The sequence below is a fragment of the Furipterus horrens genome, unplaced genomic scaffold (assembly GCF_987537825.1).
Source record: "Furipterus horrens unplaced genomic scaffold, mFurHor1.1.pri manual_scaffold_3, whole genome shotgun sequence".
NCBI classification, from domain to species: Eukaryota; Metazoa; Chordata; class Mammalia; order Chiroptera; family Furipteridae; genus Furipterus; species Furipterus horrens.
The window spans coordinates 204966709-205036832 of NW_028327173.1; the positions used below are offsets into that span (position 1 = coordinate 204966709).

Consider the following 70124-nt stretch of genomic DNA (forward strand, 5'->3'; position numbering starts at 1 on the left):
AGTTGACTCCCATGGACTGTACTGCCAGGCTTCCTGCCCACTGACTTTTTGGGTTTGGTAATGGGTGGGAGTACCGGGCCGGAGGGGAGAGAGGTTGGGGTACTTGTTCCCATCCTTCCCTGCTCCGACTCCACATCTGGAGAAGCTGCGTCCTCTGCTGCCTCAGGTCCTTCCAGGGAGCCCATCCTTCCACAGCTCCTGCTCTTACTATTTCTCCTCCCTTTGCTCGTTCCACTCTGGGCAGGTGAGAGCTGCCAGGTTTTACTGATCTCTGGGTATCTCACCAGACACCCTCCTGTGTTTTTCTCTAACCCTTCCCACAACTTCCTATATAGTTTCTTCATAAAAGCACCATCCTTTGAATAATTGAGGAGGCTCAGAGTAATAGTCCATGTAATCCTCCCAACCAGCCTCTGCAGAAATTGGAGTCCCAGGGAGCTAAAGCAGCTTACCCAAGGTCAGAGGCTAGCCAGTGACTGAGCCAGGGTTCAAACCTAGATCTCCTTGCCTCCAATAGTAGATTTTATTCTTCACGGGCTCCGTATTTCAGAACAAGGTGACTCTCTACAAGATGACCCATCTGCGTGCGAGCCCTGCATGTCCTGTGGTGCTGCTATGCTTCTGCTCCTTACTGATCACTCCCTACCCTGCCCCGTCCCTCCACTGCCAGTCCACAGCCAACAGAGAGATCTACCTCCTCAGATACTCACTGGGAGCACGGGGACTGGACATAAGGCCAGGGGAAGGGGATTTTTACTTAAAGACCAGGTACTAGGACTCTAATGCATCCCCAGCACCCTCAAGACTGGCCCATGTGGACAGCTGTCCTGGGCTGAAGGTAGAGAGGGTAGCCAACATCAATAGTTGATTCTGGTGGTCAGAGATGCAGAAACACATGGGAAGGGCAGGTTGTACCCTCCTCAGGCAAACGTTCCAGCCCTCAACCCACTGCACCTACATCTCTTGGGTACCTGGTGTGCAGTGCTTACTGGTGCACGGGAAACTGGAGCAGCAGGAGCTGCTGAACTGACTTGGCCATGGAGAGTGGCCCCACTACACCTTCAGAAAGGCCGAGGAGGAAGGACAGATGCTACATTCTGTGGGGAATGTGTTTTTCCTTCCATCCATCCATCCATCCATCCGTCTGTCCGTCCATCTGTCCGTGCATCCATCCTCCCATCCATCCACCTTTGAAGCACTTGCTGTGTACTTAGCCTTGAGTATGCACTGGGAGGCAGTTTAGAGTAGTCATACGGCTGCCATCAAGAGGCGTGCCTCACCTGGGGCTGTGAGTGCCTGTTGTTTTCATACTCAAACACCTCCGGGACGGGTAGTGGGGCGTATGAAACTCTGGACTGGGGAAACCCGAATTGCCGGAAAGAACCTCGAGTTGACAAAGGTTATGTTGAGCAAACCGAGATCAAGTAGAATTAAGTAAGGTTAAGCTTCCTCTATCAGATAGAGTAGAGGCTTGATACTCAGTGGAAGCTCCGGTAAGTACGTGAACTTGAAGTGAGTCCTGAAGGATGGGCAGAATTTGGACAGCCACAGAGAGGGAAGAGGACATGCAGGCTAAGCGACCGCTGAGCGGTGCCCCGGAGTCCATTGTGTGCGCACACGCTCCGCCGGTTTGTTCATTTAGCTTTGCTTCCTTCTGCACTTCTCCAAGGTACGGGCAGTTCACTTCTCTATGCAGAAGCCCGAGGGCTGGCAGGTCAACATAGAAGTAGTATTAATAATGACAACAAAACGTGCAAGAATAGCACCAGTTTTATTTGCTGACTGTCTTCTAGGTGGTAGAATGTGTACTGTGAGCTAAAATGACCCCACGAGGAGACGCTGGTCCTATTTTGCAGATGAGCCTGGAAAAGATTAACTTGTTCAAAAGCAAACAGCTTGGAGAGAGAGAGTGAGGCAGACTTGGCGTGAAAAGCTGTGACAGCCATAGGTACATTCTACTGTAACAGGTGACCTCTATGGAATCGGCACACCCAGAGGTTGCTGCAGAGGTGCAAGGAGAGGTGGAAGGGTGTTGTGAAGGTTTAGTCTTGAGTATTACGAAGAAAACTGCTCACATGGCACTGGTTTGCAGCTGCTATCTGTAAACACACACACATACACACGGAATTAGTTTTTCCTTGGTTCAATCATTTGCTTTAGAGTTTCTCTGGACATGCTTTCTTGGGATGAAATGACCAATGGCCATTTAATTTGACACATCAATTTTAAGTGCACTATTTCTCGCAGCTTTTTCGCTATATCGCGGGATTTTGCGGTACTGTATATGCATGTTGTTAAAGTTACGTAGGTTTCCGAGTGTAAAATACATGGAAGGTTCCTACTTCGTGGCAGGGTCTGGAACGTAACACCCGCAGTAAGTGAGGGAACACTGTAATCGGGAGGGGTTGCCTGGAAGGCTGAGTCGAGAAGGTGTTTGCGACCCCCATCTTTCGGTGTGTGAGTGCCTTAATTCGTTAACTGTGACCGTCTTAGGCTGGGCAGAGGAGGCCAGGTTACTTAAAATAATGGAATTACCAAAATCCAGGCCCCCAGTGAGGGTGTTGGACATCTGAAAGAAGTTGTGGAGCAGTAGAGCATCTCCAGGCACTGTAATGTCCGCGACAATCAGCACATGAAGGTTTTGAAAGGTGAAAAATGAAGTGCCATCTGGCCAAGGAAGGAATCAGGCCTGGAAGGCATTTTAGAGGTCAGCTAAGACAGAAGCGCAGGTGGTTCCCATCCAAGCTGCTACCTTGCATCTATTGCAGTGGTTCATGGAGTATCGTCTTTTGAGGAGGATTCTGAGGCTGCGTCTAAACAAAGGTGAACATAGGTTAGTGGTGTCTGTTCGTGGATGTGAGAGCAGGAGTTACACATGGCCACATATCTGCTGCTTTTTTGTTTTTTTTTTTCTAGGCCAACACTCTCATTTTATAGATGAGAAAGCAGAGGTTCAAAGAGGTAACAGGGACTTCCGTAGCAAGGGTTGCTCAGCCAGAGGCAAAGTGAGAATCAGAATCTCTTCTTTTGCCTCATGAGCAAGTATTCTTTCTATTCCACTGTACATTTTCTCAGGATTGACAAGAAATCATAGTCAAGTCTCAAAGTGTCTCATGGGGATAAACACCTGCTATCAGCAGAGTATTGATTCTGACATTCACATCCTGTCCACCTGGACCTACAGCTGTTTGTTTATTGAACAAACAAGCCTTTGAGCCTGTTTATAAGTCCTCATGAGGCTTATCTCAATCCTGTCTCTGGATTTTCCTCTCATTTCTTGAGCACCTACTAGGTGCTCAGAGCCTTGCTTGTAATGCCTTATTTAACCCTCCCAACAACCTGTGGCTTTGTGAGTGAGAAAGCTGAGTTTAAGTGGCTCACCCAAGATGACACAGCTCGTGACTGGTTAGTACCAGGATTAGAACACAGAACACAGACTCCAACCGCTCTTCCCCACGCCTGTTTTCTCGTGCATTTTTTTTTTTAATGGTTCGGATTTTATTTTATTTTATTCTATTTTTTTATTTTTATTTTTTTGGTTTTCCAATTAGTTGTCCCATTTTCCCCCCATTTCTCTCCCCCACCCACCCCACCCCCTCTCCCACAATCGTATCCCTCGTGTCCATGTCCATGAGTCATTTATACAGGTTCTTTGACTAAACCCTTCCCTTACTTATCCCCCTTCTCTCCCTCCCCACTCCCCCCTATTGACTGCTATTCTGCTCTTTGTCCTATTTAGTTCGTTTGTTCTCGTGGGTTTTTAAACAACCTTTTCTCATGTCTTCACTTGTGGGATAACATTGGGTGTCAGCAGTCAACAGTGGCAAAGCTCTTGCCTATATCCTCATTGTTGGACATCAGCTGGTCTGTGTCCCAGTGGGCAATGACTTCCTCTCACTTCTTCCTACGGCAAACATTAGCCCGTGGGCAGTCCCCAGCTCCCCAAACCCTGCGGTGGGAAGTCTCTCTACTGAAACACTAAAACACTGCCAAAACCTCTCCTTGCACTTGTACCCACCCTGGGAGTTCAAGGAGGTGACCGGGCCACTGCCAGCCAGCGTGCCTCCCACTGTGCAGCCTCGGACGAGGCATCTGTAGTCATGTGCTGGGGCTGCCATGACGAAGTACCACAGACTGAGCGCCTCAAACACCGGAAATCTACTTTCCCGTGGTTCTGGGCTGATCGGGCTCTTGGCAAGGTTGGGTCCTTCTCAGAGCTGTGAAAGGAGGCCCGTCCCCTGCCTCATCTTCATGCTCACAGTGAGTTCTCCCCACGCCTTCCTGTCATCTTCCCTTTATGCTCATGTCTCTGTGCCGAGATTTCCCCTTCTTCTAAGGACATCCGTCATATTGGACTAAGGCCCATCCCAAAGACTTCACGTTGAGTTGATTACCTCTATAAAGACCCTGTCTCCAAATGAGGTCGTGTTCTGAGGTGCTGAGGGCTAGAACTTTAACATATAAATTTGGTGGAGGGGAACACAGTTCAACCCAGGCTGGCATTTCTCTGGTCCGTGTAGAACTGGATGAGGAATGGCGTTCCCCATCATTTTACTGTGACAGCTTTAAAACAGAGCAAAGTAGATTTTTACATTGAACACCTTAAACCTACCATGTGAGTTCTGCCACTAACATTGTACTATGTTCTGTCACATACCCTCTGGAGTAAGAGCATCTTTGTGCAAATTAAAAAGAACATCTCTTTTACTAGACGGATGCTGGCATGCGCCAGGGTGCTCCACGGGGCAAGTGTGGCATGGGCTGGATTTCAGACCCCATATCCTCTGCGAGGCATCCATATGCAGGTATGACCAGTACCGCTGTCCTCATTGACCCAAAAGACAAGCCTCAGAAGAAGAAGCAGGAAAACAGAGTTCCCACAAAGCCCTTACTTCTTTTTACAAAGATGCTTATAATTCAGACTTGTTCACCGAACCTATATGAAACACACAATGTGTAGCCCCGGACTGGATGTGGTTGGCACTTAGTACAAGATGATTGATTGAAAGAATGAATCTCTCAGGATAAGATGATTGAATGAAAAAATGGTCGGTTGACTGACTCTAGCTCTTCATAAGCTTAGTTTATGTAAACAATGACTAGGAATCAAAAAAAAGTCCTGACCGCAAATCCAGGGGACGCTCACCAGGAACAAATATATCCTTCCTAGAAGCGGCTCTGATGGCACAATTATTGAAATGGCTCAAGATGACAATTCTCTTGAAATCCTCAGGTTGACCATTCATATTGCTTCTGGGGTTCTTCTCAGTCATTGCTCCCCAGTTTTGGCCCTGTCGCCTGGGAGAAGTGTTCCCGCACACATGCCCCTAGGGAGTTAGAGCTGTGTATTTATGAGGGGCTAGGCAAGATCACAGCTGAGGGCCAGGTGAGAGTCATGAGACATCCAGTATGGGCAAAATAGCACTTATCAGGGGCGTGACTAGGGAGATCGCTCATGCTCCGGGGGCTGGAGATAGAGTTAATATTAACAGACCCAAGGTGAAGGGGCTTGCGTAATCACCAGCCTGGCCACCTCCTCCCCAGCCGGCCATCCTGTTTGTCCACTCTGCCTCTTGCCCCTCAGCTGCCTTCCGGTTAATGTCCAGGGAGGAGGCTGGTGGGCTGGGGCTGTGGGCAGCAGCAGGTGGTGCTGTCACTCTGCTGCATCAGCAGGCCTTCAGCAGATGTCACTGAGTTGCAGAGTGCGGGACATCTGGTGTCTGGGTCACTGTCACCGAGCACCAGGGCAGATGTGTGTGACTGGAGAGTTGTCTCGCCTTGCCCGCTGCCCCAGTGAGCTAACTGTGCCCTCCCCACGACCCCACGTAAGAGCTTCTTCACCCACAGTAGCATTTTGCAAAGTGTTTCATGGAATCCTACAGAGGATTCATTAAAAAAAAAAAAAAAAAGGCTCCATGGTCAAATAAATTTGGGAAACACTGTATCGTCTCTCTCCCACTTGGATGATAATATTTGCAAGGAGCTGAGAAGCCCTGCAGGAAAGGTTTGTCCAGAGCTTTCCAAACCCATCTCTCTAAGGAGACTTTCCCGCATGACACACCCTGGGAAACGCCTGCCTTCAGGACAGGCCCCTGCTTCTCTGACTAGGATAGAACGTCGCCCTGCTCGTCCTCTGGCCACCTGCCTCTCTTCCGTCCCTAGCATCCCCTCCCATTTTATCCTTCGATTGATATTTATTACTTTTTAAATATAGAAAACTCGAAAGCAGAAAACAAAATGGTCTAAGAGCCTACCACCCATATCTTTATGTGGTTCTGTCAACATGTAAATCACTTCATGCCTCTGCCGGATACCCTCTTTGGGTGCCAGGTCACTCAGAACAAAAGGCATTCCTTATTGGGGTACAAGCCAGCAGCCCTTCTCCCCAAACCAGGCACTGTGGTCACTTCTCTGGCCTCCTCTACTGCTTCTCTTTCTTTCATACTCTCCACTGTCCCAGGCACACAGGCCCCCTCGCTTCCCTGGAACGTGTCAGACATGTTCCTGCCCCCAGGCCTTTGCACTGCCTGTTCCCTCTGCCTGGGTGCTCTTCTCCCCAATCCCCACGCAGCTCACCTCTCACTGTCCCAGGTTTCAGATGCCACCTTCTCAGTGAGGCCTTCCCTGACCATTCTGAGGGTGTCTCATAGCCCAGCACTCCGCATCCCCCATTCTTCTGCTGTTTTTTTTTGTTTTTGTTTTTGTCCCTGCAATAGGACTCATCACCTTCTCCTATTCTATGCATGGCATTGACTTACCTGGTCTATTGCCTGCATCCCCCATTGACCGCCAGTGGGCAGGGATTGTGTCTGTTTTGTTCAGTTGCACAACCAGTGCCTGGCACTTAGTAGGTGCTCAGTAAGTAGTTGTTAGATAAACAACTGTTTGTGTGCACAAAAGAAATCACTGTATACACGCTCTTTGTATTTTGTTTTTTACTATATATTTTTTTGCTTTTAGAGACTTTTCCCTATAAGCCTATACAGAGCTAGTTAGCTAGCCTTATGCTTTTCAAAGGCTGTATGACTTTCCATTATAGGGATGTTCCTACATTTATACAATCGATTTCCTATCAATGGATGGTTAGGATTTTTTGCTCTTCAAACAATGCTGCAATTAAACAGAAAACTTTTTATAATATTTTTTTTGTTGGTTTGTAAATATTTCCAGAAAGTCATGCACTTCCTGCATCAAAATAGGTTTTTTTCTTTTGATTTTAATAGTCACCAAATTATTGTAGTGAGAAGTTGCACAGATTTCCACTTGCTAACTATTGTACAAAAATGTGTGCTTACTCACATGCTCATTGGCAATGAGTATTGATCGTTAACCTTGTATGTTTATGCCAGTCTAATAAGTGGAAATGGCATTCTGTTATTTTGATTTGCATTTAAAAAAAATTATGAATAGACCTGGCTGGTGTGGCTCAGTGGATTGAGCGTCGGCCTGCGAGCCAAGTGTCGCCGGTTCGATTCCCAGTCAGGGCACATGACTAGGTTGCATGTCAGGTCCCCAGTTGGGGGCGTGAGTGAGAGGCAACCACACAGTGATGTTTCTTTCCCTCTCTTTCTCCTTTCCCCTCTCTCTAAAAATAAACAAACAAACAAATTTTTTTTAAAAAGAGTAATATAGAGATCTTTAAAAAAAATTATGACTAGGATTTAGAATTCTTGCATATTTCCATTGGCCATTTGTATTATTGTTATTATTATTTTGGTGGTGTGTTTAAGTTCTTTGCCCATTTTTCTTCTGGGAACTTTCCTTCTATATCCATTTTATTGAGTTTTAATCATAAATGGATGTTGTATCTTGTCAAATACTTTTTCTGTATCTACTGGGGTAATTGTATGACTTTTATCCTTCATTTTGTCAGTGTGGTGTACTGCCTTGTGGATATTGAACCATCCTTGCACCCCTGGAATAGATCCCACTTGACTGTGGCATGTACCACAGTCTACATCCTTTTAATGTTCTGTTGAATTCAGTTTACTATTATTTTGTTGAGAATCCTTGCGTCTATGTTTGTTAGAGATATTAGCCTGTGATTTTCTTTTTTGTGATGTCCTTGCCTAGTTTTAGTATCAGCGTAATGTTGGCATCATAAAATAAGGTAGTAAACAATCCATCCTCTTCAATTTCTTGGGAGAGTTGGAGAAGAATAGGTGTTTATTTTCTTTACATGTGTACTAGAAGTCACTAGTCAAGTCATCTAGTCCTGGACATTTTAGTTTTTAATAAGTTGGAGGTTTTTGATTACTATTTTAATTTTCTTACTAGTAATTGGTCTCTCGAGTTTTCTAATTCTTCATGATTCAGTCTAAGAAGGTAGTATGCTTCTAAGAATTTGTCCATTTGTTCTAGGTTTCTGCAGTAATTTGATGGTGCATTTGTAGAATTCTGTCATTGTCATTTGTGTTTCTGTAGCCATTGTAACTTCTCTTCTCGAATTTCTGATTTTATTTGAGTCTCCTTTCTTTTTTCCTTAGTGACTTGAGCTAAAGGTTTGTCAATTTTGTTTATCTTTTCAAAGAACCAGCTCTTTGTTTTATTAGTTTTTATTGTTGTCCTTTCATTCTCTATTTTATTTATTTCTACTCTGATTTTTATTCTTTCCTTCTGTTGACTTTGGGGTTTCTTCTTCTTCTTTTTTTTTAATTTTAGATGTTTTATTTCTTTTTAGAGAGAGAGGAAAACAGGGAGAAAGAGAGGGAGAGAAACACCAATGTGCAAGAGAAAGATCAATTGGCTGCCTCTTGCACGCCCCCAACTGGGGACCTGACCTGCAACCCAGGCCTGTGCCCTGACTGGGAATCAAACCAGCGACGCTTGGTTCATAGGCCAGCACTCAATCCATGGAGCCACACCAGCCAGGGTTCTTCTTTTCTAGTTCCTTAAGGTGTAACGTTAGATTGTTGTTGAGATTTTTTGTTTCTTGAGGTAGACCTGTATTGCTATAAACTTCTTAGTACTGCTTTTGCTGTATCCCAAATGTATTTTCATTTTCATTTGTCTCTATATGTCTTTGGATGTCTTCTTTTATTTCTTCATTGACCCAATAGTAGTTCAGTAACATGCTGTTTAATTTTTGCATGTTTATGATTTTTTCCACCTTTCTTTTTATGGTTGATTTCTAGTTTCATACTGTTGTGGTCAGAAAAGATGCTTGATATGATTTCAGTCTACTTAAAGTCATTGAGACTGATGTGTCCCAAAATATGGTCTCTCTTGAAGATATTCCATGTGTGTGCATTTGAGAAGAATGTGTATTCTGTTGCTTTGGGATGGGAAGGTCTATAAATATCTATTAAGCCGTTTTGATCTAATGCGTCATTTAAGGCTGATGTTCTCTTTTTGATTTTCTTTTCTTTTTAAAATTAAATGTATTGGGATGACATTGCGTAATAGGATCATATAGGTTTCAAGTGTACACTTCTATGATACGTGGTCTGTATATTGCATGTGTTCTCACTACTCAAAGTCAAATCATTTTTTGTCACCATATATTAGGCCCCCTGTACCCCTTACTAACCCCTCCCCACTTCCCTCTGGCAACCACCATACTGTTGTCTGTGTTTATGAGTTTCAGTTTTATATCCCATGTATGAGTGAGATCTTATGGTTCCTAGTGTTTCCATGTTAATTTTCTGTCTAGACGATCTCTCCATTAGTGAAAGTGGGGTGTTAAAGTCTCCTGCTGTTGTGTTTCTGCTGTCTGTTTCTTCCTTAGGGTCTGTTAATCATTGCTTTATGTATTTTGGTGCTCCTTAGTTGGGTGCATGTATATTAATAAATGTTATGTCTTCTTGATGGATTGCCCCATTATCATTAGAAAATGTCCATCTTTGTTTCTTATTACCTTTTCTGTCTTGAAATCTATTTTATCTGATATAAGTATGGCTACACCTGCTTTTCTCTGGTTACAGTTTTCTTGGAATATCATCTTCTAGCCTCTTACTTCGTGCCTATGTCTGTCTTTGGAGCTGAGGTGAGTTTCCTGAAGACAACATATAGACGGGTCTTGTTTTTGATTCCATTCAGCTACCTGGTACCTTTTGATTGGTGAGTTCAATTTATTTACATTTAGGGTGATTATTGATATATGAGAACTTACTAAAGCCATTTAATTTTTTTTTTGCTGATTGTTTTGTATCTCCCTTCTTTCTTTTCCCTTGTGTTTCTGTCTGCTATTTTAATTTGATGGTTTTCTATGATGTTTTTCTGCATTTATTTTTAAAAAATATTTCATAGGTCAATTTTTGTTTTGTGGTTACCGTGAAGTTTATACAAAATATCTCATAGATAAAAAGTTCTTTTTCTTCTGGTAGCATCTTATCTTTACTTGCCTATATGAGTTCTGTCCTTTTTCTCCTCTCTTTTTTATATATTTGTTGTCACAAATTATCTCTTTTTATGTTGTGAGTTTGTCATCAGTTTGCAGAAACTCTAGTTTTTTAATGCTTTTTCCTATTTATAACCTTTATGTTGTAATTAAGTGTTCAACAGCCTATTCTGAAGTTGAGTTGCAATTTTCTGCTTCTGTCTGTCACCTTACTCAGAGTTTTATACACTTCTGTCTTTTTGTTTCAGTTAGAAAACCTCCATTCAATATTTTGTGTAATGCAGGTCTTGTGGTGATAAATTCCCTCAGTTTTTGTTTGTCTGGGAAAGCCTTTATTTCCCCTTCTTATCCAGAGGATACGTTTGCTGGCTGTAGTATTCTTGGCTAGTAGTTTCTATCATCCAATATTTTGAAGATATCATTCCATGTTCTCCTGGCCTGTATGGTTTCTGCTGAGAAATCTGATGATAATTTGATGGGGTTCCCTTTGTAGGTCATTGTCTTTTTTCCCCTAGATGCCTTGAGAATTCTTTCTTTATCATTAACTTTTGACAGTTTTAATATAATGTGCCTTGAGGAAGGTGATAGATGTTCTGTTAGCTTCTTGTACTTGAATGTCCAGTTCCTTGCCTAGGTTTGTAAATCCTCATCAGTTATTCCTTTGAATAGGTTCTGTGTGTCCTTCTCCCTCTCCTCTCCTTCTGTGACTCCTGTTATCCTCGTGTTGCCCTTTCTAAGGAGTCAGAACGTTCTCGTAGAGTTCTTTCATTTTAAAAGCTTAGTTCTCTCTCTCATTTTGCCTGAATTATTTCTAGATTTCTATCTTCAAGCTCCCTAATTCTCTCTTTCATATGATCTGCTCTATTTCCAGTGCTTTCTAATGTATCTTTTATCTCATTTATTGAGTTCTTCAGCTCCAGAATTTCTGTTTGGTTCTTTTTTATAGTTTTAATCTCTTTAGCAAAGTACCCCTTTTGCTTGTTAATTTTATTCCCGAGCTCAGTGGACTGCCTTTCTGAGTTTTTTTTGTATCTTGTTGAGCTTTTTCATGACCGCTATTTTGAATTCTCACCATTTACATCATGGTCTTCCATGACTTTGAGTTTGGCTTCTGGGGAATTGTCACTTTCTTTCTGTGTTACCTCAGATGTTCATGGTGCTTGATGGGTTTTTCCTCTGCTGGTACATTTGAACATTTTTGCTATTTAGGTACCGTTTTGATTTTAGCAATTCAACAGGTTGATAATTAAAGGCCTTTATTTTGTTTCCCAGTAGATGGTGCCATAGCCCAAGTTTTTGTTTTCTCTCACCTGCATTCCCTGAACCTCCAGAGCTGGGTGGGGTAGGGTGGGGGGCGGCATTGCTGTGGTTGTGGGAGTCACCGCCTGGGTGACCAAGATGACGGAAGTCTGCACTGTGTTCAGATTGCCTGGTTGGTGGTTGGGAGAGGGGCCGTGTTGGGTTGGAACAAGCTGCGTCTGTGAGCCCGCTGCACTGCCAACGGGTTCCCTGTGGCCGCTGGGCTCCACTGACGCTGGCGGAGGGAGCCAGGCTCTTGTGCATGGACCTGGCTTCTGTCCTCCCAGCGCTCTGCTTAGTGTGGGGCTGCTCACCGAGTCCTCCATTGCTCCTGTGTTAGCTGGCTCTCTGGGCTGAGCCATGGCGAGCAGGGAGACATATCAGTGGGTGCTGTCCCGCCTCTCTCATGTGCTCCAGTGTGCACACATTGAGATACACCAGTGTGCGGGTATCTCAGGCATGCTAGTGTGTTGGGCGCAGAAACCTTTGTTTGGTTATAAATGGATGACTAATTATTGATTGGAGAGGAGCTAAAATGGGGCCTTCTCATTCTGCCACAATGCTGACATCACTCCCATCTTAACCATTTTTAAGTGTCCAGTTTAGTAATGGTCAGCACATTGGCACTGTTGTGCAACCAATCTCCAGAACGGTTTTCATCTTGAAAAACAGACACTCTATAAATAGCATCTCTCATTTCTCCCCCTAGCCCTTGGTACTCACCAATCTGCTTTCTTTCCCTCTCTCTGATTTTCAATACTCTAGGTATCTCATATTAGGGGAATCATACAACGTTTTTCCTCTTGTGACTGGCTTATTTCATTTCGCATCACATCCTCAAAATTCATTCTTGCATAGCACGTCTCAGAATTTCTTTCCTTTTTAAGGCTGGATAATATTTCATTGGGTGCATATCCCAAATTTTGTTTATTCATTCACCTGTAGATGGACATTTGGATTGCTTTCATCTTTTGTTTATTTTGAATAAGGCTGCTATGAACATGGATTTACAAAAGCCCTTCAAGACCTTGATTTCAGTTCTCCGAATGCATATCCAGAGGTGAAATTGCTGGATCATATGGTGTTTTAAATTTTAGTTTTTGAGGAACTACCATGCTATTTCCATCATTTTACATTCTTACCACCGGTGTACACAGATTCCAATTTCTCCTTGCTAACATCATTATTTTCTTTTTTAAAAAAAAATAGGTGTGAATTGATATCTCATTGTGGTTTTGATTTGTACTTCCCTACTGATTAGTGATATTGAGCATCTTTTCATGCACTTGTTGGCCATATATACATATATTTTGCAAAAATGTTAATTCAAGTCCTTGGCCCATTTTTTAATTGGATTGTTTATTTTTTAATTGGATTGTTGGTGAGTTGGAGGACTATTTCACATATTCTGGATGCTAATTCCTTATTAGATATATAATTTGCACATCTTTTCTCCCATTCCACAGGTTGCCTTTTCACTTTGTTGCTTGTGTTCCTTCATGCATAAATGTCTTAAATGTTGATATAGTCCACATATTTTAACTTTGTTGAGTGAGATTTTGGTGTCATATACAAGAAATTATTGCTGAATCTGTGTTAAGAAACTTTCCCTATGCTTCTAAGAGTCTTATAGTTTTAGCATTTACATTTATGTTTTTTATTGATTTTGAGCTATTTTTGTATATGATGTAAGGATTCAATTTTATTTTCTTACCTGTGGATAGACAATTTTCTCAGCACCCACTTGTTGGGGAGATGTTTCTATCTCTATTAGTCTTAGCACCTTTGTCTAAAATCACTTGTCTGTATATGTGAAGGTTTATTTCTTCCCTCTCTATTTTATTCCAGTGGTCTGTATATTTGTTTTTAAGCCAGTACCACACTGTTTTGATCACTCTTGCTTTGAAATCAGGAAACATAGACCTCTCACTTTGTTCCTTTTTAAAGATTTTTTTGGCTATTTCTATAAAAGATGCTTATGGGATTTTGATAGAGATTGCACTAAATCTGTAGATTGACATCTTAACAATATTGTTTTCCAATCTCTAAATGTGGAATGTCTTTCCATTTATTTATATATCCTTTAGTTTCTTTAACAATGTTTTATAGTTTTCAGTGTACAAGTTTTTCTCCTCCTTGGTGAAAGCTTATTCCCACATACTTCATTCTTTTTGATGCCATTGTAAATATAATTTGTTTTTAAATTTACTTTATGGATTGTTCATTGTTAGTGTATGAAATACAACTGATATTGCCTACTGAGTTCGTATCCTGCAACTTTGGTGACTATGTTTATTAGTTCTAATAGTGTGTGTGTGTGTGTGTGTGTGTGTGTGTGTGTGTGTGTGTATAATCTTTAGTTTTCTATGTATAAATCATGTTGTCTGTGATCAAAGATAATTTTACTTCCTTTTTTCTAATTTGGGTGCTTTTTATTATTTTTCTTTCCTAATTGCACTGGCTAAAAGTTCCATTACTATACTAAATAGAAGGGGCCAAAGCAGGCATTCTTGTCTTGTTCCTATTAGAAGAAAACCTTTGTTTTTCATCATTGAGTATGGTGTTAGTTGTGGGTTTTTATTTGTGGTCTTTATTATGTTGAGGTAGTTACCTTCTTTTCCTAGTTTTTTGAGTGTTTTTTTAAATCATGAAAAGATGTTGAATTTTGTCAAATATTTTTCTTCATCAAATGAGATAATCATGTATTTTCCCCTTCATGTCGTTAATATGATATATTGTAATGATTGAGTTTCATATGTTAAACCATCCTTGCATTCCAGGAATAACTCTCACTTGGTAGTGGTCTATAATCCTTGTAATGTGGTGTTGAATTCTATTTGGTAGAATGTTGACTAGGATTTTTGCATCCATGTTCATCAGAGATCTTGATTTTAGTTTTCTTGTCTTAGTGTCTTTGTCCGGCTTTGGTATGAGAGTAATGCTGGCATCATAAAATGAGTTAGAAAGGGTTACTTCCTCCTCATTTCTTGGAAAAATATGAAGGAAATGTGTGTAAATTATTTTTTAAATGCTTGGTAAATTCAGCAGTGAGGCCATGAGGTCCTGGGATTCTCTTTGTTGGGAGGTTTTTGATTATTGATTATAATTTACATCTATTCATGATTTTGATTTTATCATGATCAATTCTCAGTGGATTATGTGTTTCTAAAATTTAATCTCTTTTATCTCATTATCCAATTTGTTTCCATACGACTTTTTCATAGAGTCCTCTTATACTCCTTTTCATTTGTGCAAAGTCACCTGCAATGTCTTCTTCATTTCTTTTTTTTTTTTTTTTTTTTTTGGGTACAGTGAACTTTATTGATGGTGCATGACAAGGTAGGGCTCCTTAAGCCCCTCCCCTCTTTAGGGGGTCTAGGATGGCAACTAGAGGTCAGAAGATTCTCAGTATGTTGGGGGATCAGTTTGGGGCAAGGATTCCCCAGCAGCTGAGGGCCTCTCTTCCTGTCGCTGGGGCTGGTGGTCCTGGGGGCTCTTACTCCTTGGTGGCCATGTGGACCATAAGGTCCACCACCCTGTTGCTGTAGCCAAATTCATTGTCATACCAGGAAATGAGCTTGACAAAGTGGTCATTGAGGGCAATGCCAGCCCCAGCATCAAAGGTGGAGGAGTGGGTGTCACTGTTAAAGTCGCAGGAGACAACCTGGTCCTCAGTATAGCCCAGGATACCCTTGAGGGGGCCCTCTGATGCCTGCTTCACTACCTTCTTGATGTCATCGTATTTGGCAGCTTTCTCCAGGTGACAGGTCAGATCCACAACTGACACATTAGGGGTGGGGACACGGAAAGCCATACCAGTGAGCTTCCCATTCAGCTCAGGGATGACCTTGCCCACAGCCTTGGCAGCGCCAGTAGAAGCAGGGATGATGTTCTGGGCAGCCCCTCGGCCATCACGCCACAGCTTCCCAGAGGGGCCATCCACGGTCTTCTGGGTGGCAGTGATGGCATGGACTGTGGTCATGAGCCCCTCCACGATACCAAAGTTGTCATGGATGACCTTGGCCAGGGGGGCCAAGCAGTTGGTGGTGCAGGAGGCATTGCTGACAATCTTCATGGAGTTGTCATACTTGTCTTGGTTCACATCCATCACAAACATGGGGGCATCAGCAGAAGGGGCAGAGATGATGACCCTCTTGGCTCCACCCTTCAAGTGAGCCCCAGCCTTCTCCATGGCAGTGAAGACCCCAGTGGACTCCACAACATATTCAGCACCAGCATCACCCCATTTGATGTTGGTGGGATCTCGCTCCTGGAAGATGGTGATGGACTTTCCATTGACAACAAGCTTCCCATTCTCAGCCTTGACTGTGCCTTTGAACTTGCCATGAGTAGAATCATACTGGAACATGTAGACCATGTAGTTGAGGTCAATGAAGGGGTCATTGATGGCGACAATATCCACTTTGCCAGAGTAAAAAGCAGCCCTGGTGACCAGGCGCCCAATACGGCCAAATCTGTTCACTCCGACCTTCACCATCGTGTCTCAGGGTTCAGGCTGGCACTGCACAGGAAAACGCAGCAGTCCGTTGAACTGGAGGAGCAGAGAACCCCTCTTCTTCATTTCTGATTTCAACTATTTGTGTCTTCTCTATTTTTTTCTTAGTCTCTATAAAGGTTCGCCAATTTTGTTGATCTTTTCAAAGAATCAACTCTTGGTTCTGTTGATTTTTCCCATTTTAAATATTTTATTTTTTTGTTGATCTTTGGTCTAATCTTTACTATATTCTTTTCTAACTTTGATTTCAGCCCCCCCCCCTTAGTTCTTTATGGTGTAAGGCTAGGTTGTTGATTTGATATATTTCTTTTTTAATACAAATGCTTATAGCTATAATTTTCTTCTTAGTACTACTTCTACTGCATCCCATTGTTTTGATAAGTTGGGTTTTTATTTTCACTTGTCTCAAGATATTATTATTCCTGAATGGCTTCTCTTTTAAAGTATATTTTAATGATTACACTATTACAGTTGTCCCTATTTTCCTCCTTTCCCCCCTCTACCTGACACCCTGCTTCCCTCCAGCAATTCCCCCACCCCTAGTTCATGTCCACGGGTTGTGCATATAAGTTCTTTGGCTTCTCCATTTTCTATATTATTCTTAACATCCCCCTGTATATTTTGTTCCTGCCAAATATGCTTCTTAATCCCTGCACCTTTTCCCCATTCTTTCCCTCACCCCTCCCAGCTGGTAACCCTTTAGATGCTCTCCATATCTGTTATTCTGTTCCTGTTCTGATTGTTTGCTTAGTTAGTTTTTTTTTTAATTCAGTTGTTGATAGTCATGAATTTGTTGCCTTTTTAATGCTCATGGTTTTGATCTTCTTTTTCTTAAATAAGTCCCTTTAATGTTCCTATAACAATGGTTTGGTGGGGATGAACTCCTTTAGATTTACCTTGTCTGGGAAGCACTTTGAATACTTCTTGCCAGCCCCTTCTTGCCTGCAAAGGTTCTTTTGAGAAATCTGCTGATAGTCTTATGGGAACTCCTTTGTAGGTAACTCTCTGCTTTTCTCTTGCTGCTTTTAAGATTCTCTCTTTATCTTTTACATTTAGCATTTCAATTATGATGTGTCTCGGTGTGGTCTTCTTTGTGTCCAATTTGTTTGGGACTCTCTGTGCTTCCTGGACTTGTATGTCTATTTCCTTCACCAAATTAGGGAAGTTTTTTTTCATTATTTTTTCAAGTAAGTTTTCAATTTCTTGCTCTTCCTCTTCTCCTTCTGGCATCCCTATGATTCAGATGGTGGCCATTCAGAGATGTCCTAGAGGTTCCTAAGCCTCTCCTCATTTTTTTTGCATTCTTGTTTCTTCTTTCTGATCTGGTTGAAAGTTTATTTCTTCCTTATGTTCCAAATCGTTGATTTGGATCCTGGCTTCCTTCCCTTCACTATTGGTTCCCTGTGAGTTTTTCTTTATTTTACTTAGTGTAACTTTCATTTCTTCCTTTATTTTTTTGCCATACTCAAGGAGTTCTCTGAGTACCCTTAAACCAGTGTTTTGAACTCTGAATCAGATAGGTGTGTTACCTCCATTTTGTTTAGTTCTTTTTCTGAGGTTTTGTTCTATTCTTTTATTTGGGCCATATTTCTTTGCCTCCTCAATTTGGCAGCCTCCCTGTGTTTGTTTCTGTGTATTAGGCAGAGCTCTTTTACTCCCTATCTTAGTAGTGTGGCCTGTGTAGAAAAAGCACCTGTAAATTGTGTGGGGTAGATCCTTAGGTAATTGCCAGGGCAGGGTCACCCATTTCACCACTTTGTGACAGTGTGGCGAGGACTCAGAGAGGGTGCAGTGCCACCACCTGGTTTCTGGCTGTTCATCCTGTGCTCTCCCCATTTCTAGTCATTTCACCCCCTTCCCGTGTGTGACTGGTGCCCTTCCAGCTGCTGCCCCAATGGTGAATCCTGGAGTGGGTGGGCTTGCATGTGTTCTGTGACTGTGCTGGTCCTTCAAGTGGCAAAAATCTGGCAGTTTCTTCTGCTGTCCCAACCCCCACTGGTTTTTATAGCCAGAGGTAACGGGGGTCTATCTTTCTGGTGCTGGACCCCTAGGCTGTACGGTCTGGCCTGGGGCTGGGATCGCTCGCTCCTAAGGTGTCCCTCCTGCCTCTTCTGCTGCTACTACTGCTGTCTTTCTGCCACCCCGCCTCTCCGCCCATCTCCAGGACTCCACCCCTGCTGCCCATCTGGATGAATGTATCATCTTTAAATCCTTGGTTTTCAGACCTCCATACAGCTCAATTTTCAGATGGTTCTGGGTGTTATTAGTTTTGAGATCTGGTTGTAATTCTTTCTATGGTTGAGCGAGGAGGCGAAGCGTGTCTCCGCATGCCTTCATCATTTTTTTTTTACGTTTTTTTATATTTTCATCTGGCACTTTAGTAACCTGAGAGCTGTGGAAACCAACCTCTTTTTTTTTTTTTTCAGTTTTAAAGCAGTTACTGTTTATTAACTGATCAGATTACAAAAGTAACCATGGTAGACACCTTAGTTCATTCTTCTAATAAGCTGTTGATCTGGTCTTCCCTGTTACCAGCATCTCCACCTTCTACAAAATGGGTGGTCTTTTTCTTCATTCCACCTCGTGGAGAAGATAATTTGAAGGGCCACAGGAAGTTGTTTGCTTCTTTGAAACGTTTTCCAACAGTATAGATCTCATGAATCAGATCCTCCATGCAGAGAATCCCATATTTACCAAGAGATCGAGCAATCAATGCGTTATCTGTCAGAGCAGTTCGTTTTTTGTTGATTTTGCCATAATCACGTTTGTAGATCAATTCATTTACTGACTTCAGGTTTGAGTACCCCCGTGCAATGTATGGTTCCACAATCCTCAACATGTTAATCAAAGCCTTGTTGAGCTTAACAAAGGTGCCATTGAAGATCTGGCGAAGGCGAAGAAACTGCAGCACCTTTCGAACCTTTGGGCTCACACCATTGATACCTCTGATTCTGATGACAAATGCCAGTTTGGGTTCCGCAGGTACACAGAATTTTCTGTGTGAACTTGAGAAAAATGTGTATTCTGCCCTTGTGTGTGCAGTGTTCTGAAATGTCTATTAGTCCAATTGCTCTATAGTGGTGTTCAAGTCTTCTGTTTCCTTATTGATCTCCTGTCTGGTTTTCATATTGATTATTGAATGTGGGGTATTGCTTTCCCTACTATATTGTGTTCCTGTCTATTTATTCCATTACTTCTGTCAATGTTTGCTCTGATGTTTGGTGTATATATATTTATATTTGTTGTATCTTCTTGGTGGATCAAGTGGCATTTTTTTTTTTTTTTTGGCTATAGAGTTTGTATTTTATAAACTCAAATATGATAATCCTTACTTTTATGGATTTGTGTTTACTATTTTGTTTAGAAAGATCTTATGCACTTCAATGTTAAGAATAAATCAATCAGTGCTTTCTTCTAGAACATTTTTTTATGTTTTAGTATTTGATCTAACCAGAGGTCCCCACACCATTATTTAATGTGGATGTGAGCCTTTGATATTCTGAATTGATTGGGTCCTCTGAGTAAGTACAGATCTGTAAGCTCTCCCCCTGAGTGTGGGCTGCCTGGCTTAGCCTGGCCTCACTGTTGCCCTCTTTTCCTACCACTCTTCTATCAAAACCAAAATAATTAATTAGGTGCCACCCATCTGCAGTAAGTCCGTCTCCTGTCTTGCTGATTCTCGCTCTGTACTATGTTAAGTAAATGATGGGTTTCAGCCAAAATTTCATGCTTGCTGGGCACAATGCCTGGACGGTGAAAACACTTAATAAATATTAAGTGGATAGAAAGATTGTTTTAGCCAGGACTCCACACATATCCCAGGGATGTGAAATGAGACTCAGAGACTCAGGGATTTTCATGTCGCTCTCAAGGTTGGGCCAGTTTATCCATTCTTTAATGCCATCGAGGGAAGGGGTTTGGCTGGGGAAGTGAAGGACTGAACCCAGAGAGGCAGTTATTTTTGCATGGGATTCACCATCTTTCCCACGAAGAGGGGAATGTTGGTCCTTTCATCCATGATGATGATTAAGAAGGGCCTGTTGAACTTGACAGTCAGATGCCTAAACCAGGCAGTCTCTTCTGAAAGGGTGGCACCGGAATGCTCTGTCCCATCCTCATCAACGGTCAGTGCAGCCTTATGCAGCGCCTGGAGGGAAGGAGCAGAGGCAGCTTGCACCAGCCTGGGAGCAAGCCGGGCATGGAGGGAGCTGTCGTGGGGGCTCAAAGAAGGGGTCTGTCCAGAGGCCCAGTGGGGACCTGGGTCTTTATAGCATTTTCTTGATTTAAAAAAACAAAACAATGACAAACAAGCAGAATTGCCAGCTGGGTGTCTACCATTTGAACATACTTATTAAAGAATTACTAGATGTACAACTTGAATCCTCATGGTGTAGTGGAAAGAACATGACTATCTACCACAGGATCTGGTTCACATCCCACTTTTCCCACTAGCTAACTAATTGTGTCACCCCAAGGACGTGAATATTCTTCTTAAATCCTCACTTTCCCAAGCGGGAAAATCAGAGTGACATGATATGATCACCAAGGGTCACGAAGTGCTTTATGAGAGAAACCTTAGTCAGAGTAGGTGCTCGATAAATATGTGTGTGTATCTGTGTGCATGGGGTAGACATGTGCATGTATGTGTATGTTCATGAGTACAACAAAATTGAAGATCTTATCTGGTAACCGTGGGGCACCATCAACTGGTTACACCTATTTACTCACGTTCATCCCAGACTCCTCTTCTTCACCCTCCCTTCCCCAAGGGCTGGTGCCTTCCTCGCCCCTCAAAACCAGGCTTGGTCCTCTCTTATCACCTAGCATGTCCTTCCCACCGAGGTCCCCCGCCCTGCAGGGGACACACAGGCCTGGCTCACCTTGCCAGGGCCTTCACCTGACTCCACCTGCGTGCCCTCACTTCTTCCTGACTCCCATCCCCAGCCTCCCTGCAACCTGCCCGCCACCTCGGGAGGCAGCGTTACTGGAACTTCCTGTCCTCCTTGCCATGCCTCTTGTTTCTAGTGTCCGATTGTAAGCCCCTTGGGGACCAGGACTTTCATGGGGACCTTTATGGCATCTAGTCCACAACCCGGCACTCAGTTTGTAGCCAGTATTGCAATGCAGCTGTTTCTTTGGTCCCCTTCACTCCCCCTGAAAAAATGGCGTCTTTAGCCAGAATCACTCATTAACTCAGACTTGCTGATGCATCACCAGCTCCCAATGTCACAAGATGTGGAGGCAAAAGTCTTTGACGCCCCTGACCCTAAGTTTGTCTTTGTAAATATGGGCCCACCGAGGCTCAAAGAAGAGAAGGCCCTGACCAAAGGTGACACAGAGGGTCAGTGATGCAACCTCAGAGGTCGTCCCGAAAATGCCAGAACACAAGGGGCCACCTCCTTCTCTCAACCGCCTGACCACGTCCCAGACTGGGTGAGTCCAGTGGTGTTCCTCAGAGACCTGGGTCTGGAGGTGTGTCTCTCCCTTTGTCCCCTCGCCCTGGGCTGCAGCCCGTCCATACATGTTCTGACCCACGGAAATCACGGAGAAGCTCACCTGGGACAGCTTCAGGGGTGCTCCCTCACTGATGCCCGAGAGGTCAGCCCCGTTACTGAAGACCCTGGTCACGCCCAGTTCGCCCAGGGTGGTTTTCAGATCGTAGGTCCCAGAAATGGACAGTCTGGGCAGGTGTACACTGGCAGAGCTGTCAGGACGGTTAGAAAACAAAGGGATTTCACGTTGGAAGTGTTTCTTTGGCCGTTTCTCCGCTTCGCACCCTGTCTCCGCCCACGGGAGGACGGAAGTCGGTGTAGATTTATTGTGTGTGGGTCCTCTGCCCCGTGTCAGAGAGCGTTAGAAAGCTGTGGGGCCTCCTGTCCTGCAAAGCCTCTCAGTGCCTCCTCCCGTGAGGAGCCCTGCAGGCAGATAGATCCAGGGTGTCCTCCGGAAGCGCTTTGCACACTGCCCTGCGGGCTGTGGTCACCCCCAGACGGGGAACTCCGGGCTGGAATTCCAGGGGAACATGGGGCGTGGTGTGAGGTGCTGAGTCACATCTGCTCAGTGAGTGACGCGTGACACCTGGGGCTGGCTGCTCAGCTCTTGTGCTGCGCGGGGACAAGGAGGGCTGAGAGGGGTCTGACATGATTATGGCCACGGACTTCCTGTCTTTTCCCTCCACCTTCAGCCTTTGCCTGGAGGCCCACTGCCTCCTTCTTGGTTCCCTCCTGGTGCGTGCTGGTGCTGCTCTCCCTGACCCGGGCGCTCACATGGGGAAGGGGCTGTGTCCATGCTGCAAGTCCCCAAGGACAGGACTTTGGCCCCCTCAGCTGTGGGCACTGTCCCTCTCATGGAGCCTGGCTGGTGCTACCTAAACTGATGCTGGCGTCTGTCTGAAAGCACAAGGCCATGCACAATTTGTGGGTCCCCCCTCCCTTTGCCCTCAGGCCAGGCCTGGTGTGGCAGCTCCCGATCAGCCCTGGGCTGGGAATCACCGTTTGTCCATGGCTCGGAGGACCTTGGAGACGTACTCCTCGGACAGGCTGTCCTCCAGCTGCTTCGTCTTCCCCGGGCTGGGCAGGAGCAGGAGGCTGAGGACTCTGTCCCTGTAGTGCTGCTGCAGCACCCAGCATGAGAGCGCCTGGTCCTGGTGCAGATTTAAAAAGCCCACGCGGTTGAGCATAGGCACCTTTATGGTGGTCTTCTTGTCCATGTGGAAGTCTCCTTCTACGAAGCGCTCAGCCTCGAATTTATCCTTCCATTTGCCTGGAGAGAGGCGAGGGTGCCTATCAGCCGGGGCAGGAAGGGGTATGCACCTGGGATAGACTGACGGAGCCCCGAGCCTCCCCGTGAGCTGGCGCTCTCTGAGCCTCAACGTCCCCGTCTGTACAGTGGAGCTGATGTGACAGCCGTCCACCGCTAGCACTTTCGTGAGGACGGTGCCGGACTCAGGGAGGGCCCCGGTTTTCCGTGTTGCAGAGGCTGAGGGATGCCGGTCAGGCGGGCCGAGTAAGCAGTTTGACTTGTACTTCATGCTTATCTAACTGAGGGCTGCTTGGACGATTCTAAATGACAGTTATTGGCCCCAGTCATACCCGGCACGTCCCTGAGTGTCCCCTCCCTTTGTTAATCAGTGGTTCTTACCATTCAGGGGAATCACTCCTGTTCTTACTCTAATGGCCTTTTCCTGGGCCGACATGTGACATGCGGAGGCCTGGGCATCTCCCCTCTGCTATACCATCCTGGCAAGTCAGAGTAGACAGCAGCCTCCGGGACCCCTGAGCCCAAGTTTTTCTTTTGGATGGGAGATGAAGGCTGAGGCTGGACAGGGGACAGGACACACCTGAAGTCCCACAGTGGAGCTGGGACCCAAATGTGCTGACTCTGGCCTCAGTGCTCTCCATTGCACTGTGTGACTCAGACCATGAGCCATCAGTGTGAAGGAAGCAGCCTCTGACCTTGACTCTCACCTCCCCTACCCCAGGCCATTTCCGTGGACTGTTAAACAGCCTCAGAACGCCCTCTGGGACCCACAGCTTTCTGACTTCTTCATCTCTCAGGGAGGAAGGCGGACTGAGAGCCAAGTTTAGTTGAGCACCTACTTTGTGAGCATACAGTCCCATGTTCTTTGTGACAAGTTTACTCCTTACAGAAACCTGACAGCAACGGTATTCTTATGTCCATGTTCCAGATAGGAAACTAGAACCTGAAAGGGGCAAAATGACTTGCTGATAGTCAAACAGCTAAAAAGTGGTAGAGGCAGGATTTGAACCCTAGTTTTGGACTGTAAAGCTGTCACTCCTGTCATTACACTAGAGTTGTTCAACGTATAATTCAAGAAATCCCATTCCCTTTATACACTTTGCTAAAGGTTGTTTTTCTGGCTGTCGCCCTGGGAAACATTACATAGTTAGCCTCCCTCCCTGGTGGGGGTTTGCGATGCCCACGAGAACACACACAGAAGGATCTGACAGGTCCTGCAGGGAAGATGTCACTTTGACTGTCTGACCCCCCACTCCCTGACCTTATTCGGTCACGGGAAGGGTCTCAGGGGCTGTGTGAGGAGAGCTGAGTAACCCGTGCGGAGATGCAGTCAGCTCGCCCCCTGCGCTGCCAAGGAGAGTTTAAGAACTGAGCATGTGAGAACAGTTTTGGACGTTTCTATGGGAACAAGCCCAGGTTTGTTGTGCAACCTTACCTTTAAAGAAGATGTAATTCACCAGAGCTAAAACGGTGTCACTGCTAAGGTCTTGGACCAGATCCACAACTTTTCCTTGGGTTCCCTTCTCTATATAATCGTTGATCTGTTTTTTCGACTCGGCATCTCTGAAGTTGATGGAGAAGGCTTCTAAGCTGTACCACCTCCTGACATTCTCCAAGAACTCATCCACTAGCTTCAGGTTCTTATCAATAAATAGCATATTGACCAGCTGGTACTCGTTGTTTGGCTGGTTGAGGGAGTTGAGGAGATGCTGTAAGCCTGTGTGGATATCAGCCTCAGGTACCTTCCTCAAGTTGAAGTTTATGCCCTCCAGGATCTGGGTGTGGGTCTCCCCCTTGGCCCCCAGCGAGAGCATTGCAAAGGCCGTAGCGATGCTCACTGGGGAGAAGAAGATGTTGGTGCCATTGGACCGTTGGGCCACTTGGCGGTAGAAGCGGAAAGCAAAGTCAGCCAGGCTCGGGGCGATCTTGTGGCCGGCTGGCTCATGACCTTGCTGGGATGCATGTGTCTCCTGGACAGTGTCTCCCTGGAGACCCTCAGCCAGGGAGGCAGGGGCCAGACAGCACAGGCCTGCCAGCAGGAGGAGGCTCCACATGCTGGAGGATGGCATTGTCCTGTGAGAGAGAAGGGATGTCACACGCAAGTCAGGCAACACAGTGAGTCCCCTGGCCACTGAGGAACACCATGTAAAGCCACCAGAGTTTATTAGACAACTACTTTGTGCAGTGCTATGCCAAGCACTTTCCTACTTCACCGTCACTGAGAGGCTCTAACCAATAGCTAAGACTTTGATAGTGCTTCCCGTATGCCAGGCTCTGCTCTGAGCACTTTGCTATCTTATCTCATGGCCTTCTTACGACAGTTTTATAATCTAAGTCATATGACAATTCTCAGTCTACAGAGGAGGAGACCAAAGCTCCAAGGGGTTAAGTCCCTTGTGCAAGGTCACAGAGCAAGTGAAGTGTCAGGACCAGAATCACACACAGGTAGTGTGAGTCCAGAGTCCATGCCTCACGGCCTCACTAACATCTACAGTGACCCTGAGGTGCAAGAGCCACAGCCCTGTTTTACCAAAGAGGAAACTGAGGCACGGGATCTATATATACATCAGGTTCACGCACACAGTAACTCAGGAAGCAGTCAGATCAGGCTCAGGCAGGACTGGATTTGGAGCAGCCCTGGGCGGCTGCCATTGAACTTTGTTATTTACTGGGCAGAGAGGCTGCTGCCCAGAGCGGGAAGGATCTCGCCGAAGGACACACAGCCAGAGCCGTGAGGACGCCCATCCTGCCCGATCCCAGCCCAGCCTTGCCGTCTCACCACACCCCTCGTCCATCTGCCTTCTCTCGCAGCTGCTGCAGCTCTCACGCAGAGGCCGCTTGAGCCCAGAGTGGGTTACCACCGACCCCGCACTGTTCCTGGCCTGGGGAGCACTGTTGTGGAAAAGCACCCAAGGGCGCTTGCCCCGGAGACCCTCTCAGATGACAACTGACCTTTGTCTCATGGAGCGTCTTGCTGTCCTCATGCTACAGGACGTCAGAAGTGAGGTTTGAGGGGGTTAGGAACTTAGATACAGCCATACACCCGAGCAGCCACTCGAAGGTGGCCCCATGGTGAATCTCAGGTCCCACCCCCCAAATTGTCTATAGTCCCGGCAGTCCGCTCAACTGCCCACATGGGCATACCCTGCCTCCCCGCCCTGGGCTCAGAAGACAGGGTCCTCAGAGGTGCTGCTTTCCCCAGTGACACAGGGTGGATATTGGGGGTGGGGTGGGGCAGGAGGTGGTGGAAGAGCATTTCTTTTAGCTTTCGATAGGCCTTGGTTCCGATCCGCCTCTGTCATTTCCCAGCTGCGGACCCACGACCTTTAATCTCTCCAAGTCTCCTCTTTAAAATGAGATTGTTGGGAGAAGTGAGTAAAATCAGTCTAGTCATCAAAATTTACAGCCAGGAGACCTGGAGATTGGCCTTAGGGGGACGGTCATGGGTTTTGCAAACTGTAACTCGTAGGGTCAGAGAGGGCCAACTGGAATCAAGATGGGCCATGAACCCAGATAAGAAGGGGAAGAGGTGACAGAGAAGAGAGCAGGGTTATCTGAAGAGTTAATGAATACACCTCAGGCTCTCAGAGGCCAAGGCCAGGGTCTGCGGGGCAGGAGGTCAGGCCAGGGGGCAGAGGGGGAGACCATCGGCCATCCTCTGGAAGCGGGAAGCTCAGTGGGCACCTGCTCTCTCCAATAAGGTAGACAGGGCACGGGATCAAAGGTAAGGGCGAGGGCCCGTCTTGGCTCCGACAGGTGAGGAGGAAGGGCCCTGAGGCAGAGAAGGGGGACGGGGGAGCTGCCAAGGGGCCTCGTCCCAGCCTCTGCAGGTCTGAGAGCCGCAGGTGAATCCCACCAAGGCTGCGGGGAGGGACTGAAGAGAAAAGTAACAGGGAGCAGCCGGGCCCAGTGGCACGTGTTGTCACAGAGGGCCTGCTGTGTGCTGGGGGATCTGAGGGGAGCGATCCCATCGCCTGCTGGCTGTGCCGAGCAGGACGGTGAAGGCTCGCTGACCGGCTTCCAAGCCTGGCCCTGGGCCTCCGGTTTCCCCTCTGGCAGGTGGCGACAGTCACCCTGGCCCGGCGGCCCAGTCTCACCCCCCAGCGCCAGCGCAGGAGGAGGCTGGGGCAGAATTACTCACTGAGCAGGCAGAGCTCACTTCTTCTGCAGAGAGAGGCTCCCGGGGCTGGATGCATGCCACAGGCTGTCTGGCTTCCCTGGCTTATAGGGCAGTCCGTGGGCCAGTAACCCCCCACGCCCGTCATGAAGGAAGTGAGCCCGGGGAGCCCCCAGGCTCAGCCACAGAGTGAGGGCCTCGCTGTCCCTCCCTGAGGCGGCCCAGTCCAGCGGAACCAGCAGGGGCGAGGCCGCCTGAAGGGTGGGGGGTGGGAGCCCTTGGCTACCCATGACCGAAGGGGGTGTCTTGCTCTGATACCCACAGCGCAGGTCTGTGGAGAGGAGCAAAGGGTTAAAACACACCCAGAGCCTGGCAGTGCGCCCAAGACACCATTGACCTTCAGTAAATGTCAACGGTCTGAGGTCACAGGCCTGTTCCTGCCAAGGTGCCAGCCCTAGGAACACTCCTGTTGGGGGGCTGGAGCCGAACCCCGAAGACCATTTGTCTCGGTGTAGAAGGGACGTAAATAGGCATCCGCCATGTGCCAAGGCTCAGAGCCACCACGTGAAAGAATAACATCAGGCCACCCTTGTGTAGTTAGCGTCCTGCAGAATATCCAGGCCTCAGGGACCCTGATGTTCCTACGTTGCTAGTGAGAAAACTGAGGCTCACAGAGAGGGGACTCCCCAGCTCCCGGCGCCTGTGAGTGGTAGAGCCGGGGACAGACACCATGCTGTGCGGCTCCCAGGTTAGGGTCCGTGGTGACATGTGGTGCACATACCTGTAGTCACTCGTCTGCTGCTTTTCTGCCAGTGAATCAAGAGGGAAGGAAGTGGGAAGCTGGCCCCAAACTGTTGCTTTTGGAATCTACAATGTTGGTTAAGTTTAATATTCAGTGAGAACCAGCCCTAAAAAGCACTTTGCAGAACAATCCATGGAAGTAACTTTTAATGAGTTAGGTCTCATTATCCCCATTTTGCGGTGATGGAAACAGGCACGCAGAGCCCACGTGGCCTGTTCATGGTTCTGTACTGATTGGAGGCCAATGTGAGAGTCCTGAATTTTTCTTTGTGATACTGCCTGTAACATTTTTATCCTAACATTTTAATGCTGAAAATCACCTCAGAATGAAAGGAACTTGTATAGTGATTACACCCAAAACGTATTTTGAGGCTATTGATAGCTGTGGACTAAAGAAAAATGCCTTTTTAAAATTAATACAGTCTGTTCTTTGTACGCATGAGTCTGTTTTAAATTTCTTTGTTAGCTTATTTTGTTCATTAGATTCCACACATCGGTGAGATCACGTGGTGTTTGGCTTCCTCTGACTGGCTTATTTCACTCAGCATAATGCTCTCCTGGTCCCTCCTTGCTGTCGCAAAGGTAAGAGGCCCTCTTTCTTCCTGCCGCGTAGTAGTGCATCATGTACGTGTGCTGCAGCGCTGCCACCCGCTCTTCTATTGGTGGGCACGTGGGCTGCTTCCAGACCTTGGCTACTGGGGAAAAGGGTAACGGGATTGAGCAAAGAAAATAAAGAACAGACACGGGAAACACTATGGTGATTACCAGGGAGAAGAGGGGTGGGGGTGGAAGAGGAAAAAGGGGGGACAAATGGTGGCAGAAAGAGACTTGGCTTGGGGCGGTGAGCGCCGTGCGGTGTGCAGACGATGCGTTACAGTCGTACACTTGAAACTGGTTTAACTTGCCCTGTTCACTGTGCTCTCTGAGAAACTCCCACCATAAACATTAAAAAAAAAAAAAAAATCTAACAGCTCTGATCTTCCACTGCGTGGTGTTCACTTTGTTCCCAGATCATCAAAGTGTTTTATAAAAAGTAGTACAAAGTGAGCACCTAGTCATGGGAAGCAGCTTTGACTTCAGGGAGCAAATGTCCCTGGTAATTATCTGACCGCTGTCCCTGGGGCCAGACCTTCCCTGTGAGACTGTCCCACTCCCCTTGTGACTTCACATGCTCATCACAGCACCTGGACGACTCCCCCCTGGCATGAGCTTATCACCCCCTTATCACACTTTCAAGTGTGGCTCCCCCCCACGACTTCTTGGAGGGCGTTTTCTCAGGTTCTCGGTCAGTCAGGAGAAACTGACTTTTGCTGTGGGAACAAAGGCTCCGAATCTCAGGGGCTAGCACCCTGCCTGCTGCCTGTGTCCTCGCTGGGGAGGCAGCTGCCTGGTGAGGGTGCTCCATGCAGGAGCCCTGATTTCTCCACGCAGGAGCCCTGATTCCATGACTCCGCCAAGACTTGGCTTGGTTTCATTCTGAAGCTGCTCCACAGGGCCGGCCGTGAGCATGGCTGTGTGCTTTGCTGGCAGGACCAGTTGTGAACACCCAACAAGGACAAAACGGAAAGGCCCCAGCCTCTGAAGGTTGTGTGTGCGTGTTTGTGGATCGGTGCCGATGGCTCTGGAAGGACTCCAAAGGCACACGTCCACCATGCTGCGGGGCCTCATTTGTTACCTTCATAGGCTGCTGTTCTTCGAGTGTGGGACCTGTGTGAGCTGAAGGTGCTGGGGGCGTCTGGGAAGCAGCCTTTGGTCGGCGCTTGCAGCCCTTCTCTCTGTCCCCAGATTTTGCAGGCACCCAGCAAATGTTTGCATTTTCTTGAGCAAATGCCCACCCCATGGGCTTGTGGGGCGGATCGAGGGAGCCCCTGGGATGGAAATCAGTACACAGTCCGTATTTCCCATTTCTGAATGAGTGCACATATGTGAGGACACAGAAGCCCCCTTGACCTTGGTCTTCGTTTTACTGAGTGAGGCTCAGATGGCCCCACCAGTCAGGGCAGAGCTTGCACTTAAACGCAAAAGCTTGTTATTTATGTTTAAAATCGACCTGCTGTGTCTTTCCCTGCAAACTGGGAGAGAAGTTGGGGTGTCCCTGCCATGTTGTCCCCGCCTCAGCTGGAGGCAGCTTGTGTATTTCTCTCTCATCTGTCTCAGAGAAGAATGGATCCCTGCTGGAGGCGGAAGCTGACCTGCACCAGCCCAGCACCCCCAGCAGCTTGTCTTCAGTGGGGGTGAGGCCAGAGAGGCGGACCCCATGTGGACTGGGAGGCTGGAATTATTCATAAGGTCTGAGACAGTCTTGAGCAGCGGTCCCCACCCTTTTTGGCACCAGGGACCGGTTTCGTGGAAGACAGTTTGTCCACAGACCTGGAGTGGGGGTGATGCGGAGACAGGGGGCGTAGCTCAGATGGTGACAGGGAGCAGCGCTTTGCTCCCTAGCCGACTGCTCCCCTCCTGCTGTACGGCCCGGTTGCTAAGAGGCCACGGACCAGTACTGGTCTGTGGCTCCAGGGCTGGGGACTCCTGGTCTGGAGAATATGTTGTCGAGGCAGCTGAGGCCGATGTGAGGGACCTGCCTTCTAGGCCTGGGTCTTCCAATCTGTTGGAACTCCATTTCGCCATCTGTAAATGGGGGGTAACGATTCCTAGCCTGTGCCCTTTAAGGACCAATTTTGAGGGTCAGTGGATACATTTTAGACACCCTAAAGAGGAGGCAAAGCTGAGGCTGGTGGCTGTCCTCCCTGATTTGTGGCACACTCTTGTCCTCCTTACAACAAGGCTGCCCTGATGCTTTGCCCACCCCATGAATGAACCCCGTTGGTTCCCATCCGAGCCAATGAATTCTTCCTCTGGGGGCTGGAAGACAATCTGAGCTGGCTTTCTGCCTACCAGAGTGCAGACACTGGCATGAGAGGCCATCCTTCAGGGTGAAATGCTGTTATCTTAGGGAGTGCCCCAAGCTCATGCAGCCTTCTTGGCCTTTCTCTGGACGCTCAGGAGTCCCAGCTGGCTGTTGCGTCTGCCCCTTTGCTCCCACGGAATGCCCATGCTGGGGACCGTGAAGGACGCGCGTTGCTTCCTGAGGGCTGTGCGCTCAGGAACCTTGGGTGGGAGGAGCTGCAACAGCTCAGCTGCTTCCCTGCTGGGCAGAGGGTGTTTTCCTTGCCTAGGTGTGCGCTGGGGTCTCCAGCCTCCCTCATGCTTCAAGGAGGAATTCGGCTCTGCGTAGGCCCAGGGGAGCCGTCTGGTAGGGAACGTGGGTGATGTGGTGAGGTGGGGAGGGGAAGCTAAGCCCCCAAAGCCACTTTTATCCCTGACTACCTCCGTGGCCCTGAGCAAGACAACGAGCCTACCCGGACCTCAGTGTCCTCCCCTGCAGAACGGACATAATAAGAGCAAAGCAGCATCGCAGTGCCGCTCTGAGGGTTCGGGGAGGGAATGTGTGAATAGCCTCCCCTGGGGAGCCTGGCTTATAGAAGGAGCCTGTAAGGCCACAGATAGAGTCCCCAGCACTGGCACCCTGCTCTGCTGTCCTTTCAAAGCTGTTTTAACCATCTGAACCTCACAGCATCTGAAGGTAGGTTTTATATCACATGGGGATATACGGAGGCTTGGAGAAGTTTGACAATTTCTCAGAAGTCATCCAGCTGGGAAGTGACAGAATCTGAACTTGATCCTCAGGTCTGGCATCACTGGAGTTGTTTGGCAATGCTCATATCGTTATTGGAGTTAGTGGAAGTTGGAAGTCTCTAGGCAGGGAAAACTCAAAAGGATATGAGGCTTATTTGGGAAATAGTTGAATCATCACCCGTTATATTAAATAATGTGAAACTGCACATTTGTGGCCATTTGACTTAAGTGTACATTTCTATGATCCAACCTTGTTCGTAAGGGGTACATTCATGCCTGGTGAGTGGCTTAGACTGTGATGATTCGATTTGTGTGGGATGGGGCAGTTTTTCCCCAGGACAAGCTCATCCCTCAGGCTGGGGGTCCAGCCAGGTACCTTGACTGTTGTAGCCCTTCAGCAGGGCCTTTGAGGATGGGAAGGAGCCATGTGGCCCTTAGTGGAAAGGGCTGCTCCTGGGGCAGCCTCCAGTTATGGTCCCAGAGCCATGCTTTTCCTCCGAAGACCATGGGGAGGGCCATGGGGCAGGAACAAGGCAAGTTGAGTGTGTCCCCCTTCAGAGCTCAGCCAGGGGAGGGCAGGCAGGACCACTGGGGCCGATGGTCTGCTCTACTTCCTCTCCCATGAGCCATCCCAGACATCTTGGCCACATAATGAGGGAGGATAAGAAGACATAGGATAAAGTGTCTTGGGGTGGGGGAGAGGTGAGTGACTGTCCTGGTGAGTTTGAGCAGGTGATACAGACCAAGGCCAGAGACCCTTGTCTTCATCTGGAGAGAAGAGACCTGCTTCTAGGAGAACATATTTGAGGGTCCTGGGGTAGAGATGGAATGACAGGGCAGAATGTGTGTCCCAGTCCAGCCCCATTGGAAAGGGCTCCTGGAAAGATCAGTGAGAGCTGTGTGTGTAGTCGGGGCCCCACCTGACTCAGGCGACAGTGAGGGATGAGAAGGGCACTTGGTCTCCCTCTGCTGCCCAAGGTATGGCCCATCCATGCCCTGTGTGAGCTGGAGGTGCTGGGAGCACCTGAGAGGCAGCCTTGCGGTCGGCGCTAGCAGCCCTGCCAGGGGAGGGCTCCCACGGGGCACGGGTGGGGGCTTAGCACCCGGTGCACGCTGGGTGGAGCGGCAGCCGCGGGCTGGAATCTGAGCTGTGTGATTCCCCATTAGCAGTTCCAGAAAGGACGTCCCGGAAATCCGGAGCTTTTGATAGCGACTGGGGATGAGGCAGTAAGTTATGGCTTTTAGCCAGCACTCCTTCCTGGTGGTGCACAGTGCTGGGCAGCGTGTCTGACCATGTCAGTACAGTGGGTACCTGATCCCCCATCTCCTGGGGAAGAAAGGGGAGACTCAAATATGAGAGGATGAGGGATTTGCACGGCACTCTCAAGCTTGGGCCAGGTCAGTCATTCTTTATTGTCACCTAGGGAGGGGACCTGCCCTGGGAGGGAAGGGCTGAACCAGAGAGGCAGTTATTTTTGGGTGGGATTCACCACCTTTCCGACAAAGAGGGGACTCTTAGTGTTTCTATCACATACGACAAAGAGGAAGGGCCTGTTAAACTTGACAGTTGGGGGCAGCGACATCGGAATCATTTCCATAAATGTGGCCCCAGCAGCTTCCGTCCCTGTTTCGTCGATGGTCAGCACAGCCTTATGCAGGGCCTGGACGGGAGAGAGCACAGGACCTTGTTCTCAGTGGGCACAGGCTGCCTGTCACTGCGAGGCCTGGGAGCATGGCCTGGAGCCAGGAGTGGAATCCAGGGCGGTGCTTCCTGGGGCCTGCCACCCCCACCAGCAGGGGACACACAGGCCTGGCTCACCTTGCCAGGGTCTTCGCCTGACTCTACCTGCACCCCCATCCCCAGCCTCCCTGCAACCTGCCCGCCACCTCGGGAGGCAGCGTTACTGGAACTTCCTGTCCTCCTTGCCATGCCTCTTGTTTCTAGTGTCTGGTTGTAAGCCCCTTGGGGATCAGGACTTTGATGAGGACCTTTATGGCGTCTAGTCCACAACCCGGCACTCAGTTTGTAGCCAGTATTGCAATGTAGCTGTTTCTTTGGTCCCCTTCACTCCCCCTGAAAAAATGGCGTCTTTAGCCAGAATCACTCATTAACTCAGACTTGCTGATGCATCACCAGCTCCCAATGTCAGGATGTGGAGGCAAAAGTCTTTTGATGCCCCTGACCCTAAGTTTGTCTTTGTAAATATGGGCCCATCGAGGCTCAAAGAAGGGAAGGCCCTGACCAAAGGTGACACAGAGGGTCAGTGACAAAACCTCAGAGGTCGTCCCGAAAATGCCAGAACACAAGGGGCCACCTCCTTCTCTTAGCCGCCTGGCCATGTCCCAGTCTGGGTGAGCCCAATGGCGTTCCTCAGAGACCTGGGTCTGGAGGTGTGCCTGTCCCTTTGTCCCCTCGCCCTGGGCTGCAGCCCGTCCATACATGTTCTGACCCACGGAAATCACGGAGAAGCTCACCTGGGACAGCTTCAGGGGTGCTCCCTCACTGATGCCCGAGAGGTCAGCCCCATTACTGAAGACCCTGGTCACACCCAGTTCGCCCAGGGTGGTTTTCAGATCGTAGGTCCCAGAAATGGACAGTCTGGGCAGGTGTACACTGGCAGAGCTGTCAGGACGGTTAGAAAACAAAGGGATTTCACGTTGGAAGTGTTTCTTTGGCCGTTTCTCCGCTTCGCACCCTGTCTCCGCCCACGGGAGGACGGAAGTCGGTGTAGATTTATTGTGTGTGTGGGTCCTCTGCCCCGTGTCAAAGAGCGTTAGAAAGCTGTGGGGCCTCCTGTCCTGCAAAGCCTCTCAGTGCCTCCTCCCGTGAAGAGCCCTGCAGGCAGATAGATCCAGGGTGTCCTCCGGAAGCGCTTTGCACACTGCCCTGCGGGCTGTGGTCACCCCCAGACGGGGAACTCCAGGCTGGAATTCCAGGGGAACATGGGGCGTGTTGTGAGGTGCTGAGTCACATCTGCTCAGTGAGTGACGCGTGACACCCGGGGCTGGCTGCTCAGCTCTTGTGCTGTGCGGGGACAAGGGGGGCTGAGAGGGGTCTGACATGAAGGAGCTGACTCTCACTCTGACCCTCCTTGACCAGCCCTGGATCCAGCTCCTGCCTGTTCTTTTTCCTCCCCGTCTGGTGCAAGGAGCACAGGACTGGGGCTGGACAGGTAGAGCTATTAATACTCCTCTTTTAAGTTTAACCTCATAGTGTTCTGTATTTGTATTCATTTATATGTATGTACCTGGTAAGATATTTGTGAATGCAGTGATGTGTACTAATTTGGGGTACGTGCTAGAGTATCCCTTCACTCTGGGTGACCGAATGAAACCACACTGACCTAGTGACAGAGAACAGGGACTGTCCTCACCCTGGGCCTTTGCTTTTCTGGCCTCTCCAAGCAACTTCTCCCCTTGCCCAGCCGTGGACTTTCTATCTTTTCACTCTGCACGCACCTGCTACCTCTGCCTGAGAGCCCCCTACCTCCTTCTGGGTTCTCCCGTGGCACGTGTTGGTGCTGCTACCCCTGCACCAGGTGTGGGCCCTGGGAAGGGGCAGTGTCCGTACTGGGCAGGAGGTCCCCAAGGGCAGGACTTTTGCTTCCTGAGCTGTGGGCACTGTGCCTCTCTCGGGGGTGCTATCTGAACTGATGCTCAGCCTCTGTTGGGAAGCACAGGGTCACGCACAGCTGCATGGCCCACGGGGCGGGGGGTCCATGCTCACCCCCCCTGTGGCCAGGCTTGACGGGGGACCTCACCTTGGGTGTCTCCTTTCCAGGAACTTGGTGAAGTCGTCCTTAGTGAGCGCAGCCTCCATGTGCTGCATCTTTCCCTCGTCCGGCAGGATGAAGAAGGCGGTGGCATTGCCCTTGTAGTGCATGAGCAGGACCCAGCTGGAGAGCTTGTCACAGTAGTACACGTCAAACATGCCCAGGCGGCTCATCATGGGCACCTTGACGGTGGTGGCTTCATCCACATGGAAGTCCTCATCGGTGGTCTGGTTCGCATCGAAGGGCTTTTCCCATTTGCCTGGAGAGAGGCGAGGGTGCCTATCAGCCGGGGTGGGAAGGGGTATGCACCTGGGATAGACTGAGGAGCCCCGAGCCTCCCCATGAGCTGGCGCTCTCTGAGCCTCAGCGTCCCCGCCTGTACAGTGGAGCTGATGTGACAGCCGTCCACCGCTAGCACTTTCGTGAGGACGGTGCCAGACTCAGGGAGGGCCCCGGTCTTCCGTGTTGCAGAGGCTGAGGGATGCCGGTCAGGCGGGCAGAGTAAGCAGTTTGACTTGAACTTCATGCTTATCTGAGGGCTGCTTGGATGATTCTAAATGACAATTATTGGCCCCAGTCATACCCGGCACGTCCCTGAGTGTCCCCTCCCTTTGTTAATCAGTGGTTCTTACCATTCAGGGGAATCACTCCTGTTCTTACTCTAATGGCCTTTTCGTGGACCGACATGTGACATGTGGAGGCCTGGGCATCTCCCCTCTGCTATACCATCCTGGCAAGTCAGAGTAGACAGCAGTCTCGGGGACCCCTGAGCCCAAGTTTCTCTTTGGACGGGAGATGAAGGCTGAGGCTGGACAGGGGACAGGACACACCTGAAGTCCCACAGTGGAGCTGGGACCTGAATGTGCTGACTCCGGCCTCAGTGCTCTCCATTGCACTGTGTGACTCAGACCATGAGCCATCAGTGTGAAGGAAGCAGCCTCTGACCTTGACTCTCACCTCCCCTACCCCAGGCCATTTCCGTGGACTGTTAAACAGCCTCAGAACGCCCTCTGGGACCCACAGCTTTCTGACTTCTTCATCTCTCAGGGAGGAAGGCGGACTGAGAGCCAAGTTTAGTTGAGCACCTACTTTGTGAGCATACAGTCCCATGTTCTTTGTGACAAATTTACTCCTTACAGAAACCTGACAGCAATGGTATTCTTATGTTCATGTTCCAAATAGGAAACTAGAACCTGAAAGGGGCAAAATGACTTGCTGATAGTCAAACAACTAATAAGTGGTAGAGGCGGGATTTGAACCCTAGTTTTGGACTCTAAAGCTGTCACTCCTTTCAGAACACTGGAGTTGTTCAAAGTATAATTCAAGAAATCCCATTCCCTTTATACACTTTGCTAAAGGTTGTTTTTCTGGCTGTCGCCCGGGGAAACATTACATAGTTAGCCTCCCTCCCTGGTGGGGGTTTGCGATGCCCACGAGAACACGCACAGAAGGATCTGACAGGTCCTGCAGGGAAGATGTCACTTTGACTGTCTGACCCACCACTCCCTGACCTTATTCGGTCACGGGAAGGGTCTCAGGGGCTGTGTGAGGAGAGCTGAGTAACCCGTGCGGAGGTGCAGTCAGCTCACCCCCTGCGCTGCCAAGGAGAGTTTAAGAACTGAGCGTGTGAGAACAGTTTTGGACGTTTCCATGGGAACAAGCTCAGGCTTGTTGTGCAGCCTTACCTTTAAAGAAGATGTAATTCACCAGAGCTAAAACGGTGTCACTGCTAAGGTCTTGGACCAGATCCACAATTTTTCCTTGGGTTCCCTTCTCTACGTAATCGTTGATCTGTTTCTTGGCTTCTGCAGAGTTCTGAAAGTTGACAGAGTAGGCTTCTGAGTGGTACAGCTTCTTGACATCTTCCAAAAACTTATCCACTAGCTTCACACTCTTACTGATGAACAAGCCGTTGCCGGTAGTCAGCTGCAGCTGGTTGTCTGGCTGGTTGAAGGTCTGGAGGAGATTCTGAAAGCCTCTGTGGATATCAGCCTCTGCTCTCTCAGTGAGGTTGAACTCTAGACCCTCGAGGATCTGGGTGTGGGTCTCCCCCTTGGCCCCCAGAGAGAGCATTGCAAAGGCCGTAGCGATGCTCACTGGGGAGAAGAAGATGTTGGTGCCATTGGACTTCTGGGCCACTTGGCGGTAGAAGCGGAAAGCAAAGTCATCCAGGCTCGAGGAGATCTTGTGGCCGGCTGGCTCATGATCTGTGTCCTGGACAGCATCTCCCTGGAGACCCTCAGCCAGGGAGGCAAGGGCCAGGCAGAACAGGCCTGCCAGCAGGAGGAGGCTCCACGTGCTGGAGGATGGCATTGTCCTGTGTGAGAGAAGGGGCATCACACCCAAGTCAGGTGACGCAGTGAGTCCCCTGGCCACTGAGGAACACCATGTAAAGCCACCAGAGTTTATTAGACACCTACTTTGTGCAGCGCTATGCCAAGCACTTTCCTACTTCACCGTCACTGAGAGACTCAACAGAATCACAGGCCTGCATAGTTTGGGTCTGGAGTCCATGTTCTCGATGGCTCCACTAGTAATGACCCTGGAGTGCCAGTTCCACTATAGGGGAGACTGAGGCATGGGACGCATAATGTACATGCTGACAATTACTCAGGAAGCAGGCCAGATCAGGCCCAGGGATGACTGGATGTGGACCAGCCCTGTGAAGGCTGCCATCGAAGCCTGGCATTTAATGGGCAGAGACGGGGAAGGGTCTTGTGCAAGGGGACAGAGCCAGATACAGTGGAGCTTTGCGGACCTGCTGCTGCGCGGCTGGGCCCCAGCCACTCACAGTGAGCCTCACTGAGCAGGAAGGCTGCCCTCACGCTGAGCTGGTCTGTGGTCTCAGCTGCAGGAATGGGCTGTGGCCCCTGCAGTCTGCTGCTGCTGCTGGTCGCCGTCTGTGGCCCAGCTCTGGGCTCAGCAATGCTGGGGTGTTAGGGAAGCTGTCTTTGTACTATAGTTGGGGGTTGTGGGGAGGGGAATTGAAAAAGCATCTCTTCTCTCCAGCAGACCTGGGTTCTGGGTCCGAGTCATTTAGTTCTCTGGCCCTCGTTCTGCCCCATCTGGAATGTGAGGTTGTTGGGAGAACTTAGGGATAAAGGTCCAGACACCAGTCTTACACGGAGGGCCTCTGAGACGGCAGCTCTGTCGGGGAGAGGCTAGCGGGGGCCTTCCGAGGATGGAGGAGGGGCGTGGGCTCCGTGGCAGGGGGGCAGGGGTGGTGAGGCCCCAGTGATGGGCAAAGTCACTGCCGCCCACAGCGACACGGAGCCCGCCCTGCCACACAGAGCTCCCTGTCCCCCAGAGGGGCCCAGTCTCGGGCCACCAGCCTGCAGACCCCGAGTACAACCTGCTCTCCTCACAGCTGGGGAAACTGGGGTCAGAGCCGAGGCGGATGTGCCTGGGGCCCCCGCAGCTGGCTACGACTCACACACCTGAACTCATCCTTGTTGTAAGTACAAAGACAAAGGAGTCCTTGAACCTAGAATATGAAAGCCTGAGGGGGGGAAGTGGGAAATAAATGCTGGGTTTCCCCTTCCCCCTCAGACTTTTGGAAGTTTCTCCCCAATAAAACGACAAAGTGAAGCCCAGCACTGGCCTCTCTGCGCCACTTTTTTGGCCTTTATATTTGTAAATAACCCAAAAAGTAGACCACATGTTACACAATCCGTGTTTATATTTTTCCTGAGCGGGCCTGTGGTTTTAGAGCTGAAGACAGTGCTGAATGCTCTTCTCCCTCCCGTTTCTCTCTGCTTCCCCACTGGGCTGCGGTGCGGTCCTTCCAGGCTGATAGAAATTTTCTGTCTCTGCAGACTCACAGATCAGGAGGAATTTGGGCCTCACAGGGTGAGGACACTATGCCAAGTGGCCTCAGGGCCAGAGGTAGTGACCTCTAGCCCTGACAGGACCACTACCCTCCAACTGGCCTTGGGCAAGCGTCTTCTCATATAGAGGTCTTGCTCTTTCCACCCGATCAATAGAGGCGGGGGCGGCCTAAGGGAGGTTCCTGTGCACTAGCACTGGGTTCTTAATTAAAGGGGTATCTGGGTTTGGGGGAGCAAAATGTGATCCCCATGGGGGGGGTGCGTGGGGTGACATGCCCTGCCCCTTGGAAGGCTGCTGGCCTCTAAGAAGGCGGCAAGGCTGGCATGGGGCTGTGGTGGGGAGGGGCTAGAGCTGGGGTGAGCACTTGTCACCCCCAGCCCATTTTCTTGGGGGGGGTCACACCACCTTATCTAGCTTCCTTCTTTTATAGTAAGGGATGTGAGACCCAGAGAGGGTCAGAGCCTTGCCAAGGCCACACAGCAAGCCAGTGACAAAGCCGGAGCAAGCCTTGGTTTTCCCTCCACGTGAACACCAGACTGAGACAGCCATGCCCTCCGGTCTTAGACTCTGTGAGTGTCAGAATCAGCCCCGAGGGGCGCTGACATTGGCCTTTAGCCTCCTGTTGGCTTCATTGTGCCTTTCAGTCTGTTCCTTACAACTCCAGGGGTCTAAGACTTCTGCTGTCTCCTTGCCCTTCTATCAAAGGCCACAGACCCCAAAGCCTAGTACTGGGGAAGCCACCCAGAGATGAGAAAGTAGATGCTGAAGGACCCAGAGGCGTATGGATTCATCTTTAAAGCAGAAAGAATGAAAATGGCATAGTGACGTTAACAGAGTCCAGGGCAGGTGGGAGCAGCCTTTGCCAGGAAAGGGGAGAGAAGGGAGCTATACCTTTTGCCCAATCTCAGGAGCATAAAGTGAATGACTGAGAGTGACCCAGAGGGATCCAGGAAGCGACGGCACCCTAAGGCCACAACCAGGTGCTAAATAAGCCCAGTTGTGACCCAACCCTGCTTCCTATGGGCATGTGGCCTTGGGCAAGTGAGGTCACTTCTTTGAGCCTCAGCTTCCTGTCTATAAAGGTGAGAACAGAATCTCTTGCAAGGCAGAGGTGAGAAATAAACAAAGTGATGGGTGGGCAGGCACCAGCAGGTGGGGACACCCCCACACACCTGCACACGGACAGGGGACATACTTGACTCCTTCTGACAAGTTGCCACATTGCCCAAGACCAGAGAAGAGGCCCCTGCTCAATAATGAACGACCTCTGAACTTGGACAATTTTAAATCCAATTCTCCAAGTATTAATTTATTGCCTATTAGCTGCCAAACCCTGTGCCCAGCAAACATCAGCATCCTTGTCATTATCATCACACAGTAAACAATGGGTGTTTTGTATGCTCTGTCTCATTTAACCTCACAAAGCTTACCCTTGGAGGAGAGAATTATTCCTGGCTCATTTTATGGATGGAGAACTTGAGGCCTACAGAGATGAAGTAACCTACTGAACACCCCAGAGCTAGTTGCTTACGGGGCTGGGATTGAACTGTAGGCATTTGGATTCCAGGACTTGGCATTTAGCTTTTCTCTGTGTAAAAAGCTGAAGCCAGAGGTCTTGAAGCTGAAAACAGCACAGGCGGCCTGGCCAGGTGACGAGGGCAGTGTCACTTTGCGGTTGAGGTCAGAATAGCCGAGTTCCATTCACTATCAGCTCCGTGACCTTGGACAAGTTACTTAACCTCCCTGAACCTTAATTTTCTGGAACTGACAAGGGTTCGCTTCCTCATAGCGCTATTGAGCAATTAACTACCTGCGACGTGCCAGGATGTGCCTGGCGCATAGTCAGCTTTCCGGAAGGGCCAGTTGCCATTGATGTTGTGGTCCTTTCAGAGCACTGTGTGGGAGTCTGGTGGCCTTGGCCTTGGCCACCTTTGTAGCTCCACCTCCAAAATTCAAAGATGGAAAGATCATGTCCTTCTAACACCCCAGAGATTAAGGCCACTGGGGATGGGGTGAGAAGAAAGAGGACAAAGGTTATCTACACTTTGCTCTAGAGGACACAGAGGTTAAGTAACTGTCCAGGGTCGCCCAGTGTCAGTGAGGCCAGGAGGCCAGCCCGGGCTTCCCATTCCCCATCTGGAACCTGAGACCCAGGAGAATTAATGTTGACAGGAAGAATGGGATCAGGAGCGTGGGTTCTAGATGAGGTCGGTGGGGCTTGTGTAATTTGGGGCAGGTCATGAATGTCTCTGTCCTCAATTTCCTCCTCTGTAAAACGGGACTAACCACCTCAGGAGGCGGCCATGAGGTTTAAGTGCGGGACTACGTGTAAGGAGCTTCGAAGCCGCCTGGCCAGCCTGTGATGGTGTCCCTCCCAGGGTGTCCCATCTCACACGTGCGCGAGGATACCCAAAGGCCCACTGTGCACTGGGAGGCCTATTCTGATCCCTCTAGGGTGAGGCCTGACGCAGTTCTCTACTGAGCGCTTCTGCAGAGGATGGAAGCCCAGTGGGCAGCTGGAAATCTGGGCTCCTAGTCTGGCCTGGCTTCCGCACTGGGACGCTACATTAGCCTGGGCTCCTCACTATCCCTCTCCAGGCCCCAACTTTCTCATCTGTAGAAGGGGGGAAAGATGCACACCCCAGGAGTAGGGGAGGCGAGGCCTACAGGAATCAGTCGACGGGAAGGCCACAGGAGCTGAGCCAACGGACACACTCTCCTTCCTCCGTCCAAGGAGGGGAGAGCCAGACACCCACTTCCACTTCTGTTTACAGAGGGCCAGGTGATTCAGTAGTAAGAAGTACTCCGGAGGCCCTGGGCAAGCTGAGGGAGCAGGAAAGAACCTCCAGGGATGCTGTTACTATGACAACAGGAGGCCCACCCCCACCCTGCTCTATCTTCCCTGCACCCCTCAGCCCCGGGGCTGCCTGAGCAGGGCAGGGACCCGGAGGCCCTTCTGGAGGCTCTCCCCGTGGAAGGCATACTTACGATTTACTGTCCCAGGGCTGGCTGGTGACCACAGCTGAGGAGACAGAGCCCTGTCCTCTACCGTATTTAAGCAGTAGGCTCGGAGGGGCGATGGGACTTCTGCTGGTGAACATTAACCAAGGTCAGCTCAGTTATCAGAAGAGCAAACAGGGACTAAGTCCATCTGCTGGGCACCGCTCCCCAGGGAGGCAGAGTCCTCCGCTCCACAGACCAAAGGGAGTCACTGTCCCTGCTCATAAACCGCAGTGTCCTGCATTCAGGGTGGGTTGGCATGACTCAGGCTTTGGGAAAACACCCTCCCGGTGCTACACTCCTGCTGGGGAGTGCTCATTGGCTGCTTTATTGGTAGCAAGAGCTGCCATTTCCTGACCTGCCTCAAAAGACCTCCTGCTGAAGATGCACTGCTGCCCTGGGGCTGGGGTGGGGGGGGTGCAGTGGGTTATGCGCCCATTTGGCAGACAGGGAAACTGAGGCCCAGAGCAGAGAGGCTGCTCATTCAAAACCACTAAGCCAACGTCGGATGCAAAAACTCTCTCAATCTCCTGTGGAGAAAGTGGGGCGTCACCGATGGGGAACCAGCCACCGTAGGCTGACATGGGTGGCCATGGGCGCAGGTCAGGGGTCAGAAGGTCCATCTACACAGAAGAGCTGGGCTGCTTTAGGCACACTGCCTCACCCCTCTGAACCAGGAGGTGTCTTCACTGCGCTGTCACCGTTTGGAAGACCCACTGCCTAGCGTGGTCATCGGGACATACGAAATGACGTAGGGAAAGAGCCTGGCCACAGCGGGCTCTCTGCGTGGGCCTGCACAGCCGTCTGTTCAGCCCTGCCCTCCAGGCTCCGAGGAGGCCGGGCCCCGGGCTACCTCAGGCCTGCTGCTGTGCCTACTGGGGTGCAGTGCGACCCGCCGACTGCTGGGACTGTTCTTGGGGACGACGTGGCCTGTCCTGGGGCTGTAGCAGGGCCTTAGGGGCACAGGTGGGGCTGGGGGCGCTGGTGCAGGGTTGAGGCCCGTAGGCCCCGCTTGACTGGGGTCCCTTAAAGAACCCGAGGCAGACCGCATCACACTCTGCAGCCCCCGTGCCTGTTAGACACACGCATGCCTCTTAGATACCTGTTGGGTGAGTGGAGGAGGGCGTTTCTGTCCCTTCTGCCATCCCCCAGCCACAGCTGTGGGACCCGGCCAGGCGAGTGACCTGCGGGTTCCTCCGGCGCGCGGGTTTAGAGCGGGGACCCCAGCCGCCCCTTCCCTGGCTGTGAATCGCAGGCAAGCCTCAGCCTCCCCGTGGCTGTCCCCGTTTGTAAAGCGGGGAAGCGCCGGGACCTGCCTCCTGGGACTGCTGCGTGGACTCAGTGCAGCGGCTCGCGGTGAGCTCAGAGGCAGCGCACTGCGAGCCCCTGTGACTTCCCCGCCACCACTCCCCTCCCCTGCCCCTTGGTCCCCTGGCATCACTCTAGGTGGGCGAGGAGGCATTCCAGAAGCTTCCCACCAGGCTCTGCCATGCGATGCTCTCTGTAACCCTGTGAGGGGAGCATGCACACACCCCCACCATGCAGGAGTGCACCTGAGTTCAGAGAGGGTGGACTCCCCTTCCCTGTTCCCTCCGGACTCCCCTCTTCTACAGTCTGACTTCATGGCCCCACTCTCCCCGTGAGCTGGCTGAAAGCGCAGCTGCCCCCGGGCTCTAGGTCCCTGGCGGCTCGAGAGCTAGGCCCTGGCTGAGGTAAGCCCGCCCTCCGTACCTCCTGGGCATTTCTTCCCCTGCCGTGCCTCAGTGTCCCCATCTGTACAATGGCGCTCTGACGCCAGCTGCCCCTCCCAACCCTCGCACTGGACGAACAATGGCAAACACCCCACCTCCAGGCAATGGCCTCCTCAGTCCCTTCAGCCCAGTAGTCTGGGGGTTGGTGGGAGGGTGCCACCCCCTTTACCTCCAATTCCTGCGCTGTGTTGGCAGTCGCACCTCCTGCGGTGGCCCGATCTGCCCCCTCCTCCTCTGGGGCTCTGGGGCGCTGAGCTCGGTCTCTGCCTGCCTGCGATGGAAGGAAGCTGTGGGTGGCTGGTGGCGGCAGTGGGTGCAGGAGGGGCAGGGAACCGGGGCAGGAAGTTGCCTTGCACAAAGATGCCGCTAGCCAGGAGGACATTAGGTGACTCTTCCCAGCCTAGGCAGTCCTGCACGACACCTGCTGTTCTTGCTGTGCCCGGCCTGTGTGACCCAGGACAAGTCACCCAGTTCTGAGCCTCTCTTAAAAGGGATAGTGGCATCTGGATCAGAGGATTAATGGAGGTGACAGATGTCACCCTCCAGCCTCTTGGCAGGTTTCCAGGGCCAGCTGTAGAGGGAAGAGGATGGAACCAGCCGTGACATGCCCAGCAGGGATATTTCATGGAGGCCGTGGAGGGCCTGTGGGTGTCCCGGATGCTGTGGGTGTAGCAGGGATGCACAGCTGTGCAGGGAGCCGGGTGCTGCAGGAGGAGGAAGCTCAGACAGGACGCAGTGGGGAAGTGAGGGCTCAGGGTTGTGGCCCTGTCCCTCAGAGTCAAGGGCTCCGTGCTCAGTCCTCCTTGTCCCCATCCTCACACTCATCTATGACTTCATGCTGCTGAGAGGTCCCCTGGATACACATCCTGGGAAGAAGAGGGTGATGGTCTGGGAAGACAAGCAAGGACAGAAGCCCAGTGAACATCCTTAAAGGCGCTGGGTCCCATGAAGCCCAGACCATGGTAGGGAAAGTCTTGTTCCCTTGGTTACTTCTGGAATTGTCGATTGCAGTGTCTGGGCTGAGCCCCTGGGAGCGCGTGCATCATAGTGAGGTCTTGTGGGCTGGTTGTAAATAAGGGGCATCTGGGGAGACACTACCGCTCCACAGGCCCTGCCTAGAGAGGGGAGTGGGATGGGGAGGCATGGGCTCTGCAGCAGGACAGGAGGGAGAGGGGAGGCAGATCAAGGACCGAAGGCCCAGACTGATCAGAGGAGCAGCGGCGGACTTCAGGGGAGTGGGAGAGCCAGCCTGCGCTGACTGCCCCATGCACACACACATCGACACCCCACTCCCCACCCCCACCCCCGCTCTGGGATGCCCCTCCCATCCTCACTGTGGGATCCCCTGTCCTGTCCTGTCCAGGCACCGGCTTCCTTCGGGGGGCTGTATGGGACAGTCATGGGCTTGGGAGCTAAGTATCTGAGTTCAACCCTGAACTCCACCACTGTCTTTTTGTGATGTCTTAGCCACTTTCTGTCTCTGTGCCTTGGTTTCCTCATCTGTGAGATGGAGGCTAAGAATGGCCACTTTTTTTTTTTAAGATTTTATTTATTCATTCTTAGAGGAGAAGGGAGGGAGAAAGAGGGAGAGAAACATCCCTGTGTGGTTGCCTCTTGCGTGCCCCTAGCTGGGGATCTGGCCCGTAACCCAGGCACGTGTCCTGACTGGAAATTGAACTGGCAACCTTTATGTTCGCAGACCGGTGCTCAATCCACAGACCCACACCAGCCAGGGTGAGAATGGGCCCTTCTGCCAGGACCGTGAGATGATGACATGCACGTTTAGGGGCCATCCCGGGCACAGGTTGGCCTAAGTTGATGCCTACCACTGTATGACCTTTGGACATGTTCCTGGGCCTGGAAAACCTTAAGATGGGCCTTAAGGGGCTGAGCAGGAGGAAAATTTGGGGAGCAGCCCTCTCCGTCCAGGGACACAGCTCATTTTGCCTCTTGGAGGTACAAGGCCAGGTACAACTGGCATCGTCCAGAGCACCTGTGAGCCGCGGAGGGCTGAGCGGGGTGCGGGGTGGCTGGATCCAGCGGAGCACTTCCTATCACCTCTCTGAGCCTCGGTTTCCTCCTCTGTAACGTGGGGATAATTTGAGTCTTCCCGACAGAGTGGCGTGAGGTGTAAATGAGGAGATCCTGGGGAAGTGTTTGGCCGTGGCCTGCTCCGTTCATACCGCCAGCACTGGCTGCTCGTGGCCCGTTTAAGTCGGCGGTTTAGTCAGATGTCCTAGGTTTTCTCTCCCAGGCACGGAGCTGAGTTCACACTGTTAGTTCAGCTCGTCTTGGCATCTTGTGAATCGGCCAACTTGCGACACCCTAGCGGACCCTCTTTCCTTCCTCTCTGCTCCGGGGCCGCTTCCTGTGTGTGGTTCGACTCTGGCTCCTTCTGGCACTAGTGGCTGATTCACAGCTTCTTGTTTTTATTCCCTACCTTACTCAGAACAAAGAAGGCACATCTGTGCATCCTAAGTGACAACATACTTCACAGAAGGAATGAAGCACGCATCTCTTCACGTCGTCTCCCTACTTATTAAAATTTTTTAAAAAACTAATGCTTTTATTAAAAAGACTAACCTTTTCTACATTTTAACTTCACCCTTTTGAACTTCTGGGCTGTCACAGCCGGTACGGACTTTGGGCGTTCAGGAGACTCAGCTCGCCCTGTTGACCTATTTTGCTATTTCCTTTTGGGTGGTCAGGCCGTCACATTTTGGCCAATGGGCTCCTTTAAGTTTCTGTTTCGCGCCTCCTTGCCGGCATCCCACAGAGCCTGCCTTCCTTTCTCTTGCCCCAAGACACGGTGTCAGAGACCCTCTGCGGGGTGGGGTGGGGTGGGGGGCGTGGGAGATCCCCAAGGACCTGGGGACTTGTTTTTCAGAAATGCCTTTACCAGCCCTGCGTGGGTGGCTCACATAACCGAGCCGCGGGGCTCCGCGGTCTTGCCCAACTCGGACCTCGGTTCACCTTGTTGTCTCTTTCCTGTTGACTTGAAACATTTCTGTTTGCTTGGCTTTAACGAGCCTCCCGCTGCTTCCGTTTTGTAATTCGAACCCCCAGACTGAGTGCACAGCCTTCCCAAGCGCATACCCCTTGCCGGGTCCTGCCTGGATGCCGCGTGGCGGGTGCCGTTGATACCCCCTCAGTCCAGGTGAGGACACGGAGGCACAGAGGGGTGCTGTGGCGCCTGTTTTGGGACCGCCGGCATGCCAAGAATGGTGTCTACGTTTGTAAGTGGTTAAGGAAAAGCTAAAGAGGAGCCTGGCATTTTGTGACACAAGGAATTACGTGCAGTTCCGTGCGCAGGGTCCACACGCAGGATTCAGCAGGGGCACTGCCACGCCCGTTCCTTTGTTGTCCCTGGTCCTTTCCTGCTACGGTGGCTGAGGGTGGTACTTGCGACAGAAACGCTATGGCCTGCGACACTGGAAAGGTTTGCTCTCTGGCCTTTCCAGAGCGAAGTTGCTGATTCCTGCCTGAGAGGACGGTCCCATTCATACCTCTGTTTTCTGTCACACCTCGGCCTTCTAGGCTGCCAGCTTCTGGGCAGGCTCCTCTTTGTCCCCAGATGGAAACCCCTTTCCCTTCCTCTTCATGTGTCTGACTCAGGGACCCCCCGCATCCCGGTCTAGGACAGATTCACCCATAAGCCTTCCTGACCCATCCGCTTGCCCCCGCGTTCCCACCGCCTGGCTCCGCTCGCTCAGGTCTCTCTGCTGCTGCTTCCGCAGCACGTGGTCCCCACGCCTTCAGCGCACGTCACAACAGCGACAATTGTGGGGCACACAGCACGTGCCAGACGCCACTCTAAGCATTTTAGAGACATTACCTCTTCTCATCCTCACAATACGCCTATCAGGGGGATTCTTTTATTATCCCTCCTTTACAGATGAGGAAACTGAGGCTCATAGAAGTCAAAAGACTAGCCCCAGGTCACAGAGCTGGTGAGTGGTGCAAGGGAGATTTGAACCAGGCTGTGCGGCTGCAGGGCAAGGGGCAGAGCCCCAGAGCTCAGCTCTGACCCCAGACTGCGGCTGCCTGACGGCGGGGCTGGCTTTTTCCCAGTGCTCTGTGCTGAGCACGGAACAGGTGCGCAAAGGGCGCTTCATGAGCTGTCTTAAAATGAACGAAATAGAGTAGAAGTGGAGCGTTTCTTTAATCAGATGGTGAAGATGTTTGCCGGGGTGAAGGTCTGAAAGCTTCAGGATGCTGAAACTTTGCGTGGGGCACGTAACTTCTTAGCTTAACGAACCAACAGTCACGTGGTCTGTAGAGCTGGGAGGGTCCTGTGAGGTTGTCCCTCACAGCCAGGACCTCCCACGCAGCTGGGCTCCCACCAGCATCCAGAGCTGCTCCTGCCACCTCCCTCGTCGGTCTGCCCGCGAGAAAAGGGGAACAGTTCTTGGGAGAACAGAGTGAGGGCTGAGATGGAATGCTGAAATGCCACTGAGGGAGAGGACTGTATCACACCCGCTGTCCCTTCCTTCCCTTTTCCCTGTGGTTTGAAGTGGTGAGTACAGGGGCCTCTCTCCTTGGTGGCACTGCCTGGGAGCTGACCCTGACTTCTCCCCTCCCCCCTCCCCCACAGCATCATCCCAGCAAAGGCAACCCATTCTCCACTTGGCGATTGGGCGCTGGGCCCTGTGGGCACAAACTCTCCTCTTCCCAACACCTCTGCAGAGAAGGTCCTATCGTACCCACCGCAGATGAGGCTCAGAGGGGACACACGGGACAGCCCTGTCATATGAAACCTGCCTGCACCCTCCTGCCTCTCCGCCTCTCCACTGCTGCCACCTTGATGCATGTCATCGCTGCCTGGCCTTTACTTCCTAGGGATTTACTTCTACTGAGGTGTTAGTTTCACGCAGCAAAGCTATAAATCCTCAATGCACAGCTCAGTTCATTTTCACATTTGGGTACGTCCATGTTACGATCACTCTGATCGAGATAGAGAGAGCCAGTCTCCCGACCTCCCCGGAAGGCGGACTTCTGTCTCCGTAGATTAGTTCTGCTCCTTCTGGAAGGACATGTCAATGAGCGAATACACTGTGTATTTCTGTGTGTGTCTGGCTGTTTTGGGTCCACATCATTTTTGAAACTCATTGCGGCTGTTGCCTGTGTTAGCACTTCGCTCGTGCCTCTTGCTGACGACAGTTCCAGGGCATGGGTGCACCGCAGTTGGCTTATCTGCTGAGAGCTGAATGGTTGTCTCCAGTTTGGTCATCATGAATAAAGCTTCTGTGAACATTCACATACAAGTTTTTGGGTGAACATGCTCCCCGTTTCCCCGGGGCGGCTAGTTCTAGGGCAGCGTGGGCCAACTGTATAAGCTGCGTCTCTCTCCTCTCCATCTGCCCAATGGAGTGGAGAAGCTGTTCAAGCCCCCGATCTGCCTGTAAGTGCTGATGAAGCTGGCGCCGGGCTTTGTCCGCTGTGTGGATGGGGATGGTGATCCTGACACCGAGGGCTCTAGGGAGGACTAGGGGACAAGTGGTTCCGGAAGTCTGGCTCAGTAAATATCATCCCCCTCCCCTTTCTGCCTCAGGCTGTGTGACTGTTGTTTTATTGGCAGGCAAGTGGAAATTAAGTAATTCACTGAAATGGCTGGGAACAAAAAACAAAATCCCTCCAGGAATTTAGTGGGAAATCAGTGATTTCCATTCTACTCAAACAGGTTGTGGGGGCGGGCGGGGGTGAGGGGCTGGTGTTTGAGTTTCCGCCTTGTGCCCACAGCCTTGGGCAAACAAGGCAAACAGAGCTGGGTCAACACTGCCTTCTGGGAAGAAGGTCCTGCTGAGCAAGCAAAGGGAGGGTGTTTTCAGGGCCTCCCTCTGCCCTCTTCCCCTGCACTCTGGCCTCCGCAGGGCTTCAAGGGAAGCGGGTTAGACAGGCTAGGTGAGGCAGCTTGCTCAGGCCCCTGCGGTTGTGGGACAGGGCTAAAGGGCAAGTGCCCTCCTCCCTCCTGGAGGCTGGAGGCATTCGGGGGCTGGAAGGCGAAGGTTTTACACACACACACACACACACACACACACACACACACACTTGCAGACACTCCAAGAGAGACCGCTACCACCTCCACATGCGACTTCCCCTTCTTATATGAAGTGCTCTGGAGAAATGATGGTCCCGACGCCCCCCAGACAGTGTGGACTTTGGCAAGAACATGGGCCTTGGGGCCAGTCAGAGCAGCTGCAGCTCACTGTGGATGAGGTACTTAACCCCTCATGGCTTATCTGTAAAGGGCCAGAGGCGTAGTGGTCACTCGTACATGTTGATTCCTGTCTTTCCCTCGTCTCTCTTGGCCTTTTGATTTAGCCTAAACACAAAGAAGTGGAAGAACAAACCAGTTCATAAGACACTATCTAGGGCAAGAGCTTATATAGCTAGAAACCAAAGCAAATGCATGGAAGTTTCTGGAAGGAAATAAACCAGGAATTTTCCTGCCATGCACACTTACCAGCTGGAGTGACTTCTACTTTCTTCTCTATGGTCTGTGTGTTTATGTGTTCACAAGAAAGGTTGCCTCTATGAAAAAACACGTCTTTGATTCCCTTTAACTTTATAACCGAACAGAAGGATGCTGTATTTACATATGTGACACTTTCTTGCAGGCTCCTTCACAAAGGCGGCTTCTCTGGGTTTTCTCTTTTGTGCCATTGGCCTTCCTGCAAGCACCTAACTCACCCTTGGGTGTCAGCCTGATGGGGTAGGGGTGGGGGAGGCTTTCTTGGTGAAGTCAGCCAGCACCTAGTCCTCGAGTCACTAGCTGTGGGGCCTCAGGAACATCATTCAGTCTCCCTGAGCCCAGCAATCAATGAGAGGTTGCCAAGCACCTAGAAACTGCAGAACGCAGGGAAGGGCAGCTTTTCTCCCCGGCCGTGTGTTAGAGCACGGTCTCCGTGGACATGGCTGCCGGAAGCCCCATTCCGACCCTGTGCGACAGTCACTGCCTATTATTATCTCGCTCTGCAGGTGACCAACCAGAGCTCAGGGAATTTAGGTGATGTGTCCAGTTTCCGCCCTGGAAAAGCAGCAGTGTTCCTGGTTCTCTGTCTGTACTTGATAATCTGAACGTCATGTGCACGGGGATCGTGCGATGTTTGGCTGTTTGGCTGTGACCCTGGTGCCCAGAGAGGTCGAAGGTCTGTGCTGGTCATTTACTTGTCCCTAGCAGTTTCCAGCATCGGGTATGGACCCTCTAATGGGAGCTGGAGGGCTCCCTCAGGATGGGAAGCCCTGTGGCTGGATTTCAGGATTATCCTATTTGCCTCATTAACAAGGGAAACCCAAAGACTTATTAAAAGACTTAGGGAAACCCAATAGTTTTGCATCTAAAGAACACCTTCTGGATGCAAAATCAGCAACCACCAAGGTGCCTGATCAGGTCCTTTGCCTTAATGGTTGGTTACTTGTGTTGGTCACCTGGCCGACGGGAGCCGGTTAGAGCTGTTCTCCTGAACCAAGGGCAGCTGTGACTTGCACTATGTGTGTGACAAAGGCTTCAGGCAGCAGAATGGGCTGAGGCATCTGTATTAGTAAAATAAAAACACTACCTCCAATACATGTTTCTTTATTTGTTTATATGGGCAACCTCCCCTGGCACATCATTGGCTTTACTAAAACAAATAAAAGCAGACATTTGAAAAAGGAGATAAAAATACTCACAGAGTTTTGCGATGCTCTTTCCTGTGCTGCAGTGGACCCACCGCCGCGCTGGGGCTGCGCTGGGGCCATGCTGGGTTAGGCAGGGAAGACCGTGCGGAGAGGCAGCCGTCTGGGGTCCGGCGGCAGAGAGTCGGTGACCGTCGCTGGAAATGCAGATGGGTATCAACGCGAGCAGTGCAAAATGCGGGCGCACACGCCCACGCACAGGAGCTGAGCACCTGGCTTTCTAAGTGACTTTCTCCTCAGCCTCCGTGAGCAGGGAACACGAGCTTTCAGCAGCTTTGCCCGGGAACCAGCTCCAGCGTCGGAGGCGACAGCAGCCGGGGAAGGCCAGATATTGAAGCTGCTCGCAGCCTTCCAGCTATGTCTTCTCTGTGCCAACGCGTGGCCCTCCTCCCCTCACCCCACAGATGGGACAGAGAGCTCCTTTGTCTCATGAGCATAAATTCCATTATTGGGACATGGGGGGGAAAGGGTGACTTCTGGGACCTGCTGGTTCATCGTTGTGCATCCTGGGCTCCTGCACAGTGCTCCTTCGCGGAGGATAATGGTCAAGGAGAGAGAAAGCCATCGGCGGTGCAGGATCAGGAGGCGAGAGGTCCCAGCGTTGTCCCTGAGTTGGTAAGGAGGAGGACCTGGGACGCAAGCTCAGGTGTCGGCGTGGGCTGGGGACACGGGCGCGTCACCCCCAGTGCAGAGGAGGAGGCCGAGAACATGGGCGTGTTTGCGGGAAAGTAAAGGAATGCTGAGCTGGGATCTGGTACACGTTCTCTTTGGATTATTTCCCTTCTCTCAGTGCAGCACAGTATCCAGTGGCCAGCTGAGGATCAGAATGGAGGGGAGGTTTGGGAGTGCTGGGAGAGCGGGAGGTCTGGCCTAGGCAGAGGGAAACGGGAAAGAGTGGATTAGGGAAACGGAGTGTGACCTCTAGGAGTGTTACGGGTAGCTGTGATGATGGTGATTATAAAGTTAAAGTACAGCCGGTCACTGTGGCCAAGGGCTGTTGTCCCACGTTGTTCAGTGGCCGGCTGCACATGGGTGTGGGTGCAGGGAAGGACCTAACTGGGGTTCGGTTCGGCCAGTATGACCGAGAGAGACAGAGCATATTCGTTGAGTGATTATAATCATGATCACATAGTCAGTGGTAATTACAAGATCAAGGTGTCACCATGGGAATGAGTGTCTTAGGGGAACAGGAAGTAAATTTTCGAGGGACCTGGCTGGGCAGAGACCAAGGAAACAAAAACAGTGGCTGGAAGATGGCCTGCCTCCACCACTGCTCACCCTTTTCTGAATTCTGTCCTTTGCCAGGAGGGTCCCCTTTTCCAGCTCCACCCCTTTCCCCCAAGCCCCCTGCAGACCTCCAGGGTTCCCTGCCTTCCCATAACATGGGCCTGTGAGAATATCAGACCCTTGGACTCATAGTGGCACAGGCGGCTGAGATTGAACCCCCTCGTTCCCAGTCTCACTGCTCTGGGGATAGAATGTCACGCATCCGTGACAAGCCAGGGGAAGGCTTGGAGCAGCAGGTTTCTTCCCATGTCTGAATTCCCACTGAAAAACGGTTGCCTGGCTCTGCTGCATTCAGGTGTGTCTGGGGAGGTGGTCTGGGAGCCCTAAGAAAATCTAATGGACAGTGTTGGTCCTCTGTCCTGACAGACACCTGGGAGCCTGGGACAGTGGTCACGACGAAGGGACACAGCTGTTACAATGAAGGCGCTCACTTTGGGACATGAGCACATACCCTCAGTGTAAAAGCAGCAGCGACACTTGCTTATTCCTCTGGGTTTCTGGTTTCTTAGTCTTTGGTCCCATCATTGATTGTCCTTTATCATCTCTTTGACACTTTCAAATTTAAATTCAAATTTTCTAGTTGTTATTAGCAGCGCATTGATTCAAATAAACAAGCTGGCTATTATCTAGAAGCAGGTATTTATTTTATTAGTTGCCTTTGCATCAGCGAATGCCTGTGTTTTCACTTAGTTATCAGCTATGAGAAAGCAGAAACCTTGTTCTTTCTTGTCTTTCTCAGTCCCATCAAAGCACCAATAAAAGGGTCTTATGCTAAAATTCTCTCTCATGGCTCTGAAGCAAAACCTGGCCCTTAAGTGTGTGTGCATTGCTCCCTGTACTTTTTAAAATTAACTTTTAATTTTTCAATAAATTTAGACTTACAGAAAAGTTATTGAGATTGAGTTCCCACATACCCAGCGTCCCCTGTGGTTATATTACTATCAACTAAACGCCAGGCTTGATTCTAATTTCTATACATTTAAGAACATCAGTTGCCATGATTTAAAAATCAAGAGCTTTTTCATTTTTGATTAGAAAATTAGGAGCTCTGGCTACACTGGTGTATTCCCACCTGGCAACAACCAGCTGAGGGCAAATAATAGCAACAGTAGCATAATAAACAGGGTTAGCATTTGCTGAGCACTGATTACGGGCCATGCACTGTTCGGAGTTATTTACATGTATCAGTGCCTTCCTTCCTCATTGCAAGTCTTGCTCACCCCTGCTTCAGAGGAGGAAACTGAGGCCCTGTGAGCAGCAGTCTGTGCTCCCAACCACCACGGACACTGCCTTCTTGACCATTTTAGGCCCTCGTCCTCCATGGGACCCTCTTACTCACTGACATTTCTTTCCAGGTCCCTGCAGACATTGGATTCCAAAAGGCATGCTTTTTGTCAGTTTTCCCAGGCAGCCCTTCCCAGTTCATAAAGCACACTTGCCTCAGTGACATCGTCTGATCCCCAGCAGGGAGGCTAACTGTCCCTGAGGGGTCTCCCTCATGGCCAAGGTGAGAATGGGTAGAGATACTAGAATGATCACCATTCTAGTTTGTGGCTTCCCCAGACCTCCCACCCTCCCCACCTACTTGGGGCTGCTGATCATTCCCTTGCTGAAGATTGGCAAGCCTCTGAGCTGGGAGAGTAGAAACACCCCAGCCTCTTCTGAGAGAGTCTTGAGCCACAGGTAGTTGTCACTCCTACAAGGACAGGGTCAGGTCTGCATATAGGCTCAGGAAGCACACCATCATCCCCAATGGCCACCATTCTACACAGATGGACCCATCCTATGGCATGATCTCCGCCCACTGGACAGAGCTGGGTCTGACCCTATTGCTTCTTGTTGGAGCCACGCAAGTCACCTGGGCAGTGTGACGCCGGCTCAAGGAGAGTCACACCAGCTGAGTCCCCTGGCTGAGCTTCCCCCAATTTCTGCATGCTGGATGCGATTTCATACCTTAGCGGCTCAGGACTGGACCAGGAAAAGAGGGTGTCCAGATGGATCTATCTGAATTCTTTTTCATCTAACCTCACACAGAGTACAGTGCAGAGGCAAGTAAGTATCAGAGAGCAAAGCAGACACATTGGGCTGAATTTAAATTGCATCTTGTGCTATCTATAAATTCCAATTGCTCCCTTCTTGCTGTGTTTCTTTGTAACAAGGAGCACTGGGAGCTGGCCACTTCTGGCGTCATCGATTCATGGCTTGCTGGGGTCAACAATGCTGCTTAGCCTTTGATCAGCCTCTCCTAAATCAGAGGTTTCTTTCAGATCCACAAACATCTCCTTGTTAATGGTGGCCTCAGTTTACCTTTCTGCATTTTCATCCTTCTCTGAAACTTGACTCAATAAAGCTCACTAGTTTGTTAGCTTTTTGCATGCCTCAAGGGAGATTTTTGAAAAATGTCTAATTCAGATATTTTCATTGTCTTTAGTGGAATGGTTGGTTCATATTACGTTTTCTGTCATTCTTAGAAATAGAAGGTTTGTTTGATTTTTTTTACCTGTTTATTTGTTTTTAACCAAATTGTTGACACTGGTTGTTCCTGGAAGGTGGGATTATAGGGGAATTTTGTTTCTTACATTATATAGCATTTGTATATAATTAAAAATTATAATTCAAAAAATAAAGAGAACATTTGGCCAAGATGGAGGCATAGACAGACATGCTGCATCTCCCTCCACACCTAAGAAGGAATACAACTACCTCAAAACTAGAAACAACCAGAAGTTCCAGAAAATCAAACTGCATGGAAGTCCAGCAAACAACGATATAAAGAAGAAATACTCATCCAGACAGGTAGGAAGGATGGAGAGGAAGCGGTGTGGCAGCAGTGGCAGGCCGGCAGAAAGTGCAGTCACACATTTTAAAAAGTCAGGAGGGACATCTGGGGAGCATTCCCAGCTCCTCACCAGACCTTGCAGTTCAGTCCCAGCACCTGGGAAAATCAAGCCTCATTGCTTCTGACTGTGCAAACCAGTCAGGGTTGGGGTGGAGGCAGAAACTGCCGGTTCCAGCAGAGTCTTCTTGTTTAAAGGGCCCCCATGGTCCTAAAACATCTACAGACTCACCTTCTCTGGGAACGATGGCCAGGGCAGCAGCTAGAGGGGCGCCAGTCCAGTGTGGAAGTGGAAAAGGTGCTTGGAAAAGGGGTGAGTGCTGGACAGTTGGCATTGTCCCCTTTCAGACCCCTCCCCCACATACAGCGCCACAATGTGGTGAAACGGGTGGCCCTGTACTGATGAATCCCTAAGGCTCCACCCCTTTTAACATAACAGGATTGACAGCTCTACCTGTGGAGGCAAACAAGTACAGGAGCCTGTCAGAATGAGGAGACAGAGAAATATGGCCCAAATGGGGAAATGGATCAAAGTTCCAGTGGGAGAACTAAGTGACGAGGAGATAGCCAACCTAACAGACGAGGAGATAGACTACCTCACAGACACAGAATTCAAAACACTGGTGATAAAGATGCTCACAGGCTTGACAGATATGCTTGAGTATGGCAAATGCATAAGAGAAGAAGTGAAGGCTGTGCTAAGTGAAACAAAGGAAAATCCACACAAAACCAATGGTGAAGGGGAAGGAAACGGGGTTCAAATCAATGGTTTGGAACATAAGGAAGAAAAAAAACAGTCAACCAGTGCAGAATGAGGAAGCAAGAATTGAAAAAAATGAGGAAAACTTCCCAAATTTTGTGAAGGAGATCGACATACAGGTCCAGAAAGCATGGAGGGTCCTGTGCGATCTGGACCCAGAGGGTACCACACCGGGATGCATCATGACTGAGATGCCAAAAGTGAAAGATAAAGAGAGAGTCCTGGGGGCATCAAGAGAGAGGTGGAGAGTTGCCTACAAAGGGGTGCCTATAGAACTGTCAGCTGATTTCTCAGAGGACACTTTGCAGACAGAAAGGGACTGGCAAGAAGTATTCAATGTGATGAAAAGCAACCTACAATCAAGATTTCTCTATCCAGCAAAGCTATCATTTGGAATGGAAGGACAGATAAAGTGCTTCCCAGACAAGGTAAAGCTAAAGGAGTTCATCATCACCAAGCCATTATTATATGAAATGTCAAAGGGACTTACTTAAGAAAAAGAAGATCAAAAACTATGAACAATGAAATGACAACAAACTCACAACGATCAACAACTGAATCTAAAAAATAAAAAGAAAATCCAACTAAGGAAACTAGAATAGGAACCGAATCATAGGTATGAAGATCATTTGGAGGGTTAGCAGCTGGGAGCGGGAAGGGGGAGAAATGGGGAAATGGTGCAGGGACTAAGAAGCATAATTGGTTGGTACAAAATAGACGGGGGGAAGTTAAGAATAATATAGGAAAGGGTAAAGCCCAAGAACTTACGTGCATGACCCATGGACACAAACTAAGGGAGGTGGGATTGCTGGGGGGAAGGGGGTACTCGGTAGACGGGAGCGAAGGGGGAAAAATGGAAAATACTGTAACAACATAATCAATAAAATATACTTAAAAAATAAAATAAAATGAAGAGAAAATATAGGCCAAGGGCTAGCACGATGTGGAGCACGTCCTTGTTCAAAATGTGACCTTATTTGTGTCTTCTTCTCTTTCTTTTCTATCCTCTCCCCAGTACTACCAGGATAGCACTCTGTCTTTGTCCTGCTCACCCTGAGCAGTGACTTCCTCCTCTGTCACAGGAACCTGCCCCTCCCGCCCTCATTCCTCACTGCATGGACCCAGCCTCCAGGTGTGACTCAGATCTCCACCTCACCAGGGACAGAAGGAATTTTTACATCCCTGGATAAAGCTAGAATGACATGGTGATGTTGAGACCCACGAGGGTGCCCTACCCACCTCACTGTGGGGGTTAACACTTGGGCAGCCTAGTAGTCACAGAGCTGCATAAATCTGGAATAACTCATGCCAAAGACATACTGATTGTATTGACTCTGTTAACCTAAATATATAAAGGCCTTTGAAAGGGAGAGGCTTCAACATTTATTTGAGACTTAAAAAAAAAAAAAAGGGAATAGCTAGTTGGGAAACATTGATTCAGGCAGATGGCCAAATAATGTCTCATTTAGGAGACAGGGAGCAGAGGAAGAGAACAATTACGTCATAGGAGGAGGCATTTCTGTTGGTGCACATAACATAACACAGTGATGCTAATTCCGAACAGTGGTTTTAATTTTCAGCCCAATAGTCATAATAACTGCTTTCTTGTCATCTTTACAAACAGTTTTTTGCAAAACAATGTTCCTTTAGGCTCCGTCCAAAGGTTTGTTTTTCCTGTTTTAACATTCCAAAGGTTTGAGGCATGAGACATGCCAGGCAGCTCCTCTGGGATGGCGGCTCCGGCTCCAGGTTAAGTGGCTCTGTTGATATTTTATCAACTGTTTCTCACACTTTCCCGGAATAGGACTCCAAAAACACCACTCCCACTTGTGTGCTTTCTGTAAAGATGACAGCAGCAAGGTCTGAGACATTTGAAAGCCTTTATTTCTGAAAGACTCATGGGAACAGACTCCCAAGCACAAGCCTTTGACTGCCCAGGGAAGGGTATTGGGAATTCTCCAAGTCTCTGAAATCCGCCCTGCTGCCACAGTCCTTGATAGAATCTGCATGCATTCATTGGTGTGTCATGACCTCTGAATTTTTCACTCAATTTTTCATTCAGTTTCAAGTTTCATTCTATTTGATAGCTGTTTTTATATAAAAAATAGCCAGGAGTGAAAATATTCTAAATCACAGATGAGGAAACACATGTGTTTTTGCAGCCTCTTCTGCCCAGGGAGGGACACATTTCTGGATCACTTTTTTTTAGAGAAGCAGGAAAATTCCAGGCAATGTCCTCACTCAACACAGCAAGGATTTACTTATATTTAAATAACACTTATATGGCACTTACTATGTGCAGGCACTTTATGTAATTATCTTCTGGCTGAAAGCAAAATAGAACAGAAGGAAGATGTTTTGAAGGTCACGATGCTTACTGGGTGATCAAGGAGAGCAGGCCATGTGGCTGGTGCCTCTACAGTGGCTACACAACACCGACCTAGATGGGGACATTCATGACTTGGGTGGGGCATGCTTGCGAGACCCACATCTAGCTAGCAAGCCAGGATTCTGGGCAGCATCCTAGGGATGGGACTGTTGAAGCCAAGAAGAGCATCCAAGTCCAGCCCAGAGACCAGGTCATGCTACTTAAGGGGTCAAGGGTCAGAGCAAGCAAAAAGGGCTGAGTGGTAGTTGAACTCCTTATGGGAAAACCCAGTTTCAAGCTTAGACCAGCAGGACCAAAGCTATCTGAGGGTACTAATATGGAAGCATTACTTCAGAACCTGCTTTTCAGAAATTCTGTGAGCCAAAATAGCATTCTAACACACTGTTTTTTATACTGTTCTGATTCTAAATGTAAGACCTAATATCCAGGGATAGAACTTAATATTCAAATAAAAGAACAATGATATATACGAAGTATCAAACTCTTTATAAATTTCAAGTACTTAATTTTATCTTGAGAATTTTAAGTCAGTGTGCAACTTTCTCATTTTCTCCTGGGTCTGATAAATATCAATGTATTGCCTCTCCTCCAAATTCACTATTCAGTGCATGCTCTGTGATAATGGACATGGTCTCTTTACGCATTTTTTTCCTTCACACTGAGCATGTTAAACTTTCTCAATAGCGAGCGCTGTAGAGACAATGGAAGAGGAAGCTGGGTTCCAGTGTGGCTTCTAGCTGCTGTTCAGGCAGTAGGGGGCACTGGAGAGGCATTGCAGGAGGAAGCTGGCGTCAGTGGGGGGCGCTGGAGAGGCATTGCAGGAGGAAGCTGGTGTCAGTAGGGGGCGCTGGAGAGGCGTTGCAGGAGGAAGCTGGCATCAGTAGGGGGCGCTGGAGAGGCATTGCAGGAGGAAGCTGGCTTCATTAGGGGGCGCTGGAGAGGCATTGCAGGAGGAAGCTGGCATCAGTAGGGGGCGCTGGAGAGGCGTTGCAGGAGGAAGCTGGCGTCAGTAGGGGGCGCGGGAGAGGCGTTGCAGGAGGAAGCTGGCGTCAGTAGGGGGCGCGGGAGAGGCGTTGCAGGAGGAAGCTGGCATCAGTGGAGGGCGCTGGAGAGGCGTTGCAGGAGGAAGCTGGCGTCAGTAGGGGGCGCGGGAGAGGCGTTGCAGGAGGAAGCTGGCGTCAGTGGGGGGCGCTGGAGAGGCATTGCAGGAAGAAGCTGGCGTCAGTAGGGGGTGCTGGAGAGGCGTTGCAGGAGGAAGCTGGCTTTCACTTTGGCTTCTAGCGGTTCAAGCAGGTGATGCTTGGTGCTGGTGGGAGCATAGTGGGAGGACTGCAGTGTGGGTGTGAGGACATCCAGGACATGTCAAAAATGTGCAACCCATCTCCAACCAGGCCCTACATGGTAACCATGTGAGTTCGTGAGCTTCAGGCCTCCTGTCCACACTGGTGCCCCCACTACCTTACCTTCACCTTTTGACTTTTGTGTCCTGTGGCCCTTCTGATGCTGTAGCCCTTGCGACATTGACCACGTATCTTCCTGTCTTCACAAGAGCCCACACTCTCTCTGCAGGGCTGCCCCCTGACTGTGCGGGGACTAGGGACCTGCTCTGACGCCTGCAAACCAGGAAATCGTTCTGACACCTGTGGGTGGCTGTAACACCTTTCCGATTGTTACAGAAACAGGGGTGTTCCAAAAATCCCCAGAGTTTGCTCTGGGGGATGGGGAGAAGTAAGCAGCTTTTCAAATGCTTCCACATGCCTGAGTCTGGTGGCTACTGTCTTTCTTATGCAAATGGCTTTAATGCATCCAAAGCCTCAGGCAGATGGGAGGAGTCTTGAACCAGAGGACGGTATGGAAAGCACACAGAGCCTACGTAAGGTTCTGTGAATGGTCAGAACTGTTTGCGACGCCCACTGCGTCAGATGACGCAGTCAGGGATATATAAGCAGCTGCAGACATTTTAGCTCAGACTCTCTCAAGCTCTCATTTGGGCTCTGGCTCTCACTGGCGCTCTGGCTCTCGCTCTGGCACTCTGGGACTCTCTCTGGCTCTCGCTCGTGCTCTTACTCTGAGACTCTCGCTCTCTGACTCTCACTCGCGCGCTCGCGCTCGCTCTTGCTCTCTTGCTCTCTCGTGTGCTCCCTCCACGTGGCTTGGTGAAGGGGCCTGCTCCATGTGGCTTGGAGAAGGAGTCTCCAGGCTGCTTTAAGAGGCTCTCGCCATGCAGTTCTGAGAAGGAGAGAAGATCCACGCGGTTTGCAGGAAGAAGGCAGTTTGCAAGGAGGCTGAGAATCCAGGCGATCCTGCATTGAGAGCTGGAGGGCACCACAGCACAGAAAGGACCTCCCCAATCAGATTGAATGATTGGCAGCTGCTGGTAAAACTGAACTGTGTTTGGAAAATAGGGAAACTGTTTCTGTGACTTCCCTAAAACTAGCCTGGTTTGGAAAGGGGGGGAGGCAAGGATATGTGTTTGTGGGTGTTTTAAAGAGCATAAGACTTAATAACAGAAATCCGCAAGTAACTAAATCTATATAACTGTTAAATAAACAATTCTTTTTTCTTTTCACCAAACTCTGGTATTGAGAGTTATAATTTTGGCGGCGGGCAATCGGGCCCCTAACTAAAGAGCCCGTGGGTTTGTTTTCAACTGGAGCAGCCCAGGGGTTCTGTAACACGATGAGAACTGAACCCCTCGAGGAAGGGACCTCCCTTCCCTGGAGGTTCTGTCAGCCCTAGAGTATCCTCTAGAGTTCTAGGTTTTAATTCTTTATTCTTAAGCTATGATATTAAAAAAAAGAAAGAAAGAAAGAAACTATTGTCAGGGTCCCCCCTGGGAAAGTATCAAGACTTGGAGCCCCGCGCAGGCCAAGCGAAGGAAACGAAGCCTGTAAGACCTGGCCAGAAAACTGGGAAAGCTGGGCGCATATGTGCCTCGATGCTGTAGCCAGTGGGCCCCAGTGGGAATCGGGCCCTGAGAAAATGCTTTGTGTCCTTTGAAGCTTGCCCTGCTCTTTTACCTTGCATGATTGCTTTATCATACCAGCAGCAGAGGTTTTAACTTTAACTCAGAATGAACTCACCTTCCCTATTTTATGGCCATCTGAAGTCTTTGTGACCAACACACCCTGACCTGAGAGAGATCTCAACATTCCTTCAATTGTTATCCCTGAACAATCTCTGTTTTCTGTAATCAGCATTGTTTAGCATTGACTAATGAGCTTTGTGTGCTTGCTCTATGCCCTTAAGCTGACTGTACTCAGTAAAAGACCCTGGAGGAAGGCAGTGGAGGCATCTGTCTCTCAGACATTTGCCGGCCTTCTCTCCCCTAACACAAGCTGCCTGGAAAATCTTCATTTCATCCGCGACACCAGCGGATCTCTGTGGGTTGGAGGTCCAACAACTATAAGGTGGAAGTGCTTGGCAAAGTACCTGACACACATTTATTACTCAAAGGAGTTTTTACTAAGATTATTAATAAAACAGAGACATTATTATCCCCATTTAACACATGAAGAAACTGAAGCTCAGAAAGTTTAACTCTTGAAAGTCATATAGTGGAGCTAGGATTTAAGTGTGTGTGTGTGTATATGTGTTTTCTTTTCTGTTACCACTTTATGTTGTTGTTTGGTGTTAATTGGTATAGTGTTGATGAAGTCCTGGTTAGATTAAAACATTGGTGGAGGAAGTTGGGAATAGTGGATAGGAGCTTGTGTTTGAGGCTTATGGAAAATGTGTGCCAGTCAGCTTCAAAGACGAACAAAGAGGTGCAGATGTACAATTGATCTGTGATAATGGCATCTATGGGAATCGAACTCCAGAACAGTGAAGCCCTGGAGTTCAAGAAAACACCCAAGTTGTTGTCTGGAACTGCCATTCATAATACAGAAATGGAAAAGTTGAAGAAATGTACTTCCCAGAAATTTTAGTGGTTTTCAGAGTTATTTTTAAGTAGTTGCCAAATTCTTAAAACTGGAGGAAAAAGCCATTCAAAATTTTATTCCTTACAAAATTTGCACAATCCATGAGTGTTTTTCCTTTTTCCGCTCCAGTACAGTGGAAATAATAATTCTCTTTGGAAAAGAGTTTCCTCAGCACCTCTGGTTAATGGGAGGAGGAACATAAAATGAAAAGCGAAATGAATACAAAGTTCTGGCTGTAGAACTGGGAACCAACAGGGACAAACAATGAGGAGACATTACTTAAAGCAGCAGTGAAGCCAGCTCTACACATCCATCCCTCTGGCTGTTACTGTCCCCAAGACACTGTGGACTGAGATGTCGCCATGAACAAGATTCCACAGGGAATCAGGGAGAGTCCCCAGTCTTTTATCTTCACCTGCTCTCTCCGAGACCCCATGGACCCTGGACAGAAGGCAAAGCTTGTCATCCCCAGAGCACATGGTGGAAACACAGCTGCCCAGGAACACGTGCTAAGGACAGGAGAGGCTGGCAGTGCAGAGGAGTGCAGATGGGCATCCTCCAGCTGGGGGACAAGGGTGCTCTCCCAGGTTGGGCCTAGGGGGAGTGGGGTCAGAGGCTACAGAGTTCATGTGATGGGGAATAAAACAGAATTTATAACCAGGAGCTGTTCTGTGTCTATAGATGCAGGTGAATCATAGCATCCCCAGCTAGAGAATTGGAGGCTTTGGGCCAGGAAAGTGCAAATCCAATTTTAGAACTTCCCACCCAAGTCTACCTTTTGCTGAGAATCACTGCTCAACTGACCACCATCCTGCTTGCAAATACAAATATCATGATTGTCCCTTCCATCTCTGGCCCTGAGTGTAATAAACCGTTTGCAGGAGACAAAATAATTGTTATATGCAGATGACCCATGTTACAGCTCTGGAAAAGCCAAGAGAGTAAAACTGAGATGTTATTAGACAGTGTTAAGATGTTCAAAGTGTTCATTCAGCTGGTCAGTTAAGACTTGACTGTACTTTTCCTGTATATAGTATAGAAGCCAGCCAGCAAATGGAAGAAAAGATTTATGTACCAAAGCAACAAAATGTATAATATGCTCATAAATGAAATCAATAGGAAATGTGCAGGAGCTGTAGGAAAAAGGAAAAAGAAAACTTGGTTAGGACCACATAAAGGTGGGAGTAAGAGTAGAGAAATGTCTTGTTTTTAGAGGGGAAGACTCTACATTCTATATGATGTACATGTTCGCTAAATTTATTTACACAGTCAGTGTAATTCCCATCAACATCCGAGCACAAGTTTTCTTAAACCCTGACAAGAAGATTCCAAAATTTATCTAGATGTATTATTTTACTTAAAAATCCTAGAAAATCTGCTTTTGAAATAAAAATATGGGAGACTTGTTCTACATACTAAAACAATGATATTAACTCCTAAACTACCAGGAATAAACCCACAGACAGTTTACTCTAGCTGAAAGAGCATGAAAAAATAGAACCATGTGTATATAAGAATTTGAATTACAAATGATCACAATTCAAATAAACTATAGCTACCCAGTTGCTTTGATACAACTTTTGGGGAAGATAATCTAAAAAAATATTACTTCAATATTCTAGAATCTGCATATCTTCTGAATGAGCATTTTTTTCTTTTCTTTAAAGTACATTTTATTATGTTGTTACAGTAGTCCCAATTTTTTTTCCCTTTGCTCCCCTCTTTCCAGTACCCCTCTTCCCTCCAGCAATCCCACCCCTCTTAGTTCATATCCATGGGTCGTGCATAGAAATTCTTCGGCTTTACCCTTTCCTATATTATTTCTAACGTCCTCCTGTCTATTTTGGACCTACCAATTATGCTTCTTAGTCTCTGCACCATTTCACCATTTCTTCCCCTCCCCCCTCCCAACTGATAACCCTCCAAATGATCCCCATACCTATGATTCTGTTCCTGTTCTGGTTGTTTGTTTAGTTTGTTTTTGTTTTTATTTTTTAGATTCAGTTGTCAATAGTTGTGAGTTTGTTTTCATTTTAATATTCATAGTGTTGATCTTCTTTTTCTTAAATAAGTTCCTTTAACATTTCATATAATAATGGTTAGGTAATGATGAACTTCTTTACCTTTACCTTGTCTAGGAAGCACTTTATCTGTCTTTCCATTCTAAATGATAGCTTTGCTGGATAGAGGAATCTTGGTTGTAGGTCCTTGCTTTTCATCACATTGAATACTTCTTTCCAGTCCCCTCTTGCCTGCAAAGTTTCTTCTGAGAAATCAGCTGATAGGCTTATAGGCACCCCTTTGTAGGTAACCCTCTAATTTTCTCTTGCTGCTTTTAAGATTCTCTCTTTATCTTGAAACTTTGGCATTTTAATTATGATGTGTCTTGGTGTGGTCCTCTTTGGGTCTAGCTCATTTCGGACTCTCTGTGCTTCCTGGATTGTACATCTATTTCCCTTGCCAAATTTGGGGAGTTTTTCTTCATTATTTTTTGACATAAGGTTTTGATTTCTTGCTCTCCCTCTTCTCCTTCTGGCACCCCTATTATTCGAATGTTGGCATGTTTAAAGTTGTCCCAAAGGTTCCTAAGCCTCTCCTCATTTTTTAAAATTCTTGTTTCCTCATTTTGAACTGGTTGAATTTTTTTCTTATATTCCAAATCATTTGATTTGAACCCTGGTTTCCTTCTCTTCAGCATTGGTTTTGTGTGGATTTTCTTTCATTTCACTTAGCATAGCTTTCACTTCTTCCCTTATGCATTTGTCATACTTAAGCATATCTGTCAAGTCTGTGAGCATCTTTATCACCAGTGTTTTGAACTCTGAAGCTGTTAGGTTATCTATCTCCTCATTTATTAGGTTGGCTATCTCCTCATCAGTTAGTTTTCCCACTGGAACTTTGATCCATTCCCCCTTTTGGGCCATACTTCTCTGTCTCCTCATCTTGACAGGCTCTTGTGTTTGTTTGCCTCTGTGTCTTAGGTGGAGCTGTCACACCTGTTATGTTGTAAGGAGCAGAGCCTTAGGTATTTGTCACTATAGGGCACGCATTTCACCACGATGTGGTGCTGTGTGTGGGAGAGGGGTCTGAGAGTGAACAATTCCACTTGCTCAGCACTCGCCCCTTTTCCAGGCACTTCTCCGGCTTCCATATGGGCCTGGCGCCTCTCTAGCTGTTGCCCTGGCTGTTGTTCCCAGAGTGGGTGGGTCTGCGGACGGTCTAGGACCGACTGTGGGGGCCCTTTAAACAAGCAGACTCTGATGGGAGACCAGCAGTTTCTTCCTCCGCCCCAACCCCCACTGGTTTGCACAGTCAGAAGCAATGAGGCTTGATTTTCCCCAGTGCTGCGTAGTCTGGTCTGGTGCTGGGAGTGCTCCCCAGGTGTACCTACTTTTTAAAACATGTGACTGCACTTTCCTCTGGCCTGCTGCTGCTGCATCTGCTGCCACCACCACACTACGTCTTCTCTGTCCTGGCTCCATCCCTCCTACCTGTCTGGATGAGTATTTCTTCTTTATATCTTTGTTTGTTGGACTTCCATGCAGCTCAATTTTCTGGAACTTCTGGTTGTCTCTAGTTTTGAGGTAGTTGTGTTTCTTCTTAGTTGTGGAGGGAGACACAGCGTGTCTGTCTAGGCCTCCATCTTGGCTGGGAGTCTGAGTGCATTTTTATTCCACAGATATGTTACAAGGATATGCATCTTGGTGTTTTTAAAATTAAGAAACAATTAAAAAGTCTTAAAGAAATCCAAGGTAAAACCTTATGTATGGCACACCTAAAAACAGGATATTGTATAGTTTTTAAAAGAATATGTTATCATGTCCAAAAAAAATGTTTAAAAAGCAGTATGTAGATTAAGATCCCATTTTGGTAAGTGTGAGTGTGTGTCTATTTTAGCGATGTACGTATTTATATAAGAAAAATATATAACAAAAGACTAATAGGACTCACTCAGGGGCAGTGTAGAGCGACTGAATTTTATTTTTCATATTGCTTTCAAGGATTTCATGAAGCGGAAATTGTGATCATGTATGACTCTTGTAATTAAACAGGACTAAAGGCAGCTTTTGTAGAGGGGATTGGAAACGCCTCATCCGTGGAGTGGTTCTGTCTCTTTGCTAAGTCATACAACTCATGACATCATCAAGTGTCTTACTCATTTAGCCATGGGACACATTTATCCTAAGGGAGAGCTCTCTCAGGGAGAAATACCTTGGCCGACAGTGAAAAATCTGAACCCCAATTTAGTTTCTATTTTTCTTGCTTACCTGACACCTGAGCTTCAGATTCAAAGTATAATTGTTCAGATCGTCTTATTTAGATGGGCCCAGTCAGCTCTCCCTGGCAGGTCCTTGACCTTTTTAGAGCCACTGCAGGTGTCAGTCATTTGAACAATACTGTGCTCTTTAAAATCAGGGCAGGAAGATAAAGACCAACGGGAGCTGGATCCCAAAAGGAAACGAACAAAAAAGAAGCATTTTTATACCCACAACGGTCCATGCTCTCTCTTGTCACTGAAAGCCATGTAGCCTCAAAACCCAAGCGCTTATAACTGAACTCAGTGCCCACGTATGGACAATATAAATGATTGATGTATCTATTTCTGCATTTTTTTTCATACTCTTTCAAATGGCCTCAAAAAAAAAAAAGTTTTGAGTTATATTCTTTCATAGTGTGCAGTTATATAAAAGCCCCAATCCTTTTGGGGAAAAAGGTAGATTTTGGATCTCGTTCCAAGGCTGAGGTGATGGAGAAACTGTGGGCTTCAGAGACAGATCGAGTCAGCCTGGCTTGTTGGAGGCCCAAGGGTGGCTTCAAAGCCAGTGCTGGCAGGTGCGGACACAGCCCTGCAGGTGTGGGGGGTGACGGGGGTCCTTCTGGTAGCAACATTGGTGGGTACCGTAGGGCCTGTCTGGTTTTCTCTCACTCACTAGGCCAGAGGAGGCAGCATTCCCAATGGCTCTCAGCGCTGCAGACTCAGGCTTCGGCCTCCAGGGGGTTGAACCCAGAGAGCAAAGCCTGCAGTGAAGGCGTTGGAGCAGAGGATGGTGTCTCCTCCAGCATGTGGAGGCTGCCGGCACGGACAGCCAGGCCCAGTGGTGGTGGTCGAGGTCACTCATGAGGGAGGCCTGTGACTCCAAGGGCTCTGATCCATCGGGAGTACCCCAAGACACCCCCAGCTCATCTGCCCATTCATTCAGCCTGCTCCGGCTCAGCAGCTGACCCCGCCCCTGTCGTCCACCCTCTGTCTTCTGGGTGCAGAGTTAGTTACCCAGGAGTGTGAGCCCAGGGGCCCAGGTGCAGAGAAGAGCAGCTCCGCTCCCAGGGGAGAGTCTCGCTCAGCGTTTGGTTTTGCTTCTCTTTCGACCTGGAGGGTCTCTCTCTCACTTGCCTATCAACCCCCATAACATCTCACACCTGCGCCTTTCACGGAATCCTTGGCTGTCATGGCTGCTGTTTGTTTTTTCCCTGTATGTACATACGGGCCAGTGTTGCCTGATAGTCTATGCTGGAAGGATACCCAGGTCTTCGTCCAGGTTTTCTCCTACGGCACCGGCACCGGGTGACCTCGGTGGGACAACTACCTCTTCAGGCCTCACGTGCTTCTTTAGAAAGAGGAAAAAAAGAAAGGCCACTAGATGACGTGATACAGACCACAGAGCGCTGTTCCTTAAGTGGGCCCCCCAGAACACTCAACCTATGGGATGTTATGGGAAAAATAATTTCTGTGATCCCATGACCTTGACAAATACGGGATTAGACAGTGAGACACGTTTCCCAACCACAGGGTTTGCAGGGGTCTAGGGGAGCCTGGCCAGCAGTTTTGCAAGAGGCTGAGTATCTGCTGGGTGAGGGGGCACCTGAGCCACGTGCCTGTCACCCTTCAGCAAGCTGGCTCGGGTCGTTTGCGTGGCAGATGGTAGGGGACTGCTCCGGCCCCATCTCGCAACACTTCACCTCCATCCTCTTTTATCCAAACTCGCCGCTCCGTCTGCCCTGACGCCCAGTACAGCCTGCCCTGTAGCTAGATGGACTTTGCTTTTCTTCAGACTTTTCACACGTGTCGACCATATACACTCCTCCCGGGGTTCCGGATTCAGAAAGATACAGTACATCCTGTTAATTTGAATAGTATATAAAGAACAACGTTTTTAGTATAAGTATGCTGCAAATATTGCGTGGGCTCTCCTTACACTAAAAGGTTATTTGCCGAAGTGCAGGTTTAAGTGGATATCTTGTGTTTTATCCGGCAGCCCTCCCTTCCCATAAGTCCTCCTCAGCGCAGCCTCCAAGGACAGGAGGGGGTGCTGACCTGCTGCTTCAGGATGTATCAGTGAGCCTCTGTAACCAGCAGGGGGCAGCACTAGCCTTGGGGGCAACGGGTGTGGATCAAACATCTTTTCCTCTCTGTACCTCTCTTTGTATATGGTGGGAGAAAAGACATAGGCTTATGGGTCCCCATTACTTTGACGGACATTTCACAACAACAAAAGTTGTTCAAGGCATCTCCATAGACTCGTATGATTCAGTGTTGCCTCATTAATTTCCTCTCTTTGGTGCTAAAGTTAATGGACTTCTCTGCCCAGGCTCTCCTGATATTGTTTAAGCATTTAGCGGCCTGAACACTTTGTAGGTGTTGCAAGCCAGTGGCCCACAAACTGAATGTGAGCCTCAGACTTGGAAGCCATGCTCATGGATGCAGACGCCGTGGGTTAACATGTGAGTCAAAGAACAGCTCTCATCTCTGGTTCTTTCTGCGCCCAGGAGAAGACTCAGCTACCTCCCTTGCCCTCTAACGTCCGATGCACGCACGGTAGTGAGTGGCTTCGGGCCAGAGCCCTTCAATCAGGCTTGGTCATCTTTTCCTCCAACTCTGGGGGGAGAGCTTTCTTTCCCACATGGGCAACCAGACATGGGGAATGGGGGCAAGTACATTCCCTTTCAGTCTGCTCTCTGGATATACCCCAACCCCACACTCCCTCAATCCCTCACCTGTCATTGGTTTTCTGTCTTAATAAACCTTAATAGCAATATTCCAGGTTTTGGTTTGAGCAAAACAGGCCCCATGGCTCTGAGGCATATGCCAGTAGGTCTAGACCAGCTGACCGGGGCTTCGTGATGAAACCGCCCACATCCACAGGCAACAACACAAAATAAACATGCATTTCTACTTGCCTTTTGCAGCAGAGCAGACATCGTTCTCAGGAAACTCACGGGCGTTTCCAGATCCTTGCCCTATTACAGTCTAAACAGCATACTGCTTTCTAATGCATCGGTGGACAAAAACAGAATAAAACCCCCTACAGTACTGAGAGATCCATAGAAGAGCTAGCAACAGTTCTGACTACCAAGGGGCACCTTGCGCAATAGAGTTGTCATTGGGGGTTGCAGGTGAGTGGTGGAGAAATGGAACCAAGAGGATATTATATCTATGT

At 49.2% G+C, this 70124-nt stretch overlaps 2 protein-coding genes and 2 pseudogenes across 2 annotated transcripts; all 4 read right to left on the reverse strand.

Annotated features, from left to right (window-relative positions):
- Positions 1-15022: 15022 nt before the first annotated feature.
- LOC150017220 (glyceraldehyde-3-phosphate dehydrogenase pseudogene) lies at positions 15023-16212 on the reverse strand (annotated as a pseudogene).
- A 2396-nt stretch (positions 16213-18608) lies between these two features.
- LOC150017221 (large ribosomal subunit protein uL30 pseudogene) lies at positions 18609-20014 on the reverse strand (annotated as a pseudogene).
- An 80-nt stretch (positions 20015-20094) lies between these two features.
- Positions 20095-24982, reverse strand: LOC150017222 (alpha-1-antitrypsin-like). The gene is made up of 4 exons (XM_090271350.1): positions 24349-24982; positions 22646-22916; positions 21711-21858; positions 20095-20301 (listed from the first exon to the last, which is right to left on the reverse strand). The coding sequence occupies exons 1-4, from the start codon at positions 24980-24982 to the stop codon at positions 20110-20112; spliced, it is 1245 nt and encodes a 414-aa protein (XP_090127476.1). The 3' UTR covers positions 20095-20109.
- Positions 24983-32853: 7871 nt separating this feature from the next.
- Positions 32854-42136, reverse strand: SERPINA1 (serpin family A member 1). Its single transcript, XM_090271351.1, has 5 exons — positions 42054-42136; positions 36923-37554; positions 35226-35496; positions 33940-34087; positions 32854-33125 (listed from the first exon to the last, which is right to left on the reverse strand). Exons 2-5 carry the CDS (start codon positions 37548-37550, stop codon positions 32934-32936), a joined length of 1239 nt encoding a protein of 412 aa, XP_090127477.1. The 5' UTR covers positions 37551-37554; positions 42054-42136; the 3' UTR covers positions 32854-32933.
- Between the last annotated feature and the right edge of the window lie 27988 nt (positions 42137-70124).

Excerpts from the sequence above, each read along its gene's own strand:
- LOC150017222 (XM_090271350.1), bottom strand. The coding sequence starts at position 24,982 with ATGCCATCCTCCAGCATGTGGAGCCTCCTCCTGCTGGCAGGCCTGTGC. Across the intron at positions 22,917-24,348 it reads GAATTACATCTTCTTTAAAG|GCAAATGGAAGGATAAATTC; the intron begins GTAAGGTTGCAC and ends GCCTCTCTCCAG. Across the intron at positions 20,302-21,710 it reads CACCCCTGAAGCTGTCCCAG|GCGCTGCATAAGGCTGCACT; the intron begins GTGAGCTTCTCC and ends CCTTCCCTCCAG.
- SERPINA1 (XM_090271351.1), bottom strand. The coding sequence starts at position 37,550 with ATGCCATCCTCCAGCACGTGGAGCCTCCTCCTGCTGGCAGGCCTGTTC. Across the intron at positions 35,497-36,922 it reads GAATTACATCTTCTTTAAAG|GCAAATGGGAAAAGCCCTTC; the intron begins GTAAGGCTGCAC and ends GCCTCTCTCCAG. Across the intron at positions 33,126-33,939 it reads CACCCCTGAAGCTGTCCCAG|GCCCTGCATAAGGCTGTGCT; the intron begins GTGAGCTTCTCC and ends TCTCCCGTCCAG.